Source organism: Puccinia triticina, chromosome 1A (genome assembly GCF_026914185.1).
Source record: "Puccinia triticina chromosome 1A, complete sequence".
NCBI classification, from domain to species: Eukaryota; Fungi; Basidiomycota; class Pucciniomycetes; order Pucciniales; family Pucciniaceae; genus Puccinia; species Puccinia triticina.
The window spans coordinates 2942829-3014204 of NC_070558.1; the positions used below are offsets into that span (position 1 = coordinate 2942829).

General features: G+C 46.8%; 6 protein-coding genes across 6 annotated transcripts; 2 read left to right on the plus strand and 4 right to left on the minus strand.

The window, feature by feature from the left end:
• Positions 1 to 11520: 11520 nt before the first annotated feature.
• Positions 11521 to 13251, minus strand: PtA15_1A365 (uncharacterized protein; the record flags this gene model as incomplete). Its single annotated transcript, XM_053165385.1, has 3 exons — positions 11521 to 11649; positions 12621 to 12870; positions 13211 to 13251. The coding sequence occupies 3 exons, from the start codon at positions 13249 to 13251 to the stop codon at positions 11521 to 11523; spliced, it is 420 nt and encodes a 139-aa protein (XP_053016582.1).
• Positions 13252 to 29565: 16314 nt separating this feature from the next.
• Positions 29566 to 33053, minus strand: PtA15_1A366 (uncharacterized protein; the record flags this gene model as incomplete). Its single annotated transcript, XM_053165386.1, has 10 exons — positions 29566 to 29997; positions 30086 to 30355; positions 30475 to 30570; positions 30665 to 30915; positions 31000 to 31142; positions 31229 to 31322; positions 31395 to 32187; positions 32312 to 32415; positions 32488 to 32989; positions 33051 to 33053. The coding sequence occupies 10 exons, from the start codon at positions 33051 to 33053 to the stop codon at positions 29566 to 29568; spliced, it is 2688 nt and encodes an 895-aa protein (XP_053016583.1).
• Positions 33054 to 33555: 502 nt separating this feature from the next.
• On the plus strand, positions 33556 to 35924 carry PtA15_1A367 (uncharacterized protein; the record flags this gene model as incomplete). Its single annotated transcript, XM_053165387.1, has 8 exons — positions 33556 to 34072; positions 34171 to 34260; positions 34339 to 34539; positions 34612 to 34707; positions 34789 to 34989; positions 35091 to 35186; positions 35275 to 35478; positions 35578 to 35924. 8 exons carry the CDS (start codon positions 33556 to 33558, stop codon positions 35922 to 35924), a joined length of 1752 nt encoding a protein of 583 aa, XP_053016584.1.
• A 21315-nt stretch (positions 35925 to 57239) lies between these two features.
• PtA15_1A368 (uncharacterized protein) lies at positions 57240 to 62224 on the minus strand (the record flags this gene model as incomplete). The annotated part of the gene is made up of 13 exons (XM_053165388.1): positions 57240 to 57784; positions 57850 to 57926; positions 57992 to 58353; positions 58420 to 58636; positions 58714 to 58832; positions 58897 to 59457; positions 59527 to 60395; positions 60512 to 61121; positions 61191 to 61450; positions 61519 to 61714; positions 61812 to 61910; positions 62037 to 62144; positions 62222 to 62224. The coding sequence occupies 13 exons, from the start codon at positions 62222 to 62224 to the stop codon at positions 57240 to 57242; spliced, it is 4026 nt and encodes a 1341-aa protein (XP_053016585.1).
• Positions 62225 to 62568: 344 nt separating this feature from the next.
• Positions 62569 to 62930, plus strand: PtA15_1A369 (uncharacterized protein; the record flags this gene model as incomplete). The annotated part of the gene is made up of 2 exons (XM_053165389.1): positions 62569 to 62664; positions 62796 to 62930. 2 exons carry the CDS (start codon positions 62569 to 62571, stop codon positions 62928 to 62930), a joined length of 231 nt encoding a protein of 76 aa, XP_053016586.1.
• A 5457-nt stretch (positions 62931 to 68387) lies between these two features.
• On the minus strand, positions 68388 to 68747 carry PtA15_1A370 (uncharacterized protein; the record flags this gene model as incomplete). Its single annotated transcript, XM_053165391.1, has 3 exons — positions 68388 to 68489; positions 68588 to 68642; positions 68716 to 68747. The coding sequence occupies 3 exons, from the start codon at positions 68745 to 68747 to the stop codon at positions 68388 to 68390; spliced, it is 189 nt and encodes a 62-aa protein (XP_053016587.1).
• Between the last annotated feature and the right edge of the window lie 2629 nt (positions 68748 to 71376).

A 71376-nucleotide genomic window follows, 5' to 3' on the forward strand; every position in this document is an offset into this window, starting at 1 on the left:
ATGGATCTGGGACAACAATTGTGATTCGGCCTTCAACCAACTGAAGGAAATTATTGGAGAGGATATTACGCTGAAGAGACTGGACTATTCAAAAGAGGCGGGGCTCATTATTTTGGCCGTAGACTCTAGTTTTATTGCAGCAGGGGCGGTACTTTCACAACAGGAATTGGAAACAGGATTAAACCGACCAGTGTTATATGAATCAATTGTGTTTTCACCCGTCAAGTCAAAATACTCTCAACCAAAACTAGAACTTTGCGGGGTTGCAAGAATTCTGAAGAAGCTGCAGACACTTCTGTGGGGCCAACACTTCGAGCTACAGGTGGATGCGCAATCATTGATACAGATGATTAACTCACCATCTCTCCCAAATGCACCAATGACAAGATGGGTAGCGTTCATTCAGCTGTTTTCATTTGACATGGTACATAAGCCTGGGAAAACCTTCACACTGCCGGATGCTCTGTCTAGGCGACCCATAAGTGAAGAAGAAGAGGAGTTTTACGAGGACGCAGAGGATTTTGATGAGGAGGCACCACTAATTAAAGCCTGCCTACAATTTAAAATAATGTCAACTTCAACGGAACTACTGGAATGGGAAACACCAGGATTCTGGACAGACCTCAAATATTATCTGCAAACATTGAAGCAACCTTGTTCCATGGACTCGGATGAATTCCAAAAACTGAAAAGGAAGTCTGTCAATTATTTCATCCGAGACGGACGGCTTATGAGAAGGCACTCACCCATGCCACAACTAGTTATCTCCAAAATAGCTTACCAAAGTAAATTATTGCGAATGGTGCATGAAGAGCTTGGACACCGGGGGCTGGAGGAAACATATCAGCGACTAGTGTGCCGGTTCTGGTGGCCTAGTTTGAAGAAAAAGGTCAAATTATGGGTACAAAGCTGTGAGCCTTGTCAAAAGAGGGATCCACTAGTCCCACGAGAAATACGACACCCCACAGGGGAAAGCAGCTTATTTGGACGAGTGGCCCTGGATGTCTGTCATATTAAAGCAGGAAGATACAAATACTTGCTAGTGGCTCGTGACGACTTGTCTGGCTGGGTTGAAGCAGCTCCCTTGGTGAAACTGACAGCAGCAACCATTGGAAAATTTCTCTTGGAAGAATGGGTCTACCGCTACGGTGCAATTAAAACGGTAACTGCAGACAATGGGCCTGAATTCAAGAATGAATTTATCAAAGCAGTGGAAAAAGTGGGAGCAGTATTCAAGCCACCTACCCCTTATTATCCGGAAGCAAATGGAATGATTGAGCGAGGTCACAGACCCATTAAAGACACCTTAATCAAAATGTGCGGCGAATCTGGGGGAAAGTGGAGAGAATATCTACCTTTAGTCCTCTTTGCGGACAGAATTTCAACCAAGCGCACAACTGGATACTCACCTTACGAGCTGGTGTTCGGCCAGAAAGCGGTTCTCCCTGTGGACCTAGAAATGGACACTTATCTGGGAATTGACTGGGCGGAAATACACACTACAGAAGAACTTCTGGAAGCTAGGACCATGCAATTGGAGCGCAGAGAGGAAATTCTGGGGATAGCTCATGAGAAATTAATGAAAGCCAGGAATTCTTCGGTCAGATACTGGGACAGAAAAATGGCAGCAAGACTTTGAAAACCTTTGGACCCAGGCGAATTGGTGTTAGTTTATAATAAAAGCTTGGAAGATCAGTGGGGAAAGCTTTTTGCAAATCGTTGGAACGGACCTTTTAGGATTAGGAAGCAGCTACCCAAGGGATCTTACATTCTGGAAGAACTGGATGGAGTTGGATTGAAAAGAGCCTACACAGCTTCCCATATCAAGCGGTTCTACCCTCGAGGACGCAACCTGACGGATATACAGCTTGACGAGGATCCTTCCCAACCAGAAAACTCAGAGGAGGTTAAACTGTTCAAAACTTTAAGAGCATAATTTTTTTTAAGTTGGGGGAGGAAAGAACTCACTCCTTTAAACTCTTTCTGAAGCTCACAATTCTGGAAACATCAGACTCTCTGTTGGGAAGACACTCTTTGAAGGATCACACTCTTTTCAACAAGATTCAGTTTCTTGTTTAAATTGGACATAATTTTTACGAAAACAAAAATGACCACAAAAAGAAAAAGTTTCTTTATAGATTAAATACTTACCTTTTTTTCTCACATATATAATTCTTTTTTTTGGCTCTTCTGTTCTCTCACTATAGGTTGGGGACAACCTCTATAAGTTGGGGGAGGGGGTCTGGGGGGTTTAATTTCACGAAGAAGAGAAGAAAACATTTTTTTGGTTTTTTTTTTTTATACAAATTATGTCAATTTTTTTTGGTTTTTTTTATGTTTTTACCCCAAACGGACAGTGACAACAGCCTCTACAACAAAGAAAGACAAGAAACCTTAGTATAAATAAATACATAGAAGAAAAAGAACGAAAGAAGGAATTAGCTCACTGTAGTAGTTTACGCATCCCGAACAACCTGGCGTATGGAAGAGCGGTACTCCTCCGAGACTGCTTGGAACACGTGGATTCGCTGAATACGACCTCCCTCGTTCTCGGTCGGGGTGCGTTGATAGTAGGAAATGAAAACGCGGGCAAAAGTCTGATACAACCGAGTATAAGCTTCCGGGTCGAGGCCGGGAAGTGGAGCAGTTTGAGTCGGAACCGATTGCTGGCGTGGCTCCAGGAGAGCCTGAACCTGGGTGTCACTCAAGAATGGGAGATCGCCATGGGGAAAGAAAGGAGTATGGGCGGGACCGGAAGCCTGAGAGGCGTTTTCGGAATCCGTTATGCCTTCCGCATCGGCATCGGAACCGAGCATGGGCGGGCGATATAAAGCCTCGACCTCTGGCAACGCGGGTCGGAACATCCACCCGGGAAGAGTCGACCAAGTAGAATCCCACTCGGGAGTTGGAGGGACCTGACCATAAGCTTTATTAGCAACAAGAATAACCTTAATACAAAACAAAGGAAAAGAGACTTACCCCACCCGACCACTCAAAGAGTTGGTCCAACTTGTCTTCGGTCTCACCAACCTGAGATTGATCGGCGTCTGAGCCACCAGAACGATCGGAGCGCCTCTCCGACGCAGCAGATCCAACGGACGAGCTACGGCAACTCGTAGCCGGGGTCGTAAGCGGGGAAGGTTGGGGGGCAGGAGGGACAAGCCAGTCGTCCCCGACAAGGACCCGATTGGACTGGAAAAACTGTGTAGACTCAAGAGCTTAGCAAATGGATGAAAAAAAAAAAAAAAAAGAACAGCAAAAGGATACTCACCGGGTTCTCGGTTGGCTCAGTAGCGGGAGAATAGGCTGGGGAGTCTGTCCCAGACCTCCAGCCCGGGCTGCGAGGGGGGTAAACGGGAGAGGGGAAGAGAGCATGCGAACCCGCAACCGGGGACCGAAGGCGCGGGTGGAGTCCCACCAAACCAGGTGGAACCCGCGATGGGGAAGGCGATGGTGTGCGGGGGACATTCGGGGACCCTGGACGGTCATCTGGGGCGATAATCTTGACAATATTGGATTATCAATACAATACCTACGATACCGATACCGATAAGAGTAAAAATATAAAAAGGACTTACCGCTGCTACTTCAGCTATTGCATCTCCATCGACAGTGAAGGGGCGCTTGGGAATTGCAGCCCCATCCTCGCGAGTTCGCCTAACGCGGGCCCAAAGGCCGTGAGATTGTTCAAAAGACTCCATTCGCTGCCTGGTCCATTGAAACCAGGATGGGGTGATAACATCACCTCGGTAGATCGGTCCCTCCATAATGATGATAGGATTATGGACAGATGAGCCCGGCTGGAATGAAGCAAAAAGGTTCAGAGCAGGAGTAAGCAAACGATCTAAAAACGAGCAAAATTAGGGAAACGCACACGGCTCGGGGCCTCTGAAGAGACGCCTTGGCTTCTCAAAGGATAAGGCGACGAATGAAAATAAGTTCTGTAATAAGTAGGGCGGGGCATGGTTTCTAGCTGGGGTAAGGAAAGCAAGATTCTAACAAAGGTGGAAGCGACCTGGGCGAGGAAGTGGTTGATGGTAGAAAAGTCAGGAGGGGAGGGAGCTCTTTTATACTCGGCCGGGGGGGGCAGCGGGCACTCACCGGATTATATGTACTTTCCTCTGACCCACTCCCTGACTTACAAAAAGAACTGGTCCACCTCCATCTCGAGTCGGAAGCGTCGTTCGATGCAACCCGTTGTGAAGCCAGATAGAACCGAAGCCGAGAAATGGGGGCCACTGTTTGACTATGGACGCACGTACACATACGGGCCCACGAAGAGATGACGAAAAAGAAGAGAGAAAGACGACGTGGTCGTCAGTCTCGCCATCTTAGCGCCGGCGAAAAAGAAAGAGAAGAAAGGTCTGTACTCACCGCAGAGTATGGGCTATTGAGTCCAGAATGCGAAGCTGTCCGCGGCGGTGGTACGAGAAGCGCTGTGGAAGTGAAAACAGGACTGTCAGCTGTCAGATCTGGGATACACAAATGAATCTTTTTTCTTTTTCGCATTCTTGGAACTAGGAAGGAATGGGCCCCGAGTCAAAGAACCCCGAGCAGAAAAGAAAAAGAACCTACGTCGAATAATGAAAGTGGTCCGAGGTTCAAGCAATCGACCTGAGGAAATTGAGTTGGCCAGCGGCACCGGTGACGTAGTCGAAGGAGCCGGAAGATCGGCGAAGTCGGATTGAGAAGCATCTGCTGGCGGAGGTCGAGTCGATATATTGATACCCCCCCCAAGGGGTAGGGCCAATATACATACACATACCCCGTGGCGGGGTGGGAGTAAACACTCGAGACCCGAACGCGAGGTTGAACGTTCGCAGCACCGCAGTCCTCTTGTCGGATTACGCGTAATCCGACAAGACAACTGCGGCGCATTGGATGAACTCCCGCGGGACCCTAATAACTTCGGGCGGGTATGATCAGCACTGTGTACCCGGGCCCCAAGCCCGACCAACCAATCATCAGGAGGCGGGGTCGAGTCCCCGATCACTACTCGTACACCGAGGCGCGCGGCCTCAATAGCGCGCACCCTAGGGCGCTAGAGCAACAGCTGCGGCCGTCACCACAGCACAAGCATCACCCCTGCGCAGCTGCGCAACTGCGGACTGCGGACTGCGCGCAGCACTTCGACTCCCAGAACCAACAAAAATTTATTGTCAAGAAAAACCCCAAAATTGACAAAAATCAAAAATTTGGCCAATTTTCACCCTGCGCAGCCTCTCAAGCCACGTGGCCCAGAAGACGTCAAAATGACCAATTCTCCAAGAATTCTGCAAATCACCACCTAAATTCACCATGTCACAGGTTCAAAATTTGACAGAAAGCACTTTTCACGTCAAAATTGTCTGGGGACAGACAATAAGTTGGGGGAGGATGTGGTAGACGGAAAAGTGGAAAAATAAAAAGTTTTTTCTATGCCACATAATTACTCATACTAGGCCTCAAGATACCATCAAATGGACCCCAGAAATGGATTCTACGGCCAATTTCACCCCTAGCCATCACTGGAAGCACCCCTGGACCCCCTCTAGTATGGAAGTTACACCTCATGGACACATATCACACGGCCAGCCCCAGTAACCCAGCTGTCATCTGCCCCAACCCGAGTTTCACAGTAGTACACTTATACATATCACAGGATACAAACATACATCTCCCTGTCAGGCTACACTCATTACATATTAACTACATACACTCCTTTATATACATAGTATGACATCATTTACACTGTTTCTGCAGCCTCAGACTTTGTGTATACACTAATTCCCCCTGTATGACAGCTCATGCAGTCTACTGTTACCTCATGCATGCATTAGAATGTTCTGTTGTATATTCTGACACCATTCATGTGCCCCTGAGGGGTTATGACATCATTTGTATCTACTCCCACCAGCTAAAATCCCTCACCCTGTTGTCTAGATTAGCTGAAACCCTAACCCACAAGCCCCTCAGGGGCTCCCCTTTTGTCTATAAAAGGAGCTCTCTCCACCCCCAGTGGCCTGCTCCCCAGTTCCTCACCCAGAACTCACAAGTCACCCAACACTCATCCACACTCAAATCCTAAAACCCTTATAACAATAAATCAACCCTTATAACAACATTTCAACCCTTATAACAAAGTAATTGAAACACTTACACGTTGCCAGTCAAACAGATTTCATCTGGAACAGACCAGACCTATCACTTAATAAAACTTGCCAAGCTGAGCTTGGTGGGTCTTGTTGACTGATAACAGAAGGGCAGAGCTTGCAACTCCATCATACCCTTCACCATTCAGCAAAAGGGTTTCATTACCACTTTTGAGTCTTACAACGGGTCAGCCAGTGTATGTATTGCTGACTGGGAGGGATTGCTCATGGGAAGTGAGTATATCAGAGAGGGTACCCAGTACCAACACTGAAACAAATACAATACATGGAGCATATGTGGTGAATGTTTTTCATTGAAGATGGAGACCTACATGTCCTATTTTTTGTTTTCAGCCATCCTATACATAATCTAAGTTTGTTAAAGACAGACAATCACGGAAACAAACTTCAAGGGTTTCCTTTACAATTTAATCAAAAAAAGAAGAAATAAAATCACACCCAACCCAAAGCCCAATCTCTACTAGAGAGATTGCAAGCATTGGGAAGATGACCCCCAGTGCGCCGCTGTAAGACTCAAAAGTGGTTGTGAAACCCTTTTGCTGAATGGAGAAGGGGATGAAGGAGGTGCAAGCTCTGCCCTTCTATACTACCAGCTACAAGACCCACCAAGGTAAGCTTGGCAAGTTTTAATAAGTGATAGGAGTGGTTAGCTCAAGATAAGTTTCTCGTGACATAGTATAAAAAGGTTGTTATTCAGTATGTAAGAGTTGTTATATGTAAGTAAGAGGGTTGAGTGGGTACGTAAGTGTTTTGGGTGATGGGTGAGTATAAAAATTGATGAGTAATAAACTGAGGAACTACAAATGGGGGGAGAGAGCTCCTTATATAGACAAATGTGAGGGGTTTTGGCTCCAGGGAAGCCCCTGAGTGAGGTATTTTAGCTGGCCTGGGCTGTACAACATGAGGGAGTTAAGAGGGAGTGGCTGTGTACAATTTATGCAAGGGGTGCATACATGAGGAGGGGCTGTGCCAAATGATGTCATAGTTCATGCAAGGGGCACATAAGCTGTGCAGGGAATGATCATGTGATGTAATAAGACCAAACAAAGTGGAGTTGGAAGGAACTAGAATGTGGGGACCATTCAGTTGAGGGGGCACAGCCTGCAGGGGCAGTGCTGCATGATGTCATGTACATAACAAACAAACCCAAACCAATATACATAGTGGAGATAGAATTGTGCGGGGAATGTGACTTGAGGCGCCTGACAGGTGGTTGACTGGGTGCTACAGGTTGTCCAAAGGGTCTAACTTCCAGTGTAGTGGGGCTCCAGTGATGCTTCCAGTGGGGAATAGGGGTTACTTTAGCCGTGGTGTCCAATGGATGGTATCTTGAGGCCTTCTATACGTACATGAGAAAAACTTTTGATTTTTCACATTTTCAAGTACCACACCGCATTTAAGGCAATTGCAAAGGGGGGTCATCAAAAATTAACCCTCAAACTGTGCACGCGCAACAGCGGAGGGGGTTGATTTGACTCTCTGGCTGGAATTTCAGCGCAGCGAGTCGACTGGCGCTTTGTACCTGCCAGAGGTACCCCTACTTATAGGCACATCGTCTGATGTTAATCTGACCGCATCCCAACCGTTCCCACCACAACCACAACACATCCTGCCTCTCCACGCCTCACATCAATCTTGGTCAACACCATTGTAGGGCCCGCTACGCCCCTCACAATGATTGCCCAAGCTCACACATCACCATGCCACATATCCACGGTCATGCTACAGCCCGACTCTTTCAATCAATCTATCCCCACAACCCAAACACCGCGGCCAGGAACCCCGCTCCAAGCCCCTCCAACGACCCACACTTGCCCCTCCGCAGGTCCCGACCCCATAGACAACTGGCGAGCGTCAACGGCAATTGAAAGACAACGACCATCTCCGCTGTGCCCGCTCCAGACGCTTTTTCCCGGAGCCTTCCCCCCGCCGCTATTGATAGCACTCCAGACGGGAGAGTGAGTCTCACGAACAGACGACCGGATTCGTGGACGGAAATGGATCGTCTGAAGAGGAGTTGGAGGACGGGGAGGGGCCGTGAACAGAGGAGCGGGCGGACAAGGAGCAGCGCAGGTATCGCGACGAGATGGCCCAGTACTATGTTGAACTCAAAGCCTACGAATGGCGTAAACGTGAGCAAGACCTCTACTTCACCAAGATCATGAGTCCCTGTAAAGCTGGCGGGCTCTGACAAAGAGAATCCACCGACAAGTACTTCCAACGCAGCTGCCAGTCCTTCAATGACACGTGTGCCCATAGTCAAAAGTTCTTGCTTGCTAGCGCCTGCTCCACCCTTGACAACTCCAAACTGACAGCATAAGAGCTCGATGAGGCCAGTCACAAAGCTCTACCAATCGTCGAGGCAGAACAAGAGACCATCAAGGCCGCCGCTGTCCCTAGGCCTTGGTGTCTCCCATCCCAGCCGTCATGAATCCTCCAACCCATCAGAACAACACTCCACCAAAGAATTCATCTCCAACATCCTCAATGCCAAAGCCCAGCTCTCCTTCCGCTCATGAAAACCGCCGGCGAAGCCCGTCCCAAAGAAATCCTTTGTCAAGCCGCCACACACCACTCCCTCAGTCCGCCCAGTGCGCCATCTCTGCCTCCCTTTCTGCACATCTCAACCAGCCTCACTTGCCTAACCACGCCACAATCAGTCCGCTCCAACTCCCCGTGCCCTCTGCATACTACTCTTCCTCCCTGTAGGACATTATCTCAATGTGACTTTCTGCAGGCTTTGTTGGGTTGCCCGTGGCCAACTCAGTCTGAGTACTTGGAGTATGAAGAATCCTCATGATTCAAGTAATTAGATAAACAGAAACCATAGCACATGATTGCTAACACGGATAAATGTATTTAAGGTCAGTTTGACCATTTCTGATCACAGCAGGGTTCAAGTGCAAACCCATTCCATGAGGAGAATATTACTATCTCATTTCAGGTAGGGAAAAAGTGTCACTATTGGTATATCAAGGAGAAAAGTTCAAATTGAGCTAATGTGGAAGTCCTACCTATTTTTACACTAAATGTGAAAAATAATGTAAATTTTGAATCATAAATAAATTCAAGAGATGTTTATTCTTGGCTAAATCACTATAGACAAACTGGGGTGAGGCAAATGGATGCACTGCATGATGACGGTCATGAGGATCTTGTGGGTAGTTGAAGTGGAAACATTATCATTTGTGTGGGGTCAAGTGTGAAAACCCACTTTTAATACTACATTCATCACATACAAACAAAAGGGGTTTGAGAAATCTAGACCTGTCATAATTACAGGTCTGAGGCCCTGTTTGGCACCGTTATAATTATAGGTGATATAATTTCTGATTAATTCAATAAAAAATACAAAATTCAACATAAAGCCTCCAAATTTTTTTTGTAGGCAACCTACAGTGCTGGTCTCTTCAACTGTGAACCCAGAATCAACTTATCCAGCCATCTTCAGCACCATAATACCATTATATCACTTCATATTGGTCAAAAGTGATATAATGGTATTATGGTGCTGAAGATGGCTGAATCAGTTGAATCTGATTTCAAAGTTGAAGAGACCAGCAATTTAGGTTGCCTAAAAAAAAATTTGGAGGCTTTATGCTGAATTTTCTATTTTTTATTGAATTAATCAGCGATTATATCACCTACTAGAGGCCAAGGCGGCTGTGCCGCTGCAGGGTCTCAAGAGAAATGGTTGTCTTGCTGCACTGGTATACAATTGGAAAAAACACCAGAAAACCAAGAATTACTTCTGGAATCTCCCAAATTGATCAAAAAAATTTCCCCATCTTGTTTGGTTTCTTATGCAAAAAGTGATACAGTTTGCGGCCATTTTCCTACTAAGCCCTTTGCACACCCCTTATATTTCATTCTCTGTTGAAACACCATTGCAAATAGTTTATCAGCTCAAATATTATGCAACATTGAAGAATTCCTGAAAGTTTTGGACTATGATTCTGTGTGAGTGTGTAACAACAAATTTATATGTGTTAGCAGTCATTTTACTACTAATCCTGCAGCTTACCTCTTATATCTCATCTTAATTTCCCTGTTATAAAATAAATAAAAAATCATAAATTTTTCAATAATTTACAATACTTTAACAATGTGTTTCAAGCTGCATTTGCAAAAGCCAGCCTGTAACTGCTGTTTTCAGGGGTATTCATTTATCCCTCAAGGCTACCTTTAGCTTACTATTTTTTTGATATTTTATGATATGCTACAGTTATGTGTAAATTTAACAGCCCACCGTTGTAGCACATAATTACCTCATGCCAAGGGCTGTCATGGCCTTGCTTGGCAAGATCTCACACCCACTACAGAGTGCTTTTTTGAGCTCAAATCTGCTCATGATGATTCATGGGTTTGGCTCAGGAGTTAAGCAGTGCAGCTTTGAAACATGCAGGGAGAAAATTGGCCAAATAGTTCCCAAACTTGGCTGGAAAAATCAATTTTTTTGTAATTTGGAATGAGCAAAAGGTACATCCAAAAAGAGGGACCATCAAAAATTCATCAAATGGTTAATTAATCAACACTAAAGATCACAGAAAATCAAAAAAAGGACAAGACAAGGATATACCCAAAGGGGAACAATCAAGATTTTATTCAGAAAGATATCAATTATTTAGCTGTGATCTTTATCAAAATTGATTTCTAAAAGTGGATAATGCTTTAGATTCATAAGATAATTTCTGAGATATAGAATCATTTTCAAGTTATGATCCTCTATAGGTTGAGAATGCATAAGGACTCAGTAAGAGTGCGATATATCCACTTGATGGCCGGTGTGTGCCGGTCATTGAGCGGGCTGAGACCCACTCGACGACTGGCGTGTGCCGGTCATCAAGTGGGTTATGTATCCACTCGATGACCGGTGTGTTGCTCCAGGCTGCTGTGTAGAAAGCAGAGCGGCATTCGGACACAGAACAGCGCCCTGGGACCCCTCTCGGCCCGAAACCAGCCTGATGCGAGGGCCTCACTTCTAACCCTCCTCGGGAGCGCGTCTCGGCTCTCACAAGCGGTGGGGGTCTCCAGCCATGGCCCGCGCCCCCACACCCAGAGCGCCGGTCCTGTATAGGCCCACTCTTCGGACATGCAGACGCAGGACACCCGCCAGCCCAGAGCCTGCGCGCCTCGCTCCCACTGCTCCATAACTTAAAGGGATGCACACTCCACCCCACGCGAATCATTCCTTCAATCCATTACACTTTCTTCCCAGCTGGCAATAACGATGTGACAAGGCGCAAAGAAACCATAAAAAAATTATAAATACATACGCAGAGAAACGAGAACCACGAGAGGATGCATGTGTGTATCTTGTGTCAGATACATGACCTGCCGGATGGGCGTTGTGGCACGGCCACAGACATCAAGAGTGCGCCTTGGCCAAGCAGAGGTTGGGCACAGGGCGATGTGGACATGCGCGCTCCGCGATTGCGCGATGGATGGCGGGGCCACTCATGCCAGGGCGGTTTTGACGGCAGCAATCTCGGCGCGTCTACGAAAGCGGGGGGCCCACGGCCCAAAAGCCAACCCTAAGCGCTCCCACACGCACACAAACACACGAAAAGGTGGGGGACGTAAAGATCGGAGAGGGAGGCGGACAGACTGGCGACGTCCTCGAGCTGGCGGGTCTCTCTGGCGAGGGCGAGGAAGGCCTCGATCTGGAGCTCCTGCTCGAGGAGCACGGAGAGGTTGACCAAGCGCGCATGGGTAGCGTCTGTGGGCCTGTTAGGGTCAGCAGGGTCGGCAAGGGAGGCGGAGCTGAGGGTCATGAGGTGGCGCCGATGGCTCGGGGTTTGAGAGGGCCCGTCAGGAGTCGTCGTTGTCGTTGGGGGAGAAGAAGAGGGTTTGGGGTGGGGCGTGGGCCGGGAGTCGAGCAGACCCAGGGAGCGGATGAGGCCCATGTGGTGGCGCAGGAACAGGCCGGCGCGGGCGGCGATGGCGGCGATCAGGCGGGCCTCGGCGCCCGGATCAGCCGGGCCGAGGGCGACGAGCTTCTTGGAGAGTTGGTCAAAGAGGGCGAGGTTGGAGAGCAGCTTGCGGCGGATGGAGAGCAGCTTGAGGGGCGTCGACGGGCCCGGCGGAGTCTCGGTCGAGCCTGGATGTCTACACACACACACACACATACATACGCTCAGTAGTGTGACGGGGGGCTGAGAGTAAGACCACCCACTTGGCCCCCGCTAACGCCTCCTGGAACTCCCCGATCGCCCGCTCGATCTCCTCCTGGACCTGCTTCAGACTGCTGTAGAGGGCCAGGTACTCGGGCGGTTTGGGGGGACAGGTCATGGCCTGGCGACGGAGGACGACAGCGAGACAGTGAGCACAGACCCGGACGCCCTTTGTGGGCGTTGTTGTTGAGGAGGAGGGGGAGGGGTTGTGGAGGGGGGCAGCGATGAGGTGGCGGATGGAGGCGCCGGGGCGGTCGGGGAGGAGCCCTGTCTGGTGGCTGTCGTCGTCGAGGACGCGGATAGTGTTGCGGTGCAGGAGCGGGTCCCAGTCGACGCGGATCAACGAGGAGCATCTGCGGGGGCCGGCGGAGTGGGGCTTGAAGCAGACCAGCTGACCACAGAGTCTGCAGTGGTGTTTGCGGATCCGGAGGTCGAAGGGCGTGTGGCAGAGCGTGCAGTCGCCCGCCGAGGTGTCGTCCTGCCACCGGACGATGGCCTGCTCGTGGGCGCGGAGCGAGCCTGGCCGGGCCGCCAGCAGTTCGGAGCTGATGGTCAGCAGTTTCTGCGAGAGATTGTTGGTGGTGGTGGTGGTGGTGTTTTGGGGCTGGTGTGGGAAGTGGAGCAGGATGAGTTTCTCGAGCCGTTTCTGGAGCCGGGCCTCCTCGAGTCTCTTCGCCTCCTGGCGGGTTCTCCTTGCGGCGACGAGCTGGTCTGTGCGGTCGCAGTGGGTTATGTATCCGCTCGATGACCAGTGTGTGCCGGTCATCGAGCGGGCTGAGACCCACTCGATGACTGGCGTGTGCCGGTCATCGAGTGGGTTATGTATCCACTCGATGACCGGTGTGTGCGGGTCATCGAGCAGGCTGCCGGGTCCGTTTCTGATACTCCTTGCTGCTGAGCTTGACCTTCTTGTCCATCTCAGCCATCAGGTCTTCCAGGCCTTTCACCGACGCTCATTCGGCCGCGCCTTTGTCGACGAACTCTTGCCAGTTGGCGCCGCGCCTCGGGGCTCTGTCTGGGTGGCCTTGTTGGACCGAGGGGCGTGCTGAAGGCGTGGCGTGGGGCGTTCTTGGTTGGTGTTTCGCCAGGGCAATGGGCGGGCGTGGTATGAGGAGCGTCCCCGTGGCAGTTACGGGTTGGCGAGGCGTGGTGTGGCGAGAGGTGTGGTGCGGTGGTGCTGGTGGGTATGTATATAAGGGGAGGGAAGTGGGACCATTGATCCGCAGGGGATTCGGTTTCGTCCGCCCCCTCCCTGGGAGCCCCCTAACTGCTTGGTTAGGCCCTCCCTGGACAGCTTACCAACCGGCCCACTTTTGCTCGTTGCTCCGGCACAGCTGGAGGGTCATCCATAGGGCCTTCGGGTCTTCGGGGATATTCAACGTGCCAAGTGAGATTAAGGGGCACGTTTTGCCCCATTTTGTGAGAAAAAAACACCCCAAAACTTAGATCTACAGATCTAGAATTCTGTGGATTTAAGAAAGTGGGATAATTATATTGGTGCCAAACGGGGCCTGAATGTGAAGGTGTAAAACAAAAAACATAACCTTACAGAGGCCTATAAAGTCTGGGTGCCTCTCAGGCCAAGATCACCATTAAGGGATGATTTCTTACCAGAGGGAGGCCAAACTAAAATTAAACCCTGCAGCGGCACAGCCGCCTTAGCCTCTAGTAAGGGCTAAAAACAAAAAATAGGACTTGTAGGTCTGCATCTTCAATGAAAAATGTTTACCAGATACGCTCCATGTATTATATTTGTTTCAGAGTTGCAGGTACCTGGTATACCCGCCCAGCACACGCCAGTGGGTGCTGGGTGCGGGTGCGGGTGTCAAAAATTTGCAAAATTTCAGGCGGGTACCCGCACCTGCAGTGGGTACCTGGGTGCAAGAGACCATCTCTACTGGTGATTAAGTGGGGTGAATTGGGGGCAAGCCCTTTCATACATTCAAGGTGCCGAGGGCTTCACAATGGTAAGGTTCAAGAAGGCAGTTTCAAATTTTCATTCAGATATCTTATTGTGATCAGGAAAAAGAGTACAACATTTGCAAGTAAAATCAATGATCCAGCTACAATAAATTTAGCCACAGCCTAAAACTGGATCAATACAATTCAATACAATATTCTGGGTTTTTTCATATCGCAACGTCACCGTGTTACCTTTTTTTTCAGTTACTGTTAACGGTAACAATTCTTTTTGCGCCTTGCACGTATCAAAACAAGTCAATTTTTGTAAGATTGTTACCAGTATGGTAACACAAATAACGCAACAATGGTGTTTTTCCAGCCAAAAAAGGCTAAAAAAAGCCAAAAAACCCACAATACCACTGCAATATTGACATTAGGGGGTTTCAAAGTTGGCCAGATGCAACTTGCATGCACTTTTGCAAGTCGGTGTTCAAGTTCATTCTTGAACACTGAGTTGCAAAAGTGCATGCAAGCCACACTGTACTACACCCTCTAAGCCTGCTTGAATGTTTTTTTTGAAATTTGGTCTTCAATAAAAGCCTTCAACACCAACTTGCAAAAGTGCATGCAAGTCGTGCATGGCCAACTTTGAATCCCCCTATTATATCAGCAGCAATATTGTAATGGCGGAAAATAGAATTAATGATCTAAATCTACTATTGGTAATGCACTGCTGTTACTGGTAACAGTAACAGTAACATGCCAAAAATTGATATGATATTGTTATGTTACCGTTACTGGTATCATATTGACCCAGTGTTGCCACAGGCCAGTAGAATAGCACAGTTTAATGCCACTAAGACTACATATATCTTATATCAGCTGACACACAAGTCAAATTTTAAAAACCACAGCTGTTTTCACATTAGAGATGGAACTAGAGGCCAAGGCAGCTTTTCCGCTGCAAATTGTAGGCTCAGTTGCAACACCGGGTCAATACGATTTGATACGATATTGAGCCCAATTTTGTATCGAATCGATCCCCGTTATCTAAACGGACCGTTACCGTTAGCAGTAACGGCTGTTTCTGTGGCCGGGGGGTAGCGTAACGAGGGCGGAATTTTTTTTGGGCTGAGGATGCGGTAACGAAACGCGCTGCAACGCGTGGTAGCGCCCTGTAACGCGTTTGACCCCTGTACCCCCCTGAGTTTCAGTGTCACCCCTGCAGTTTAATGGAATGCATTGTGAATAACTGTCCAGGATAAAGTCCATTACCCAACAGGATCTCTCAAAGCAGTCTGTAGTCATTTGATTCTCAAGAAGCCTTGTATTTGCTGTTCAAACTTCATTGTTGCCATTGTCCATTATAATCAAACTCATCAACAATGCCACCAAAATCAAACAATCAAACTAATAGTACCGAAGACGCGAATGCCAGCGGATACGCGACGGACCAGTCTCAACTCCGTCGCTCCAATCGAGCTTCTTCTGTGACTGTCGAACCAGGCATGGTCCCAACTGGCTCCGACTCCCGGCTCAAACTGACCAAACCAGCTAGAAAGGTGGCGGCCCCTTCTTCGGAATCTGGCGCTTCAACAGCCCCGGGCCCCAGGGTTAGGCCGAAGAAAAAAAGGGTAATTGAAGAGGAGTCGTCTGCAACGGAAGCCTCCCCTGCTATTATTGTCAAAAAAAAAACAAAGCCAAAGAAGACAACCACAAAGAGCTCAGCGGGGCAGGACAAGGTGCGTGTAGAAGGGTGATCTTACATTAAAAATTATGTTGACAATATTTCTTGCGTGTTTGTTAGTTGAACTCAAACGGCGAAGCCCATGACTTCAGTCAGGATACAGATGCGTCGATTGAGATTGGTCCGAGGGAAGCTAAAAAAAAAATAGAAAAAGAGTGTGACGATATCTTGGATTACTTTGAAGAGCCGTTTCGGAAGAAAAACGACAAGATAAACACTCCGATAAATTATAAATGTAAATGGTGCGGAGAAATTTATCGTGCGCATGCGACTTCTAGAGGGAACTTGAAGGTACATCGTGATGGTTCCAATCAGTCCGAAAAGAAGAGCCACGGCTGCGCAAGGCGAGATGAAGCAAAGAAGAGAGGTGCAAAATTACCTCTCTCAGTGGCTGAGCGCAATCTTGCCCAAGCCAATGGCGGGGGTGATCCTAAGCAGCCCGCCATCAGCGGTTTTCTTCAGAACAAGCAGATCTTTGTCAATCGGGTTCTAAACCAATTGATAATGATCTGGCAGATCCGACAGGCACTGCCATGGTCTCGGATTGAAGACCCAACACTTCGTGCAGCCTTTCAGTACACAAATCCAAAGGCTTTTCTATACGGTCAAAGGTGGTCGGCTGATGAGTCCAAAAAGTTGTACTCAATGCTCAAGAAGACAGTTTTTGACGAGTTGAATGTAAATTTTCTACACTTCCTTCTTGTGAATATGAGTGTATAACTGATACTGTTGTTTTTTGATGAAGAACCTCAACACCAAGTTCACCCTGATCCATGATGTATGGACAACAAAGGGGAACCGGTTTGCCTTCATTGGTGCCTCAGTGGCTTACGTCAATTCAGACTGGGAGTATACAGTCCGACATTTGACTCTGAAAATGATTCCATGGAAACATTATGGTCATTTGCTTGCGCGGCCCATTGCAAGCCTCCTCAACAAGAAGAAGTTGTTTCAAAAGATGTTGGCGCAGACTACCGACTCTGGCTCCAACAACAACACCATGGCCGACGAAATGTATAGCTTGTTATATGCCAATGAGCCGCCAAACACAGACTCATGGGATCCAATGACTATGCACATCCGGTGCTTCTGTCACAAGCTGGCCTCAATGCTTTATCACTAAAAACTCTTCCTCCAGAAAAAACGAAGGAGTCTGTCTTAGGATTCTTCCCCATTCTGGGGAGAATCTCCGAGGAGGCTGAGGAAGATCTCAATGGCGCGGCTGGATTAGCGGCTCCTTCAGAATCACCGGCCCTCGCACCTTCCCTCATAGATGATTGTGCTTCTGAAAGCGACTACGGAAATGCCAATGATGAACTCTCTGATACGGATACCGGCAACTCTCGCGATGCTCTCAATGGCAATCAACCTGCCGCTGCAGCAGCTACGGCAAAGCACAATAAGACTAGCGAGATTCAAGTACTCATCAACAAGCTTGATACGGTGATCAAACAGATCACCCGATCTGCCGCTCAGCGAGGCAGTTTTGATCGTATGGCAGCAAAATTAGGCGTAAAGGTAGCGCCATTGATTGCCGGTTATGGCATCCGATGGAACATAAAATACGAAAGCCACCGCAAAGCCATTGATGCCAGAGAAGTAATTGACCAACTTCTTAAGGAAGATCAACAGCAGAACAAAGCTGGAATATTCAATGATGTACTGTTTTCTCCTCGAGATTGGAAAAAGATTGACGACTTGAATCGCGAGCTTGAGGTATATGGGTTTCATGCTAAACATAATTGCTCTGCTATTATACTGACACAAAAAACATCCACAGGTCTTTGTCAAACTAACCTTACACATGGAAGGAAATCAGGGGACCGGCGCGCATGTGATACCGAAATATCTAGAGCTTAAGGAGCAGCTCTCCGGAAAAGTGGACCGGTCAAAAGAGTCCGACATGCTGTATCCAATGTACTGCTCAATGCTGGTGTGTGTGGAGAAGTACTTGGCCGAAGCCATGGCGTGTGAGACACTCCAACTGGCGACTATTCTGCATCCGTGCTACCGGATACATATCTTCAAACTTGTGTTTGGACCAGACAGTGCCGAGGTCAAGGAGTGCGTTGAACTCCTCAATCGCAGATTCAAGGATTACAAGGAAAAACCAGTCTCAACATTGGACGCCCCCGAAGCAGAGGTCACCCTCATTGAAGAACCACGGGACTCGGAGACAGAGCCGTCCTCACTCATGGCTCGCCTGGCATCTTCTATGGCTCAGAAGCCAGCAACTCCGCACGAAAACGAGGTTGAGACATTCCTCAAAGCAGATCTGACCTTCACCAGCAAGGAAATACACGACAAATCCACTCCGTTGAGGTGGTGGAAGGCCAACTGCACCACCTATCCGGCACTCTCTCGCATGGCCCGCGCATACCTCGGTTGCTCGGGCAGTTCATGCGCAGTCGAGCGATTATTTTCGGCTGCTTCTGATGTTTGCAGCAGTAGGCGAGGTGGCCTACTCCCTTCAACCATGTCTTGCTGCGTCAGCAGCTTGATGTGGTTGAGGGAGCAAGTCCCTCTCACTGGTGACTTTGAGGAGGCGGGAAGAGCATTGGCAGCTCTGGTTCCTGCACCCAAGAAGAATGTGGGCGCTTGAATGCCAAATCCTTCTTTTGTACATAGATTTCGTTACCAGTAACAATTCATAAACACATCTCCCAATATCGTATCGAATAAAATTCTAACCTCTGACGCAAAAAAATATCGTATTGCGCCCAAAAAAATAACGTAAAAATATTAAATTAGCGGTAGCGCAAAGCCGTTACCAGTAACGGCAACGGTAACGCACCAAAAACCGATACGGTACCGTTACGATGCCGTTACTATTATCGTAACTACCCAGTGTTGTCAGTTGTCAAACTGACACAACACAACAAAATATTGGACCAATCATTTGTATTGTATTGATTTTCCACTACACAAGAACTTGACCTGGGTGTATTCTATACAATCAAGAAGACAATAAATCTTGATTTTATTTCCTAGTCTAACCCAAAAATATCTGGAATCTTGTATTGTGTCGCCACTGGGCCTCTACACTACAGTATGCTACAGGGGCATGTGAGCTTCTAATCTGCTTTGCGGTACTATAAAGCATATTTAGTGACAAAAAAACACCAAATAACTCTGCAGTGCAGCTTGGTAGGAGGTATTGCTACTTTGTGGCCTGTGCACATAGCGCTAGCAAACAAGCAGAAATTTGCTACACTACATTAAGTCAGATCAGAATTTTGCTACTTTAGGCCACACTAATTCTATTGGCACAGCTGGACCACTCTTGGTTTTAATATTAGGACAGTTGGAATATAGCAATTGAGGCCCGTTGCTAGTTTTTGTATGCACTTGAGTGCTGCCTGTTGGTTTGGAAAATTCATTCATTTCCCAGCCAAATTAGCTTGGTCAGCAACAGAGCTTCAGGTGCTAAGGTCATAAAGTTAATACGTAGGTTGTTGGCTGCTACATTCACAGCAGACATTTTGCAGCCTTAGTTTTTGTGTTACATCTTGGAACATTTTCAAGCTCACACATGCACAACTGAAACAAAAAGAAAATTGGGACTCCAAAGATTTATAACAAGCATGCAAGAAATCCAATAAGTGGAAATAGATCAACTATTAGTTTTTAGGAACTTAAAAGATGTTCATGTGTTTGCAAGATTCAAGCTTGCAACCACATGATCTCACTTCAAGACTTTGGGCCAATAACCATGTACTATGGGACTTAGGTCTTACAGTAGAAAAAATAGTTTGGGTTCCCATGCAACAGGGTGCCAGTTGAATTTTGGATGTCAACTTGCAGTGGGAATGGCACCAGCAGGTGCACACAGCATGCAAACACTACAGTAATTGATGTTGACTTCACCATGCAGCATCTTGATGACCATAGTGACTTTCATTAACTACAAGTAACCACACTTGACACCCAACCACTCCCCCAATGACCAGAAACCATATCAAGGGGGAGGGGGAGCCATGCTTGCCTCTTGATGGCCAACAAAAGCCTGCCCTCAAGAGGGACCAGCTCTTGTGTTGGCTGGTAAGTTGTAACAGCCACTCACCACGTTATAAATGGCCATTGTGAGGAGCATGTCAGTGTAAGGGTTGGGAGACCCTTCACTGTTCGGAGGCGGAGGGACAAGGCAGTGAGGCCTTGGAGCAGTTCTAGAAAAAATCTTGGGGGGCTTTATTTCATAGAGCTAGCTCAGTGAGAGAGGGATCAGTCCGGGGTCTCTCTGTACATACAAGATGAATCATAGAAGAAGGAGAAGAAAGGTAGTGAGAAGCTTACCTAGCTCAGTGAGAGAGGGATCAGTCCGGGGTCTCTACTGAGCTAGGTGGGAAGCAGGGAAGTGAAGACTATATAGCTGAGAATCAAATACAAGCTGATGTAATCAGGGATAGTCTTGTGTAACATTGTGAAACCCAAGGGGAGCGCGGGCTTCACAGTCAGGATCTTCCGGACATTGAGAGAAGTACAAACTCACCTCAATGGCCTATTTGTTCCGGACATTGGGGCAGATTTTACTCCTCTCAATGAACAGAGCAAACCAGTCATCAAGAGTACATCAATGGCCGGTTTGTTCTGGTCATCAGGAGGAGTAAACACTCATCGTGATGGCCGCTCTGTTCCGGTTATCAAGAGTAGTGTACTCCCCTCAATGACCGGATTGTTCCAGTCATCAGGAGGAGTGTGCTACCCTCAATGACCGGATTGTTCCAGTCATTGAGAGGAGTCTACTCCCCTCAATGACCGGATTGTATGACCGGATTATTCCAGTCATTGGGAGGGGTGTACTCCCCTCAATGACCGGATTGCTCCAGTCATCCAGAGGAGTGTACTCCCCTCGATGACCGGATTGCTCCAGTCATCCAGAGGAGTGTACTCCCCTTGATGACCGGATTGCTCCAGTCATTGGGAGGAGTGTGCTCCCCTCGATGACTGGATTGCTCCAGTCATTGGGAGGAGTGTACTTCCCTCAATGACCGGATTGCTCCAGTCATCGAGAGGAGTGTACTCCCCTCAATGACTGGATTGTATGACCGGATTGTTCCAGTCATTGAGAGGAGTGTACTCCCCTCAATGACCGGATTGTATGAACGGATTATTCCAGTCATTGGGAGGAGTGTACTCCCCTCGATGGGAGTGTGCTCCCCTTGATGACCGGATTGCTCCAGTCATCGGGAGGAGTGTGCTCCCCTCGATGACCGGATTTCTCCAGTCATTGAGAGGAGTGTACTCCCCTTGATGACTGGAACAGAGTGTTGATTGAGAACTGGATTGTTCCAATCATTGAGAGGAGTGTACTCCCCTCGAGGCTTGATGACTGGAACAGAGCATTCAGAGAGAGAAGTACATACTCTCCTCGATGGCCTGCACATCTGGCCATCAAGAGGAGGGTCAATGAATAGACTCCTCTCAATGAGGAGTGGTTCAGCCGCCATTTTGACCGCGCCAACTATTTATTGTCTTTAGTCATGTATGTGAGTGTTCCATACAAGCAGGTTGTTGGGGTCATTTTGACCATCACTTTATCATTACAGCCCTTTACAGCCCCAAATTACGCTGTTTGGCCAGGCTGGATCTGCAGGAACCTGTCCCGGAGAGGGTGGAAGCTTGGCAAGGGAGACGGCAGCGGGGCGGCAGCAATGTGGCATTTAATGTAATGTGGAAACGGGGACGTGTCATGTTGAATGGAGCTGGCCATGGCATAGCCGTGGCAACAAGTGTGGCTGGATCATCCCAGTGGAAGAGTGGGTATATAAGGAGGGAAACATGAAGCAGAAATGTCCCCCAGGGGTTCCAGTTTTGTTCGCCCCCTCCCTGGAAGCCCCCTAGTTGCTTGATTAGGCCCCTCCTTGTCAGCTCTTTCACAGAGTCTTTCACAACCGGCCCTTTTTTGATTGTTGCTCTGGCACAGCTGGAGGGTCATCCATAGGGCCTTTGGTCTTTGGGGATATTTTCAACAGCTGTGTTTATTTTCTAAATTTTGTGCTCTTCTGTTGTGCAATTTCTAAATCCAAAATACGCCAAAACTTAGATCTAGGTTTCCACATTTGTGTGGATTTAAGAAACTTGGATCAGGTATTTTTTTCCAGGTACCTTGTGTCTGTGGGCAGGTACCTGTCAGCATCCAACAGGTTACAGTACCTACTGGCAGGTGGGGGTGCATGTGTCTGGCTTGTGTACCCCCCTATAACCACCCTCATAAGGGCTGGCCATCCAGGGTGTACATACTTCTCTCAATGGCTGGTACAGTTCAGTCATTGAGAGGAGTATATACTCCCTTGATGTGGTCTGTACTGGCCATTGAGGGGAGTGTGTTCCTCTCAATCAACAGAACAGACTGGTCATTTAGCGAATTAGGTACTCCTCCAGTTCAGCCATTGAGGGGAGTAGGTCTCTTGATGACCAAGCTGTTCCAGTCACCAAGAGGGGTACTTACTCCCCTTGAATTGGGGAGTAAATACTCCTATCAATGACCGGAATGGACCTGTCATTGAGGGGAGTAGGTACTCTTCTTGATCACCAGAACAGCCCGGTCATCAGGGGGACTACCTTTGTACTCTTCTTGATCACTGGATTTTCATTCCTGTCCATTTAAATGCAAAAAAGACAGGCCATTATAGTGGCATTGATATGGTTTGGCGGCCATCCTGTTACCTGTAGGCTGTTGGGAGGTATGATTTTGCCAAAGAAAGGGGTTAAACCCGCAGGTACCTGGGCACCTGCTTTCTGCCCTGTGAACAGGTGCAGGTGTGGGTGCAGGTTTTGAGAATATGATGTTTTTATAAGGAGGTACCAGCACCCATGGCGGTGAACTTAACAAAGTCCCTTGAGACTTTGGGGGTGAACTTGCGAAGCAAGCCTCCATCAGGAGGGACTTACCCCTTAGCTCCCCAAACTCGCGCACCAAGAATGGATTTTCAAGGCATTTTGTTTAACCACATCCACTCCAATTTTATTATCTCAATCTCATTGGAACATGCTGCAGAAAATCATACACATTTTTTTACCTCCCATGATCCCCTCTATGTTCTGGTAGATAGCAAACTGTGGAAGCTGAGTTGGGGAGTGTCAGCCTTAGAGTCAGTGTAGCTGACCTAAAGTCTGCCTTTTTTACCTTTTTACATATGAATTGCTTCATATCTTTTCCATCTTAAGAGATATACTTGTTTTGAACTCATATTCTGTTTCCCCATGCAGTTTCAACCCTAGTTACTGTTGAACGTGTGAAAAGTATGGTCCGAGTGAAGTGGGTATTGAACCCACAACCTCGTGTGCTGTGAGAGTCAAACTCACATACTCAGCATTCATGAGTGATGCTCTAACCATTGAGCTAAGTACACATTGCATAGAAATGAGTTTGAGGTGATGACACACATAATATGTGAGAGGTTGCAAACTAAGTGCATTTAACATTGGAATTGTGGTACGCTGCAACTGAGCAGGCAATCTACTCTCAATAGTTACAACTTACCATTTCTTTGTAACTCTACTCCTTCCCTGAGTTCCTGAGTTGTGACACGCATGCGCAGTTGTGACATGTAAGTGCTACCAGGCGCGCCAAACCACATGTACATATTTAATTACATAAGCAAAATGTGAAAATGTTTGAAGTCAGGATCCCCCTTGCCTGAGGAGGATCTACAGACTTCAGCACACCAGAACCACACCCGAGATAACCCAGGATCACCACCAAAGAGATTACCATGCTCCCAGTACACCTACCGTCACAGGCGCCTAGGATATTGACAGTAAGTAAACTCTTTCACTGAACCTTGCTTATCCAGAGTGAAGCTCTGTTTCTCTTGATTGCCTCTTCATTTCTTTAACTCTTTCAATCATCAAAGATCAAAAGGTTGTCTCTGATTAAGACCTATAAAATCAGAGCAGAGTAGTAACCCTACTTCTGAATCCCACCAACATTTCCTTGTTGTGAGTGGAGGCTGTTGCACTCTCTTGGCCTTGCACAGCTGGCATCCAACTTTTCCAGGTTTAGAATAGCCCAGATCAATAATTAAAAGACTTGAAGTCTAGGCCTGATCTTCTCTCTTTCTCTCTTTCTTTCTCTCCTTCTGTTTGTATTTCTTTATCCCAAGAAATCCAACCAGATTCCCCCCTTTTTTCTTGTGTCATGTAGTCACATAAGAGACTCAGGCTCACAGGGAGCACAGGCCCTCTCCATGCAAAATCCTTATTTCGAGTGTTTTTGAAGGATTTTTTTCAACTGGAAGGGATTTTGAGAAGTTACCCAAATTCTTTTGGTTTGAAAGGCACAAGCTAGTCTTCAATCTAAGCAATTTTATTGCAAATCAAGTTAAGGAAGCAAGGAATTATAGAGGTTTGGATATTCCACCCAGCCAAACTCAGATTCTTGGCATGCCAAAAAGGGGCAATAGCGCGCAAGTCCCTCCTGCGAAGGGCTGTTGGAGGCTTGCTTCGCAAGACACACGCCCGCAGCAGCGAGGGCCTTGGGTTAAGTTTGCCATGGCAGGTACCCGGGTGTGAAGTGCCCCATTTATTTCACATATTTTTGCTTTTTATTTGGAATTGGAACTTCATTGAACAATATTTTTTCTGAGAGATAACTCATCTGAAAGACCATCAATAGAAAAATCAAGCATCAACTCTACGCTTAAAAATACTCTGCTTGCATTGTGGATAGAGGATTCGATCTCAATCAAATGAAGGCCAATCTGGCCTGAAAACCCAAAATCATTTACAATCTGAAAGCACTGTGGTGCACTCCATGACTTCAAAATTACCCCACACTGGCGGAACAATTTGAACTTCAAACAATGTGTTCAAAGTCACCAGACATTTGGGCCTTACTAACAAAACCTTGTTTTTCAGCGGAAAAACATGGTTTGAAGACCCAGCAATGTCAAAACTGCTGTGGAAAACACGGTTTTCAGTTATTACAAAATGTTCTATATATATTTTATCCCAGTATCAAGGGTGTAACCGCTGCACTTCAAAAAGTGCAGCACAGCAGTTTTTGGGGCTGCTTTGCTGTGCTGATAATCAGTGGTTGGGTCACTGCGCTAACACTTTTTCATTGCACTGGAAAAAAACTTGTACTTTAGCGCGCTAAATCAGCGGCCAATCAGCATCAAACCGCTGCGCTGCCGCTGAAATCAGTGTCAAATCGCTGAATTCAGCAGCAGTGCAGCAGAAACCCCGCTGAATGCCTGCTGACCACTTTTTCAGCATGGACAATTTGAGGTCAAATGGGAGGCAGAGGGCTACCACTCAGGCAATAGTCAGCGCTGCCACCGGGGCGCTGACACCAAAAAAGCGGTCAGCAGCCGGCAGCAGCCATTCAGTGGTTTTTCTGCTGTGCCGCACTAACGCTAATCGCCAACGTTAGCGCTCTTTTCAGCGCTGCGCTAACACTGTTTGGCGGAGAGAGTCAGCGCCAGATTGCTGAATTCAGTGGTAGCGCAGCGGCCATGGCGCTGTGCTAACACTGATTAGGCTTGGATGTTAGCCCTAAACTGCTGTCACCAGGGAAGCTTTGGGGGCACTCCCCAGGGAGTGCCACAGCTGAATTTGGGGTTAGTTTTTGTCTGAACTGGGGCAGAAGTCCTTACAATGTGATGGTTAATTGTTCAATAACTGGGCAAGAACTATAGACCAATCTAATCTGGAGTGATATGTAACCGTTGGACGTGAACTATCATTCAACTCTGTTGAATACATCTTGAAGTCAAGTTCATGTCAATCCTAACTTCAGTTCTACATTTCAAAATCAGGTAGCTCTTGCTTATCCAATTTTTTTTACATTGGGGTGAACTCCCTTCATCAAACATATATCACACCTGAAACACAACTGCCCAGATTTGGATAAAGAAAATTTGAGAAGTGCAAAATGTTTTAATATTTGCACAAGAGCAGTAGAACTGTATTTTGGCTGGGTACAAAAGGGCAAAACAGTTCATAAATCAACCAGCTGCAAATGCCCCTCTGTTCTAAAAAATGTGTGATTGGTGTGTGATTTGTCACCCTATTGTACGCGCGTACAATAGGGTGAGGGGGTCCACGATTGGATTTCACCAGCAACTTTTTATCACCTCACCAGTAGAGATGCGCACGCTGAAAAATTAAATTTTTAGCCTCACACCAGGAGGATTTTATGCTGGCTGAGCAAAGGAAATGTACTGGTGCCCATCACACCATGAACCTGGGCGGGTCAAGACCGGCCATCAATCTCACACACCTCGTTTATCAATCGGATTCTCTAAATTTTTATGGTCCATGTTGGACCACCAGAAATGGTTTACCTTTTCTGGTGGGCATTTCTGGTGGTGATTTTATGGCCCAAAGGAGGACCAGCAAGAATTTTTTTAAGGCTCCACCAGAAAGTTTTTATCCAATCGTGAACCCCCCTAATAGATTGACAAATCACACATAATTCACACACTTTCCAGACCAGAGGGACATTTCCAGCTGAATTTTTTCCAAACCGTGTCACCCTCATTTAACTGGCAAAAATTCACCTTTGGTCTGAAAAGTGTGTGATTTGTCACCCTATTGTACGCGCGTACAATTATGGTTTCCAAAGTTGGAATTCATGCATGCATAAATGCCTAAATCATAAATTCATAAAAATTCTTTGGCTGGGAAAGCCAAAGATTACTTAAGCAGATTGGTGAGATCCCCTGCAAACAAAGTTTTATGAATTTATGATTTATGCATTTATACATGCATGAACTTCAACTTTGAAGACCATAAATAGGGTGACAAATCAGGCACTTTTCATACCAGAGGGGGACTTCTGCCGAGTAAATGAGGGTAAAATTTAAGAAAATATTAGTGTAACTGCCCTGATGGAATATGATTTGTCACCCTATTGTACGCGCGTACAATAGGGTGACAAATCACACACCAATCACATTCTGTTGAGGCCACAGCAATGGGTACAGGATGATGAAATGGTTCCAACACTATTCAGATTGACTTCATCCTTGGGTAAAAACAATGTGTGAGTGGTGCTTTGCACTTGAGTTGAACTTTGGTTACAGACAATTTGTGTTCTGTGGTCCAATTTAGTTACTACTGATTTACAGAAGAGTTCCAGCTGAGTTATGCATACTTCATATATACTTGTATATCATTTTATGTTTGATTACACATATGATGTAGTAGACATTGCGCTGAGTTATGAAAAAAAATTCAAGGTAAGGCACTCCCTGGGGAGTGCCCCCCAAGCATCCCTGGTGTGTGCTGCGCTAAAAGTGCTGCTTTTGTCAGTGCAGCGCAGTGGTTACATCCTTGCTGGTATGGAGCTCCTATGGTGTCAGACTGTAGGCAGTGCGAGAAGAGAAAGTGCTGTAAAACACAAAAACAAAGCCCTATTGAGCTTCAGGAAAAGGTCTGCTTACTTGTAAATCAGACCGGCGGAGGAAAACTTTCTGTGATGGTCTCCTGAATAGGTCTCTGAGAACTTGAGTTGATGGTAATTATAACAATGATGTGCTGGGTCATATTTTCCACCTACATCAACAACAATATTGCAAGTTTCAAGCACAGCGGGATCTCTGGTTCTCACCAAGCCTATGTATCAGAAGACAAAATTCAATCATATCACTTTCATCCGTCAAGTGTATCTTTCAATTGCTGCAGAAATAATTATATATAATAGATCAACAGAAAGAAGAGAGACAGACCAGATGATTTGAATTTATCCAAGCTTCTCAAAAAGCTGAAAGCCAATGCTTCATCAGCATGGAATGTGCCACTATGAGTTCCAATCAGAGGTGAGTCAAAGTCTTCTTGACCTCTCCAGAAGACATGTTTTCCAAGGCCATGTTGAATGTTCCTATGCAACAGAAGTAGGGGGGGGGGGGTTGGAGAAAGCTTGCTTGGATGGATCAAAGGGACTGTTTGAAAAAGATTTGCTGTTCCAGTGGGTATGTCACAATGTACTTATGCCTGCTGTTGTATCTTGTATTCCTCAAAGATGAGGAGGATGGAAGATAGGAGGCCATGATTGTGGACAAAGGTGTCTGACAAAAGCTTTGCTTCAAACCGTTCCTATCACCCAGGACTAGGGTTGCTCTCTTGTTGTATGAACACTGCTGTGGATGGTCAAGCTGAAATTTTGAAACTGCTTCAGCCCGTTGAGCCTGTACATATATCACAGCCTCAACCAATCCAGTTCTTCAGCACCACCACATTGGAATTTGGAGTGGAGCAACCAATGAAATCAGCAGGCCTCCCTCCTCAACACACCTCAAGTATTCAGGTAAGTTTCAATCTCACCTCATCTTAAGAATTTCCCCCAGCTCCAACTCAATTCCATCCAATTAGCTTTTTCGTACTGTATCTGGCAAGAACTAATGGCTAGCTCAACCATGAAGACTCAAGATGTCATAGACCTCTCTTCAATAAACATCAAACATCAGAAGCACTGGAACCTATGAGCTGAGCTTGCACACCACATTCAGGACACACTCAAGGAGAAGTTTCTACAAATCCTGCATCCAATCTTTGGCCATATAGAGAGGATGACAATGTATGAACTAGACATCAATAGCTGTTTCCAAGAAGCAAATTTGTTTGATCCTCTCAAGACTCAGGCTCTCTTGTGGGAGTGGTTTTCAAGGAAAGGCAATTGGGATATCTTCTACAACACCATGGAGCTATAAGGATCATCCCATTTTTACAAAAGTAAAGGCAACCCGCAAATCAGCCTTGTTGGATTCACGCTTGAAGACACAAAAGCACTACTCAATCTTGACTTCATACCTCCTCCCACTTATAGATGTTTCTCAAGCAAATGGGATACTTCCAACAAACAACTCACAGAGCATCTTGGGATCAAAATGGACAAGATGAGGAAATCACAAGGCTACTCCCCTCTAATTGTTTTGGAGGACTTGAGGGACTTGCTCAGCCAGTCCTCAGCCTAAGTAGGTCCACCATTCTTCCTCTACCTTGATTGGCTAGGCCACTAACCCGAACTATTACTTCTAGGATTCTACTTTCTCTTTACATATGTTTCTGATATCCTTATTTTTACCTGTCCATTGTTTTGACTACCAATCCCGCTGGATGTATGCAATTCTTCTTGCTTTTGCAAATCCATGCCACCAGGAAAAATGTGTTGTCACTCAAGTTCTCAACATTGGGTGACATTGTGTGAATTTGGGTGCAGCTTTGGAGCTGCATCCACTCCACTCTTCCCACCCACAAACATATGCACTTCAGCAGGTCTCCGACTCCCTCTTGGGTCGGTCCTCGCAAGCACTACACGTGCTGGATGACTGGCCCTGGTCTTCAGCAGACTACAGTCAAGTCCGCCGCCCAAGCCACTCAAGCAACTCAGCCAATCAGCACCACCACTCCATTGCAGCCTTTTCTACTGGACAATGGCCCTACCAGCTCTCTGGGATAGCCTAAGCTGTGCTCAACTTTCTACTATTTTTTAAAATCCTCAATGTAGTATCACAGTCAAATGCATCCATTGATGAATTTGTCAGTGCAGCACGTAAATTATCTGTATATGCATGTGAACTCGGGGAGTAACTATTCATGTATATTGGTCATCGGCTTCATCGCATGTGTCATTCAGGAAAGAAGATCAAAGTTGGTTGGATAAAAAGTCGACAAGTAAAGACTTGGATTGGGTGATCATGTTGAGAAAGTGAACAAGCCGACTCTGAGGGATCATTACGCCAAAAAAATCAAGATGGTTTGATGAACTATCGGTAAGGGGTTGCTTGATGAGCTTGTTTAGAAAGTAGTCATATCCAGTTTGATGGGTTTCTTCAACTAAAAAGCCAAGAAACGATCGAGATAGACTTGAGTTAGTCAAGAGTTTTTTGAAGATTGTTTCGAGCAATGAGCGGTCTATTTTTATCGACTTGGTGGATGATGATGTAGCCGAGGTTGATATCGCTGATGACGATGGAATGAGGGTAGGTGAAGTGGAGTGGATCGAAAGGAAAATCAAACTCATCAAGGTGGTCAAGAATTCTTGGGTTTTTTGTTTGAGACATCCAAACGGTAAAGGCTGAAATTTAGACCAGTGGTCAGATACCAATTAAGCATACAGTCAACTTCTCTGAGTCGTTCTTGATATGAAAAGAAAAAGAAAATACCTTTAACACGGTAATCGGGAGAGATCCTTTCGCTATCCACCATCCATATGCCCAAGCAAGATAACGAAGCTTTTTGAGATCTACCGAATGACCGTCACTGCTGTCCTGTTCGAGAGTCATGCTTTTTAACATTTCCTGACCCCCGACCTCCTTTTCACCGAGCTCTCTGAAGAAATCCCAGAGTAAGTACTGCATCGTGATCTGGATCGATCGAGATTCAGATGCTAATTTTTGTCCAATCATCGTGTAATATGGGTTATAGTTCTTTTCCTGTAGGTATTCATTAAATGACAGGTCAGTCAGTTGGATATTTTTACTTACTCCAGGGAAGGTATTGAGAACGTTTCAAGTTTTCTCTTGTTAGTTTAGGTGATTGAAAAGTGGCGAACCTTTCCGAGACAGTGCAGAAGAACTCGAATAATCTCTCTTTGTTGCACCGAGTTTAGTCCTAGCTGATTAATCTTCTCACACGCATCGACATAATCCTACATGGTGGCGAGCAAGGTAGACCCTCGAAAAGCATATGAGGAACTGGTCACATGAGATCAGGGCACTGGGAAAAGGAAAGTCGAGACGGACCTCTCCAGTCATAATTGCGTTGAAAATGCTCCGACGCACATCGGTGTTCATACCTTGGCGTCTGGCTAAGTCCATCATTACCTTATCGGTAGAATCATGAGGAGATGCATCCTGTGTTCGGCCTTGTAGTTGAATTTTTCCATCGACCAACGGATTTCCATTCCAGCCAGCGCCAATCAGCCACCACTTCCCCTTCTCATGGGCCTCTTGCAAATCCTTCAATTTGAATTGGATTGGTTCTGGATCCAAGCCTAAAAGAAAAAAGGAAGAATACTTAGATCAGTAGTGGAGCAGGAAATGTTTTCATGATGGAATCTTCCGAACTCGTCTCCTACCTGTTTTCTTAGATAATCCTCCGAGATATTTCTTCAGATTTTCTTGAAGTTCTTCAGGGGTCCCACTGCTCAATTGTGGCTCTTTGCGAACTTTGTTATTCTTCAAATCCGTCAAGGTGTCCAGCATGAATTTGGTTCGGGCACTATTTCAAGCGGGGAGAAAGTGTATTTTGGGTAAGTTACCGATCAGATGAGTTAAGAAGGATATTCATATGTATAAAAACCTGACTTGGGGTTTTCGAGATTTTTTCGCCTCCCTTGGACGATAATAATGATGTCCTTGAGGGCCGATGGGTCATCATGACGGAGACGCAGTCCGGAGGCTATTGGCATCAACAACTTCAGATTAATCCAAAGCCACGGATCTGAGACTTGAATTGTAGAGGAAACTATACCTTTCAACAAAACTATCAATCCCTCCACTCTATGTTCACTCAATCCGTTTTCAATCAACAATCGAACGATATCGTATACCAACATGCAGCTAACAACTTGGAAGAAATACAGGTGCGATAGAAAGCCCAGCAGGTTGATACCACTCTTTCCAAATTCTTCTGCGGGAGTGTTCATCGGATCCGCGGTGTCGTATATCTCGCAAATCTTAGAGGCCAGTTCAGCAATAAAAGTTGCTGCCCAGCCAATATCTACCCCACTAACTTGTACACCGCCTCGAGTAATTGCAGAGACCAGAGCGGCATAGGTTACTAGTAATGCGGGACTTAGAGAATCTTTCGATGATATCAAGCCGAGGATAAGGTCGGCCAGCCCATGTGTGATCACTGCTCTCGGATGTGATACGTAAAGGTCTCGTAGGCTTTCAAGACAGACGGGTACAGAGGTTGGCGAGACGCGGTTGAGGAGCCCCATCATTTGACGCTTTAGACGAAGGTCTAAGGGTGGTGCGTCCGGCTTCCCGATGTCTTTGGGTGCTTCCTCCTGTTTTGATCGCATGTGAGGAGGTATATAACGTTTTAGATTATCAGAAGATAGTACGGATTCTTGTGGATCCGGCTTTTCTGCAAATCGACTCTGTCCCAATTTATGCGGTTGATTAAGTGCCATAGATGCTTCTATTCGATCCGAGTCGTGGTTAACTAGGTTATCGTCCCCAGCAACATTATCTTCGCAGCCAAGCCAGGTAGATTCCGAATCCAAGCTGTGGCCAGATTCAGAGCTCAATTCAGCAGCCTGCATGTCACGATGTGACATTTTTTTAGAAAATATGCAATTGTTGGTTGAGTTTCAGCTGACCCTTTGAGCATCAAACTAGTCTGAAGAAAAAGGGACACGGAGAGATAAAAGAAAATCTCACGTCTTCGTCCAAATTTACATCTACATTGACCCTGCCATCTGGATCCTGCAAAGTGTTTAGATTTTCGACAAGCTGATCCAATTCATCCAGCCCATCAAATAAATCTGCACATAGTTAAGACCCAGAAAGCTTGGTTTAGCCCAGTTTTGTTGTTGCAGACAAATCAAGGCCCCAACCTTCCAATCCATCCTCTTGGAATTCCTGACGTAGCTTGGCTTTTGATTGCTGGCCAGTCTTCAAACCTAATTGAGCTTCTAACCATGCTATCTGTTGATCTTCGAATTGCTCCTCTTTGGTTCTCGATTTGAGTGTTTGATCCTTGGTTTTTTTGACTACCTGAGGTTGCTGTTGTTTATTCAACAGTTTTTCTAAAGCCGTCCGGGATTCAAGTTTGGAGCTTGAAGGTTCTGGAACCTCATGAGGATCATCATCGATTTTCCGTTTCTTGTTGGATTTCGGCTCTGATAGAGATTGAGCCCGTCGATCGGCCGAAGAAGGTGGATTCTTTGAAGAGGATTTCTTTTGAGTTGGCTTGGATTTGGAGAATAATTTCTGATTCTTACGCGCCTGCCAGCTGTTTGAATTTGAGGTGACGCTATGACCAAGTGCGGTAAGCTCAGCAGCTAATTGAGGAGGAAGGCTTAAAAATTTTCTTTTCTGAGTCGAATGCTGATAGGGCTGGCAATCGATCGATGAGTTAAGCCACAAGAGGTACAGCTAGAAGAGTTCGGATGCTTACCATCGGGAGTTCTCTTTGCGAGTGTACTATCTGGGAAATGGATTTCGTTCTTGCTCACCTCTCCTTGGCCGTTTCCCCTGAGCCGAGTCCAGCTGAGTGCTGCTGCGGCATGCATGCGGCTGTATGTATGCGTCTGAACTGCGGCTGTTAAGCTCGAACTGCGGAGGCTCCGGTGTATGCGTCTGCCGTCGAGTTTCGAGTGGCCGGCCTCCGTGGCGGATCCCGAGGCGCGTCCATGCCAGACCGTGGCCCGGCCAACGCAAAACACTGCCAAAACGCCCCCCCCCCCCCACCCACGCCCTATGGAAACAGGATGTGAGGGTAAATAAATGTGTATTTACATACAGCGACTCAATGTTCTCTTCCGTCTGAGGCTGCGACAACTTCAGAACTTGGTGTTTCATCTGGTTTCATCAGATGAAATGCTGGTACCCTTACCCTTAATTCTGCACTCATTCTTTTCAAAACTCGCACATTCAAATCATACCCCCAGATTATGATAGGAATGTCGCTGATATACTGGATTAGTATCGTTTGGCTGGTCTCATCGTCCTTGACTGCTGTACCACTTCATCTTAATCGAAGGGCGTTCATCGCCGCGAGCGTGTCTGGAGAAAAACTCGCCACGGTGCCGAAGTCGGTCATGGCAAGCCGAGCCCCGATTATTGCAGAGGAAGCCTACTCTACTTCACGAACCGCCGAAGCTTCATCACTCAGTACGATAGCCGTCCCAAACCTAGAAAGCACCAAGTCACTTCCCAAGAAACCTGCCCCTGGCTCGGAATCGCTATCATTAAGCCTCGACATCCCCGAAAAAGATTCAATCAACCACTCGCAATCACCAAATTTACAAAGCTCCAAAGGAATGACTGAGACCGAAGTTGTTCAAGCCAAAGTTCTTACGTCGTCTCAATCGCAGAAAGCTACGAGTCAAATCCCAGGAAAACCAAAGCCTGGGCCTCCAGACAAGTTGAACCGTGGACTTTCTGGCCGTTGGAGTTATTATCTGAAAAAGAAGATGCGTAAGCTGAAATTCTGAAGCAGTACCGAATGCACCTCTCCCTCATAGCCGTGGAGTACATCTGATTCGATTTGGGAGCTTCATCACTTTGGGTAAAAGTCAAAACAATGAAGTCAAACAGGTTCACGATCATCTACCTTTTCAAAGCGATCATGAAGAAAATCAAATTTTATTCACCTCGGCGATACGGTCAGTGGATAAAGACGCCTAAGATAAATCTCCAAGAGAGACACACGATGTCTCACTGATATTTTATTCCTTCTGCAGCATCGGAAAAATCGGCAGCGGAAAGGGCACCCATCGGGCGAAAAGCTTCCGGGGTCAAAAAGCTGCCATATTCCCCTTCTGAAAGAACTGGTGTTCAGAAGGAAGGTGTGGAGGCAATTGGAAGTGAAACTAGCGTGCCAGAGCTTGCCAATTTGCATGGCACGGACAAAAACTTGGCCCACAAGATAGAACAAAGTTATGGTGAGTATCTGTGTTGGACCACTGGGGAGAAATGATTGATTTAATTGTTTAATCGGCATTTGTTAAATTTAGCGCCTCCAGTGACTTCGTGGAGTCTATACGGCATTTCATCCAAAGTTTACAATTCGCTCGTAGATACCATCAGAACACGTCTCCCTCGCGGTCCCAGTCAGTAAAAAAATCTAACCAATTTTCTTGAACATCTCAAGTGAACTAAACAATATATTCAATCCAATTCATCGCGCGTAGCTCAATCCTCGACGCCGGAAGCTACATCCCAGGCATTGGCGAAAGTAACCAAACCTACGGATTCCGAATCCATATCTCCAGCTTCTGCGTCCACCAGTCACTTGGATGAAATATCCGGGAGCGAATCGTCTGTTGACAAACTTGAACATCCGCAAAAAGAGTCTGAGCTAAAGGAGCCGCCTTCACCTACCATTGATAAGAGTACGTTTCTGCAGCTCATCTCGCCAACAATTTAGATTCCGTATTGTACCGCTGGGCAAAGATGATTGATTACATTGACCGACCGACATTTGATCAATTAGCGCCTCCATTGGTTTCGTGGAGTCTGTATGGCATCCCATCCAAAGTTTACAACTCGCTCATAGATACCATCAGAACACGTCTCCCTCGCGGCCCCAGTCAGTAAAAAAATCTAAAACAATTTTCTTCAACACATCAAGTGAACTAAACAATATATTTGATTCAATTTATCGCGCCTCGGCCTAGCTCCATCCTCGCCGCCGGAGTCTACATCCCAGGCATGGGTGAAAGTAAGCAAACCTTCGGATTCCGAATCCATATCTCCAGCTCCTACATCCGCCAGTCACTTGGATGAAATATCCGGGAGGGAATCTTCTGTTGAAAAAGTCCAACATTCACAAAAAGCACTGGACTCAGAGGAGCCGCCTCCACCTGGCATTGTTGATAAGCGTATGTTTCATAGCTAATCTCGCCAACATCTTATAAGATTAGATGATTCTAACCCAAGATGAGACATTTTGTTCGTTCGAAAATCTGCGGATCTGATAGAGGAACTTGCACGAGCTCAATTGGCACGCTTGGTGGATGGAATTCTGCAGCCAATAGTTTCAAGATATCTGACACCGGAAAAGACTTCACGATTTGTCGATAAATCATTACGTAAAAAAAAACCTTTTGTCAGATGGGCAGCCAGCTGGGTCCCAGACAAATATCCACACAACTTCATACGAGACAAAGTAGCACCACCGTTTGTACGAGCGTTTGCGAGTAAGGCGGCGAGGATAATCATGAGGATTTCACCCGATAATATTTTTGAGCTCTTACAACAACACTCCATCCAATTCTTAGCCACTGTCAATAAAGCCAATGTCCACAATATACCACACCCAGGATAGCTGACAAAGTATTTCCTCTCCCACTTCCAACAAATTTTAATCTGTCTTTATTTAATCTGTCTCTATCATCCCGATGTAACACTTTCTTTTGAAAACACAACCTTCATAGCGTTGAACTTGCAGTCCAGGGGTTTCCTTTTTCACCCCGCTGCGGCACATTGGTGGATGCGGAGAGTAATAGTTATCAAAACTAAACCTAGAATATTGGATGTGTATAGTTAAACATGTTTCCTATTGTTTTTTTCTCTTTTCTTCATCCAAAGTTTTGGTTTCACTCCTCTGAGCCTCACTCATCCGGTCTCATCTCATTTGTGTCGAGTCTAGGTCTGTTTCTCTCATTTTTCTCACTCCCTCATTTCTCAAAGTTGTTGTTTCTCAAGGTTGCACACTTAGCTCACTTGTCGTTAGTCTTCACTTGGTTGTATCCTAATGCCCATGGTTGGAAACCAAAAGATCTTTCTTTCTTTACATACATCAATCAGAGATCTCATTGTAGAATTTTGAACATTATTCACTGCAAAAAAACACATTTGTGTATCAACCCCTTTCAACCTTTAACTGTAATTTATTTTGCAAAGAATGTTGGTGGGCTTTGCTTTTTTTCATTAGCAGGGTTCACAATTGTGATTTCCCAGGAAGTTTTTATTGGCACACCTGTCAGATCATCTTTACCGGTTGAGCTAAGATCACACAAGTTTTTGATCAACAGAGAAATTGGACTGTATCAGGGGCTTGTGAGGTGTTGAGTTGTGTGATGTGTCCAGTTCAATGGCTGTTAGCTTGTGAGCTAACTATTGGCTTGCTAAATGTAGCAATGGTTGGCGGAATTTGGAGCTTCCACATAACTTGGTGTGGCCTGACATCAGCCTGGTGTGCTTGAATTTGGTGTCTAAACCAGCTAGCTGTCAGCCACTTCAGCCTCCAGGACCCTGGAAACCCTCAAACTAGGTGGGTAATGTAAATGTATGATTTTTTTTTTTTTTTTTTTTTTGCAAAATGGTATGTATAGGCCTTAAGTTGGTATGAATGGATTTGAAATTCAAGAGGTTAGGCATCAAAAATGGCAGAAATGTATGAAATTTCCGCCAAAATTTGGTTAAATCTGCTGCTACCCGCAGAACTCTCTGGGGTTCCCAGGGGTGATTTTACCTCATGACCCCTGGGCTCAAGCATACACATCAAAATGTTTAGATTGGCCCCTCAAAGGCCCCCAGTGCCACCCTATGTATGAACTCAGCCAGTATTCCATATTTTACATTACCAACATTTAAAGGGGGTTTCCAGGATCCTTAGCCACCACTACCAGAAATGGTGGGTCCTCTGTGCTATCATTAGCCATAGCCCATCATAGTAAATATATTACTGCTAAAAATAACAGGATTTCTGTCAGATGTTAGAGACAGTAAGCTAGTGCTAACCACCAGCAACCAAAACCACACTCACTAGACTGTGTTATGCTGCTTTTTAGCCACTTTTTATGGCCACAGCTGACCTAGGGACGGCGTTTGGGTACCCAGTACCGCCTTATGGGTGCGGCAGGTGCCAATAAGGTACCTCATAAGTGGTACCAGGTGTCTGTTTTTGTGAAAAAGGCAGAGGGTACCCGGGTACCGCTGGGCCCGGGTTCAGGTAAATTGATTGGGTTTAAATAGGGTTGACGGCACCAGTGTGCTCCCCAGCCTGGGGCGCGCACTGGCGCCATCAACCATGTGTAAAAAACATCTGAGACAGCCACCATACACCCCTGTCATCAACTCCCCGCCGGAACTATCAATCAATCATGGCCTCCAACCGCAAGCAAAGAAGACACAACACATTACCATCATCCCCTCATCTGCTCTGAATCAATCTTCAACTCCAGCTCATCTATCCACACAGAAAAACCAAACCAGAAACAACAACAAGGAAAGTGAAGAAACAACTAGCAGAGATGACCTCATCACTCCAACTCCAAGTAGTACCCAACCTCAATCAGGAATACCCAGCCTTGAAACTGATGAGTAGGAGTTATGTGAGCACTTTCCGTTTATCACTTCTTTGTCTGGCAGAATGATTCTGAGTTTTTTTTTAGTACGGGCACAGAGGGTCGCCACAAAATGCCAGAGTTCAAGCTATAAATCTTACTTGGTACCAGAGCTCTCTGAGCAGCTTGACAAGAATAACCAACGGATGATTGCTTATCCGTGCAAAATGTGAGTTTGAGTGATCTTCTTTTATGGCCATGATCAATCAGTTGAATAGCTGACCCCCCATTTCCAGATGCGGAATCAAGATTAACCGTCCAACCTCCAACTTGTCTTGCAGTAACTTAATCAAGCATGCTGCAAACTGCCTCCAAAAACAAAATGAACAGAAATCAAAAGTTAATCTGGCCTGTGTTGTGATCAAGGGAACTGGGGAAGTTGATCCCAAAGAGGTGAGTAAAAAACACATAACTATGATCAAGATAACTAGGCTGACCATAAGTAATTTACTTAGGTTCTGCAACTTTGCGCTGTCTGGTGTGCCAAGGCTGCCAGACCCTTTTTGGCACTAGTTGATTCTAGCCATTGGGTGATTCTTCATCCAACGGGCGTCAAGAATCTACCAGCAAGACAAGTGGTTTCAGTATATATCCACAGGCTCTACTCCGCTATACAGCAGGAATATAAGTTGGTTTTGGAAGTGAGTTCCTCTTTGACAATCATTTTCCAACTGGTTGGACCCCAGCTGAGCTTTTCATTGTTTTATTAGGCACAGAAAGGTGCATTGTACTTAGGTGTTGACGCCTGGCAGTCACCCAATGGGTTTGACATCCTCGGGATCATCATCTACCAGTTAGCAGGGGATCAATCGGGTGATCCAAAGCTAGAGGCCATGCCTCTAGACTTTGTTTGCCTCTCTCAAAGCCACACAGTTCATTATCTTGCAGAGACTGTCCGCCTTTTTGTGGAGAAATTTGGTATTCAACAGAAGGTTAGTCACTATTTATTTTGTTTTGCAGGATTTTCTGTCTCTGACTGTCTCCAATGACTCCTATCTGAACAAAAAAATCCCTTCAGATATGTGGGATTGTCAGCGACAATGCGACCAACAACAAGGTCATGGTAAGAGAGCTGAAAAAGCAGAAGTGGGCCCACTTCAAAGGGGAGCCCCAGTGGGTACACTGTTTTGCACACGTACTCAACTTGATTGTTCAAGGTATCTTACGGCCCTTTGGAACTCAGAAGCAAGCAGGGTCTCAAACCCCCCCCCCCCCCCCAAAATGGCTCAGGATTACTCAGGTGATTCTGAATCCAGCAATGATGATGTGGAGCAAAGCATTAATTTGCAAGTTCAATGTTTCATCATTATTTTTGTTCAAGATGCTCATTCATCTCATATGTACTAGCTTTGATTCCAAGAAAGATACCGTTCTAGTGACAATGATGATGGAAGCAAGGTTGGGTCTCTTGACAAAAAAAATCTAGATGATTCAGAGCTGCCCAGTCTGGATGATATTGAACACACTAGCAAAAAAGAGGAAGATGATTGCTACACAACCAAGTGTTGCAGAAACAGTTTGGGAAAGGTTTGCAACTAGAATCAATTTATCCAAAAAAGTTGACTGTAGTTGATAATCTAATCTTAATCTTTTTCCTCTAGTTTTGTGCCATTGCTAAAATATTGAAATACTCTCTGAAATCAAAAGCTAAATTCATTGAAATCTGCCGCAAAAATGGATGTGAAACTCCTCAAAACGTCAAGCGAGATATGTGAACCCAATGTAATTCAACCCTTGTCCAAATTAACAGTATCCTTAGCTGTGAGGCCGCAATGTAAGTTTATTATTATAAACTTTGTTATCAATTGGATGCGTTTAACTGACTACCTTGATTTCTTCCCCAGTGACAATTGGCAGCATCACAAATGGCTTGGGATTGATTGGAAGTTCCACCTCAATCAGTCTGACTTTGACTTGGCACGGGATCTATTGGAAACCCTCACTTTATTTTACAAGATCACTCTTCAAATCTCAACCTCTGGCTTGGCTTGCTTATCCAATGTAGCCGGATTCATCAATCAAATCAGGGAAAATTTATCAACAGAAGTCAGTGGTTCCAACAGTGTTGAAAAATGCTTGCCAAATTGGGTTAAACATCACCAACAAATGCTTGACAGACACCTTCCCGCTCTACAAGATAACCATCAGTAAGTACCTTTCTCATCTAAATCATCTCTTTTTTTATTTTTTTGACTGACATGTTTCTCTGGTTCAGGTCCTTCACCAATCATTTAGGGACATGTACTTTAAGTTACTCCACCGGGAGCCAGAGTGGATAGCTGAAGCTATATGGTGTTAAAGTAATCAATTAGTTGTTTTTCTGCTTTTTCTCTGCTTCCTACATGTCACTCACATTTCACACTCATTTCACACCTTGTATGCAGCATACCTGAGGCAGCAGTGGTGGAAGGACCTCTAATCATCCTTCCACAAACCTCAACCGCCACCCACATCTGTGCCTGCTGTCTCAGTTACGCTCATCATATGGCTTACGCGGGAAATGTGGGTAACTTTCTATAAGCCAGACTCAACAGCTACAAATCCCTCAACATAATTTACTAAAACATCCAAGGTGAAATTTCTATTTTCATCAATAGAACTACTTCCCACATACTGATGTCTGTATTGATCTTTGACAGGCAAAGACTAGCATGTTAGCTGGCCTTGGTGAAGCTGCTGCTGCTCAAGGCGGCCACTGCTCAAGCAAACCATTGGATAGCTGGCTTGTGGGGGGACTAATCTTGGATAGCAATGAACCTGTCAATCCACTGAAGTGGTGGATACAACAGAAGAAGTCTGGAAACACTCATGGGGGCCTTTTATATATGGCACTTGATGTCTTGAGCTGTCCAGGCACTGCAAGAAAAACTCTAGAAACTGCTTGCAGTTGAGATGCAACAAGCTTCAATCAAGCTTCAGCTCAAGCTGGAGTCAAGCACCCAAATTCCGTTCTGGTGCACCTTGAGTGTGTACCTTGTTCAGCATCTCAATTTTGAACATGCTGTAGTGCTCATGCAGTAGGCTGAGGCAAATGAGCATCCCCCTGAGCACCTTTTGGTTTTCTTTTATTAAACACTCCATGCACCATTGAATCCAGCCAGAATAACATAAAAAGGGTATGTACACATAAACACTCCATGCACCATTGAATCCAGCCAGAATAAAATAAAAAGGGTATGTACACATGAAAGGGATATGTACAGATGAAGGAAATATGTACACATGAAAGGGGAATGTGAGGAGGTGTATTAACACATAAAAGGGATAAGTACACATGATGAAAGGGGTATGTATGCATGAAAGGGGTATTTATGCATGAAAGGGGTATGTGCAGTAAGGGGTATCTGCACATGAAAGGGATATGTAAACATGAAAGGGGTATGTAAACCTGAATGATAAAAGGGGTATTAAAAGGGATCTAAAAAACTCAAAGGGGACATTTAAACATGAAAGGTTCATGAACACATGATGAAAGGGGTATTTACACATTGAGAAAGGGATACATGCACATGAAAGGGATATACACACATGAAAGGGATATGTGCACATAAAGGGCTATGTACACATTATGAAAGGGGTGAATGCATACAAAAGGGATATATGCACATGAAAGGGGTATGTGCACATGAAAGGGGAATTTGCACACGTATTAACTCCTGTACTTAGTTTTTTGTACCTTAGACTCACTCTTGCACAAATTAGACAATGTGTATGGAATTGACCAGTGCTTGATTCTTGCATGAGGCACAGCTTGCCATGAGCTCTTGCATCTCAACTGCAAGCAGTTTCGACTAGAGTTTTTCTTGCAGTGCAGGTCAGTTTAAATTTCCCAGTCTCTTCCTTTTGCATGAGCTAACCAATCTAACACATTTTTACAGCAACATTGGTTGATGTCAAGAGGTCTTTGAGCTTTGGCCGCAATTCTGTTTTGCCAAGGAGACAAAGGCTATCTGCTTGCTCATTAAGCAGGGGCATGACAGTGGCCTTCTATTCAAAGAATGGACTCATTGCAGATGGGGTCTTGGCCAAGTGGAAGAATGGGATTCAGGCATAAAAGAAGCTCAAGACAAAGTAGAAGCAACGATGGGAGTTTACGCTACCCATAACGGTAGCGTAACAAAAACATAACAGAATCCTTGCCGTTATTGTTACAATGAAGGCGGCAAAGCTTCCGTTACGTCTTCTTTAATTTTTTCCCTCTCTTCCTAGCCTAGTTATTTAATCCCTCACAATTATAGGAGGATAACCTGCGCAAAAAAGGGGAGTTTTCCCCCTTTTATGGCATTTTTACCTCTGGTAACGCGGTTGACGTGTTATCTCCATTATTTTTCCGGGTATTGATGGTGAAAACACCCTCTGTTACGTTACCCACCAGCCCAAGGAGAAATGTTTCCAGATAACAGTAACTTGTCATCTGGTAACAGTGGGAAGTTATGTTACAAAAATCCCTCTGGATATTGTAACACTATGAAAAAAAACTCGAGAAACTGCTGCCAGTTGACATGCAGCATACTCGAGTCAAATGCCCATTTATACAAGGCTCATACCAATGAATCCCAGGGTGGTAAACCCTGGAATTCCTGCACATTGCTCAACTGAACTCTGGTGCAGTGCACAATACTGAGGCCCTGTTTGGCACCGATATAATTATAGGTGATATAATCGCTGATTAATTCAATAAAAAATAGAAAATTCAACATGAAGCCTCCAAATGTTTTTTGTGGGCAACCTACAGTGCTGGTCTCTTCAACTTTGAAATCAGATTCAACTGATTCAGCCATCTTCAGCACCATAATACCATTATATCACTTTTGACCAATATGAAGTGATATAATGGTATTATGGTGCTGAAGATGGCTGGATAAGTTGATTCTGGGTTCACAGTTGAAGAGACCAGCACTATATATATATATATATATATATATATATATATATATATATATATATATATATATATATATATATATAACACAACCTAATGCTCAGCTTTATTACATACCAGGAAGATGATGTGACTCAGGAACTCTAATGGCAGATATGGATGGATTCACACTCACTCCAGCCCGGACACAAGTCCGGGATGCAGAAGATACCGCAACTGCGGCGAGTCTCGGAGTGCGTAGCCCTCTGGGCTACAACAACCCCCCTCTTGCCGTAGACCCGGTATCCCAAACACCGCAGAAACACAGACAGAAAGACAAAAAAAAAGGAAAAAAAAAAAAAAAAAACAATATCAGAGAGAAAAAAAAGAAAAAGAAAAACTCGTGAAGAGAAAAAAAACTTATAGAACCCAAGAAAATTAAGCAGACATAATTTTCTCTCTCAACAATGTGAAGCTTTCTGCCGGCATGCACTTAGTAAAAATATCAGCAAGTTGATCCCTCGTACTGACCCATTCTAGTGCTGTCTTTTTTTGGAATAGCGCCTCATTTGTAATATAAAAATCACGGTCAGTATGTCTAGTCCGCTTATTTGACGCGTCATCGGTAGAAACTTTTATGGCGGATTGATTGTCGCAGAACAAAAAACCTACAAAATCTTTTTTTAAAACATCTCTCAGGAGGTGTCGAACCCACAGTGTCTGGCGCGTTGCCACGCCCAGAGCCATATACTCCGCGTGGCACGTCGAAGACGCCACAGATTGCTGGCGCCGGGACACCCACAGGATTGGGAAGTTGAGGAAAGTGATTAGCACCCCGTTCGAGGACCTAGAAAATTCGCCCCCCCCATGAGGCGTCTGCAAAAGTCTTAAGAGATTTAGCATCACGGGGAGGGAACAGAGATAAACTTTGGTCTTTGCTCCCTGCCAAATAGTTCACCAGGTGCCTGACTCCTTTCCAGTGCGCGGCACCCGGTTTGGCCGCAAACCTTGCCAAGTAATTCACAGCGAAGCATATATCTGGCCTAGTCCCCACGGCCAGATAACTGAAAGACCCAATGACCGACAGATACCGCCCAGAGTCTGCCGGGACACCGTTTTTGTCCGTCGTCGCATTGAAACCGGCCGGCAGAGGAGTGGTTGCAGTCGTCAATCCGTCCCAGTGTTCAGAGAGAATTCCTTCCACGAGCTCCTTTTGAAACAGTTGGAAACCTTGTGTTGAGCGCTGTGGTGGCCATTTGCGTGGCGCCCGTGGCGCAGCGGATTCCTTGAGTTTTCAGCCATCAAGACATCAACTCATGGGCGTCAAGATCAATCAGCGCGCGTCGCGCGCGGTGGAATCTTCAAGGCGTTTCAGGATTAGGCTTTGGTTTCCTTTGTGTTTGTTTTGTTGTTTTCCTTTCTCCTCCTCTGTCTTATGTTCTTCTGTTTCTAAAATGCGCGCGTTGGAGAGGTGTTGTATGCGGAGGGTTGGTTTTCTTCCTTTGGTGTTATTTCTTTTCTGATTCTTTCCTCCCTTCTCTTGCTGTTGTGGCGCGCTTGTGCGCGCGGGTGTATGATGACTTGTCCACAACATGTCACAGCTCCCAGAGTCTGAGTTCAGTTTGAACTCAGATGATGGGGCGGCATGGGATTTCGTCTGAACCAAAATTTTGTTTTTCAGATCATCTCATCAACTTGAATCTAAAGTTTATTGATCTTTGTTCGCCGATATACTCGCGGGAGCTTCTGAGTTTCTCCTCTCAGCCCCCGCGCCGATCCTCTTCCAGATTCCTGTCCTTTAAGATCACTGTCCCCGGTCCAGTTCGCCGGCCCTTTTCCCCAGATTCTCAGCAAACAAACCACCGCCGACGAGGATCTAAACCCCGTTGTCTCTTAACATAAATCCCCCCCCTCTTAAAGCTATAACTTGAATCCCACGACTCTTTTCCGGATCACCGCGAAGGCAGCGCTCAGCGCAACTCTCCCTTCCAGTAACTGCCGACGGCCCAGCACCGGTCGGAGTTCCACATTTGGTCCCCCGAGCCGGGATCGAACCAGCGACCTCAAGATTTACAGTCTCGCCATACGGATTTCAAGACGGTCGGCGGTTTTGAGGCGCTCTCTCCTTTTTAAATCTTTTTTTTTTCAAGTGATCCCTGGTTTTCCCGGATCTTTCTTTCTTTTTTTTCGAGGACGGCGCTTGGAGTCTTTGTTTCGCGGAGGTTTGGAGAGATAGAAGTAAGTCCTCTCCATAAGTGCACCTCCGAGGGTTATCGCTACACGTTTCGAAAGCATTACGTTTGCCACGTGCTGTGAGCCACATCGGACCCATTTCTCTCTCCCATCAATTCCAGAATCCATCTATCCCCTCGCCTCGCAATGGCCGACCCAGCAGCAGCAGCGCCAGTCGCGCGGATGGTCAAGATCAAGCCACAAGACCGGGCTCTCAAGTTCACCGGATCGCGCGTGGAGGCTTTCCTTCGCCAGTACGAGCTAGCCGCCAACTTGGACGGCGCGTCGGATGAGGACAAGGTCCTCCAGATACCGTCCTTCCTTGGGAGCGAGGATATCCAGGACGCGGTGTGGGATATGAGCGGGTACACGAGCAAGTCGTGGACCACGCTGAAGGAGCAGATGATCGAGCGGTGGGGGCAAGTGGATGTGGTCCGCTACACCGTCGCTGACTTGCAGAGTCTCAAGGATGCTTGGATTGCTAAGGGCGGGATCACGACGCTCGAGGATTACCGGCTGTTTAAGTCTATCTTCGACGTCATCTTATCATATCTGATCAGGTACCAACATCTTTTGTCAGAAGATTTATCGGTGGATTACTTCTTTTTCGCGTTCTCGGCCGGGTTTCAACAGCGCATCAAGTCGTACCTAGTCAAGAAAAAGGCGATGGTTAAGACTCTGGACGGGCGCTATCTCTTGCCCGCGCTCAAGGAACTGCGGGCGGCTGTCATTTCAGAGATGGAGGAAGAGGTAGCTTTCACCTCAGAGCAGATCAAACCGCAGGCCTCCCTCCCTTTCACTTCAGGTTTCAAGGAGTCCAACGATATCATGATCAAGATGGAGGCTGATCGTCGGCCGAAGGAAGCGCCGGCTCAGTCGATGGCTCCAGCTACTGTGGACGATCTATCCCGCATGCTCCAGTCTTTCGAGCAGCGGCTGAAGAAGGAGCTCGCAGTTTCTTCTCCCGCCGCTGCTGCGCCATCAGGATCGCGTGGACCTCTCGTCTGCTACTATTGCCACCGTGAAGGCCACGGGACGGCGCGTTGTTTCGAGCTAAAGAAGGATAAGGAGGAGAAGTTGGTCGAGCAAAAGGGGACCAATTTCTTCCTCCCTAATGGCGCGCTGATCCCTTTCGACGCGTCGCGCCCGATTCGCCACGTTGTGGCTTCCTACCAACCTCAAGTGAGCTCAGCAACGACAGAGTTCAGGACGACTTGCGGCTCCTTGGATCCCTGGTATCCCCCCGCCGTGTCCTCTCAAGCCTTTTCGGGTGCCTATCAATCTGACCCTGCGCGCAAGAAGCACGAGGCGCCAAAACCTTACAAGGCCCCGACAGTTCCAGCTTCTGCCGCTAGGAAGACCCCGAAGAAGGCGCCTCCCCCTAACTCTGGATCGGAAGCTGAGGATATGGACGAGGAGCCTGAGCTTTTCGAACGTTCGCCGGCGAGTCAGCCTTCGCAGCCAGTTCAAGCTGAACCCGCCCCTTCGCCGGCCGCCACTAAATCGGACGGGGGCCCATCAAGAGTGAGATTTGAGAGAGGGATCGCCAAGGATCACCCCAGGGCGGTGGAAGGCATGCTTCAGAAAATTTCTGATCTTCCGTTGACGGTCACGGTTGCAGAGCTATGCGCCGTCGCGCCGGCTATTGCTGACGGGATGAAACGTTGGGTCTCGAAGCGCCGCGTGGAAGTCAACTCAGAGGATCTGAAGGTTCACTCCGGAACGCTTTTGGAAGAGTCCTCTCCTCAAGAGGAAGAAAACCGGCTGTATTCCTGTCCGCTGGGGTATTTACCCTGCCTGCTTGGAGAAGAAGAAGGCAATGCGGCCCCCTTAGTAGATTCAGGATCTCAGCTGAATCTGATCTCGGATGCGAAGGCATCAAAGCTTAACCTAAGCCCCCGCGTTAACTTTAACTCCGCGGTGTACGGGATCGGGAATCAGGCGTGTGAATTGGTTGGCGTCGCTGAAGACGTGCCTGTCAGGATCGGGAAGTCAATAGTGGGCACCTGCCACTTTTGGATCACGCGCGTGGATGGCCCCATCATCTTAGGAAGGCCTTTTCTCATGGATTTCGACGTTACACTCGAATTTTCCGGACAGACGGGCGAGAAGATCCTCCTCCCGGACGCTAATGGTCGAAAAATCGAGCTGACCCTTTGTTCTGTGGATTCGGGCCGCTGGGAGCGTGACTTTCCGGGTGGCGGCCGCAAGGCAATATTGACGCGCAAAGGGAAAGCGCGCGACGATCCCGTGGAGGGCCGTCATTTTTTATAGAGCGGGTTGGCTCGGAAAGCGGCAGACTTAATTTAGAGTCTCGCAGTTGTGTCGCAGAGCCAACTAATAATTCAGAGGCTCACGGTTCGGTTTCTTTCTTTTCCTTGTCATCTTCTCAAAATCAGCAAATCCAAAAACAGCAAAAAACTCCCGAAAAAGCCAAAAACATCGCGTCCGATTTCCATGTCCAGTCTTTCCATCTCGTCTCATCTCACTTCAATTCTCTCGAGCGCCAAAGCGGCGCTTCATCCGATTCAAGATCAGGCCAAACAGGCGGCGAGGAGAAAATAGGTGTTCCACGGAGGCAGGGAGAACTGAAAGTAAGTTCCTCCCAATTATGCACCTCCGGGCGAGATACCGCCACCTCTGTGAAAAACTCTACTTCAGCCACATTCGTGAGCCGCCCGCATCCTTTGGACTTTCCTCTGGTTTCAGGTGATGCTCCACCCTATCCGACACGTCTCCGCAACAAGAATAAACTTCCCTATTCTCCCCGAAACGGATCATCTCAGTCTAGTCTCCGGAATGAGCATAAACTAGATACGTCTTGTGGCGTCCTCCGCAACGAGGGTAATCTAGTTCGACTCCGCGATGAGCCTAAACTCCCAAGCCTCCGCGACGAGGAAAAACTAAAGATCCTCTGTAATGAGGTTAAACTATTTTCTTGGACCCTGGATTGTGAGGGTGGTGTGGTGGAGTTTGGACCGCCGTGGAGACCATTTGGAGTAGAAGTAAGTTCCTCCCAATGTGCACCTCCGAGGCGTGATGCTCCGCAAACTTTGAAAGCCCTACCACGCGCCACACTCGTGAGCCACTCCCATCCGTCTGGACTCTCCTTTGCAGAGAAGGCAGCTTTCGAGGACAGCGCGGAACATCGGACTTGGCGGCTCCTTGAATGCGGTCTCAATCATTGCGCGCAACGGGAGCTTGTGGAATTGTGGAAGGAGGGCGGACTCCTCTCTTTCGCGGCGAAATACAAACCGGTGGCGCGAAAGGTCAAACCGGTGAATCAACCCATGCCCCAAAATCTCAATCCACCGCTGCAGCGCCCTCCCTTGTCTCGCGATCCTTATCGCGGTCTCTCGCGTTCCTTGGCCGGCCCTTTTGTGCCGCGCGGACGAGTCACTGAGCTGAGTCTTCAAGTAGTCAACTTCGGTCCTCCGGGGTGGCTAAACCCGTCAGAGTTGGATCTCATCAAGAACGTGTTGGCGGAAAGAAATCTTTCCATAGCTTTCGACGAGTCTCAGCGCGGTTTGCTTAAGGAGTCATATGGGCTTCCTTACATCATACCTGTGGTGGAGCACGAACCTTGGCAGAAGAGGAAGATCCCCATCCCTGCAGCTAAGATGGAAGAATACACAAAGATCATCCGTGAGCGTGTCCGCACCGGCCTCTACGAACAATCTACGTCAAGCTACACGAGTCCTGTGTTCTGTGTGTTGAAGGGCAACGGCAAGCTGCGGATAGTTCACGACCTCCAGCCGTTAAATAAAGTCACGATTTGAGATGCGGGCGTTCCTCCGGCTACCGAAGAATTTGTAGAATCCTTTTCTGGCCGCGCTTGCTACGGCCTCGGCGACATCATGGGCGGCTACGACGAGCGCGCCTTGCATCCGATCTCAAGGCCACTCACGACGTTTGACACGCCGCTTGGAAGGTTCCAGCTCACCCGGCTCCCTCAAGGCGCAACGAACTCTGTCGCAGTGTACCAGGCTCAAATGGTTTGGATTCTTCAGGACGAAATCCCGGAGCACGCGGGTATTTTCATTGATGACGGTGGGATCAAAGGCCCAGTGTCGGATTATGACAATGAGGTCCTGGATTGGCATTCCAGCATCCGGCGCTTCGTCTGGGAATACGCGGAAACTTTGGAGCGCATTTTGTTCAGAATTGAAGAATCCGGGTTGACCGTGTCGGCGTCAAAGCTCGCGGCATGCGTGCCCGCTTTGGAGATCGTGGGCCACGTAGTGTGCAAGGAGGGCCGCCGAATGGCGAGGAGCAAGGTCAATAAGATCCTTTCTTGGCCAACCCCGGCTAATGCGACGGAGGTGCGCGGGTTTTTGGGCGTGGTTGTGTACGTTAGGATCTTCATTCCCTCCCTGTCTCAACTTTGTTTGCCACTTCGCCGCCTGACGCGCAAGGACGCCGAATTTCTCTGGACTTCCGATTGTGAGGACGCGTTCGAGGAGCTGAAGCTCATTGTGGGAAGGGACATTGTTCTTGTCAAGATCAATTACAGATCGGATGCGGGAAGAATCAAGCTTGCGGTGGATTCTAGCTTTCATGCGGCAGGCGCGGTCCTCTCCCAGGAAGACTCGAATGGATTGGACCGGCCGGCTCTTTACGAGTCCTTGCTGTTTTCCGATGTGGAGTCGAGGTACTCCCAATCAAAACTGGAGTTATGCGGCGTCGCGAGGATCCTCAAGAAGCTTCAAACCATTTTATGGGGGCAGCATTTCGAGCTCCAAGTTGACGCGCAGTCCCTTATTCAAATGATCAACGCGCCAAGCCTCCCCAACGCGCCGATGACGCGCTGGGTGGCTTTCATCCAACTCTTTTCCTTCGACATTGTCCACCGCCCGGGCAAATCCTTCACTATGCCGGACGGTCTCTCGCGGCGCCCTCAAGGCGAGGATGACAGTGATCCCCCCTCCTCTGAGTTTGACGAGGACTCTCCAGCGATTCGTCCGCTTCACTCTTTCACCGTCAACTCCGAAACAGGCTATTCCGGGTATCAGGAGGGCTTCTGGCGTTGTATGGAGATTTTTCTTGCGACCTTGGCCCGGCCAGAAGGCTTGGATGCGGCGGAGTTTCGCGCCTTGAAGCGCAGATCTGTGGACTTCTTTCTGCAAGCGGGCCGTCTCATGAAGCGCGGCAGCCCGTTGCCGCGCATCGTCGTAACTATCCCACCCAAGCAAGATTCGATCCTACGCAAGCTCCACGAGGATTTGGGCCACCGCGGCACCACGGAGACCTATCGGCGCGTCTCTGAGCGCTTTTGGTGGCCGTCCCTCAAGCAGTCTGTGGCGCGTTGGTGTCGGAGCTGCGAGGATTGTCAGAAGAAAGACCTCAGACGCCCCCAAGAGCTGCGCTACCCCACTGGAGAATCAACGGTCTTTGGGCGAGTGTCAATGGACGCCGTCCACCTCAAGGCTAGTGGCGCTAAATATCTGATCGTGGCTCGCGACGACTTCTCAGGGTGGGTTGAAGCCAAGATATTGAATAATCTCACTTCGGAGGCGGTAGCGGCGTTTCTTCAAGAAAATTGGACGATGCGCTATGGTCTAGCGCGCTCTTATTCGACAGATGGCGGATCTGAGTTCGGCGGCGCGTTGGCGGAGATGCTGCGCGCTTTGCCAGGGCAGCACAGAGTTTCCACCCCTTACTATCCGGAAGGGCAGGGCATGGTGGAGCGCGGCCACGGTCCCCTCAAGTCTGCTCTGGTCAAGCTGGCCGGCGAGAGTGGAAAGAACTGTCGCCATTACCTGCCCTTGGTGCTTTTCGCCGACCGGATCTCCACCAAGAGGACGACCGGCTACTCTCCCTACGAGCTTGTTTTCGGTCAGCGTGCAGTGCTTCCTCTCGATCTTGAAATCGAATCTTATCTCGGCGTTGACTGGGACGCGGTGAAGGACACGTCTGATCTCCTCGCCGCGCGCTCCCGGCAACTAGAGCGCAGCGAGGAGACTCGGGGAATCGCTTACAGGAAGCTGATGGATGCGCGGGGCGACTCCTTGCGCTATTGGGAAGAGAAGAACGCAGCGCGGATTCGAGAACCTCTCAAGCCTGGCGATCGAGTTCTTGCTTTCAACAGGTCTTTAGAGACGCAGTGGGGGCAGTTGTTTGCCCACCGTTGGAACGGCCCCTACTGCGTCGTGAAACAGGTTCCTGGAGGTTCCTACGTTCTGGCGGAGCTTGACGGCACGGAATTGAAACGGCGTTTTGCCGCGGATCAGGTAAAAAGGTTTTATGCTCGCGAGGACTTTCCTGACCAGAAGTAAGTTCCTCTCCTGGTATGCACTTCCTGGGTAGCTACTACCGTATTCTTCGAAACCCTACTTCTTGCCACACTCGTGAGCATTGCGTCGGCGCCCAGTTTTCTCTCTTTAGGACCCTCTTTCTCCCTCCTCTCTTTTCTGGTCTTTTCTTTAGTGCACGGACGGAAGGCGAGCAGTCTAGGGACAGACTGCAAGTGTGGTGGAGATGTGGTGGCCATTTGCGTGGCGCCCGTGGCGCAGCGGATTCCTTGAGTTTTCAGCCATCAAGACATCAACTCATGGGCGTCAAGATCAATCAGCGCGCGTCGCGCGCGGTGGAATCTTCAAGGCGTTTCAGGATTAGGCTTTGGTTTCCTTTGTGTTTGTTTTGTTGTTTTCCTTTCTCCTCCTCTGTCTTATGTTCTTCTGTTTCTAAAATGCGCGCGTTGGAGAGGTGTTGTATGCGGAGGGTTGGTTTTCTTCCTTTGGTGTTATTTCTTTTCTGATTCTTTCCTCCCTTCTCTTGCTGTTGTGGCGCGCTTGTGCGCGCGGGTGTATGATGACTTGTCCACAACATGTCACAGCTCCCAGAGTCTGAGTTCAGTTTGAACTCAGATGATGGGGCGGCATGGGATTTCGTCTGAACCAAAATTTTGTTTTTCAGATCATCTCATCAACTTGAATCTAAAGTTTATTGATCTTTGTTCGCCGATATACTCGCGGGAGCTTCTGAGTTTCTCCTCTCAGCCCCCGCGCCGATCCTCTTCCAGATTCCTGTCCTTTAAGATCACTGTCCCCGGTCCAGTTCGCCGGCCCTTTTCCCCAGATTCTCAGCAAACAAACCACCGCCGACGAGGATCTAAACCCCGTTGTCTCTTAACATAAATCCCCCCCCTCTTAAAGCTATAACTTGAATCCCACGACTCTTTTCCGGATCACCGCGAAGGCAGCGCTCAGCGCAACTCTCCCTTCCAGTAACTGCCGACGGCCCAGCACCGGTCGGAGTTCCACAACGCATGCTCCGCATGTATGCAGGGCAAAGCCGCTCGATTGTCATGCAAGAGCCATTTCAAACCCTCAAACGCTCCACTAGAAGTCATTCATGGTGATCTAGTGGGCCCAATCTCGCCGCCAACTAACGGCCATGCCTGATACTTCCTTACACTGGTTGACCAATACACTGGATACATCCATTCAGTAATACTCAAAGAAAAAAGTCAGGCAGTCGAAGCTATTGAAAACTTCAGAAAACTTTTTGAAAAACAAACCGGCCATACCATGAAAAAGCTCGTGACGGACGGAGGCGGAGAATTCTGCAACAAGACATTGGGATCACTCCTGCAGGAAGCGGGTGTTCAACACCATTTTGCACCACCGTATACACCCCAGAACAACGGTCTAGCCGAGAGGGCGAATCGGACCTTGATCGAAATGACTCGTTGCATGATTATGCAATCGAATCTAGCCCCCAAATGGTGGGGTGAAGCGGTCCGAATGGCTACTGCAACAACAAACTGCTTGCCTTCGCTGTCGAAAAGCAAGAAATGTCCAGTAGAGTTGCTTTTCAAATCCGCACCCAACATGAACTTCTTCCGGCCTTTCGGATGTTGGGTGTGGGTGGTAAAACCAAAGCAACATCAAACCAACAAATTTGACCCCATCTCGTGGGAAGGTGTGCTAGTCGGGTACGAGAACGACTACTCGTCTTACAAAATCTGCCGACTCAAAGATAAGCAAGTCATCATAGCAAAGCACGCTCATTTTGATGAAAGCTTCTTTCCTGCCTGTGGATCCATCAGACAGGGCCATCTTGTCGCAAGCAATGATTGAATGCCAAATTTCTCGGCGCAGGCTGATTTTCCCTTCGAGGAAGAGGAGGATCTCCCTGGACTAGAAGGCAGCAAGGAAGATCTCGAAAGTGACGAAGAGGAGCGGCAGATGGAGGCCGTTCTTAAGCAGCTACATACCACAACTCCAAACAGCGATGATGAGGCGCTGCACTCTCCCCGATCAGACGATGATCAAGCACTGCCTCCGAGAGCCATCATCGGCGGGATTGATAGCCGAAACATTCTCAACGGGAAGAGGGAACGAAAGCAAGCTTATACTGTCACTGTCTCCATAGAGCCAAAAAGCCACAAGCAAGCCATGGCGTGCTCCGAAAGCCAAAATTGGGCAGAAGCTGAGGAAAAAGAGATCAACAACATGCGAAAGCACAATGTCTGGATAGTCCGTGTCAGGGTTGAATCTGATGATCCTATTCCGTCTACCTGGGCGTACCGCAAGAAGCTCGGCTCAGAGAATCAAGTAGTCGAGTTCAAAGCCTGGATATGCGCTCAAGGTTTTTGACAGACGCACGGCCTCAACTTTGAGGCAAAATACGCTCCTACCGGCAAACCTGCGTCTCTTTGCTTTCTGCTCTCTTTCGCGGTCAACAACGGCTTGGAGATACATCAACTTGATGTTAGGAGTGCCTTTCTAACTTGCCCTTTGGAGGATAAGGTCACTCTCCTCCCGCCGCCGGGATTGGATTGTCCGCCAAACTCTGTTCTGGAACTAAAGAAGGCCATCTACGGACTTTGGCTGGCGCCACTCGTCTGGTATAAGCGTTTATCAAACTACCTCTTCTCTCTTGGCTTCAAAGCAGCTGTTTCCGATCCATGCGTCTTCTGGCGTGCAGCTAGCGATGGCAAACCGGCAACCTGGATATTCGCCCACGTTGATGACTTAGTCATCATAAGCAAGCAACCTGAATTCTTCAAACAAGAAATGGAAGCGGAATTTGAAATTAAGTACATGGGAAAGGCTGAATTTCTCTTGGGGATGAACATCGAGCGATTCCGGGATGGCCTGCAGATAAATCAAACTCAATACATCGAGAGAAAGCTGCAAGAGTTCGGACTTGAACATCTCCATCCTGCCTCATGCCCTTTAAACCCTTGGGAATATCTCAAGAAGGCGTCAGAAAGTGAACTTCAGGCATTTGCGGCTACTGGAGTAAGTTACCGTGCGCTGGTAGGGTCTCTCAACTATCTGAGCATTCTTACGCGGCCCGACATCGCCTTTGCTGTCAGCACCTTGTCTCAATACCTGGAAAAACCAGGCATCAAACACTATCACGCTGCTGTACAAGTCTTTCGGTACCTGAACGGAACCAAGTCCATCGGCCTCACATATGTCAAGCAGGAAAACTCGCAAGTCACAGCCTATGTTGACGCTGACTGGGGCAATTGCCCCGACACCAGGCGATCAACTACAGGCTTTGTTGTCCAATCAGGCGCTCACCTCATCAACTGGAAGTCGTCAAAACAACCAACGGTGTCTCTTTCCACGACAGAGGCAGAGTACAAGGCACTCTTGGACCTTGGCCGAGACCTAGCCTGGGCTGCGAATCTTGGCGAGGAAACCCTCATTCTCTCAAGCTGCACTGGGTTCAAGGTCTACATTGACAACCGTGGAGCCATTGATCTGGCAAAGAGTGAGACGTCGCAGAATGGCTTCCACACAAAGCATATGGCAATCAGACTCCACTTCGTCCAAGAACTCATTGTGATTTGTCTAATTCTCACAATTTACGTCAAGACTACCAAAAATGCAGCTGACTTTCTCACCAAGCCAACCGGGAGGACAGTCATTCGAAAGTCACTGACAAAACTATTGGTCATTCAAATTCCGGGGTCTGCTTCGCATCTTGCGACTCAAAGCACGGGAGGCTGTGAGATTACACGCCTAGGTGAACGGCCGCATTCCCATAAATTGGGAAAGCGGCCGGGATCTACATTAGCTGCGGAAAATGGTAAGCAAAGCGAACCATCTCCGCAGTCCAAAACTGGTTCCGCGGGGTTGCAAAGCTGACACATCAATTTGATGTTTTGCAGATTCAACTCCAACGACCAGCAGACTCAGGCTTGCGGAAAATCCCGGCTCCCAGTCTTTAAGAGCAAGAATATCAGCTAACACCAAAGGTGAGCAGCTGATGCTTAAACTCAAAGACCAGGCTAAATGCTAAACCCAAACTATCCCTAAAGACTTAGACTCTCAGGAAAAAACCGCTCGAACCGACTCCACTCAAAGAGAAAGGAAAACAGTCGGTGAGTAACGTTGTCCGAGCTAAGCAAAAGAAGTAAAAGGTTGATAAGGAGCGTGCTTATTCTTCTAGCAGGAAAAGCCGAAATCCTCAGCCGCTTCGCGAGTAGATAATCGCAGGGATCCTAAGGGCCAAAAAGGCAAAAGGGTGTAAGAACGCACGAGACTCTCACTCAGAGAAACAAGGAGCCTAAAAGCTAATACGCTACATTGCTTCCCAGGTCACTCTGGCACAAGTCGATACTGGCGCATCTTACACTTCTCATTTCTCATTATTCTCAGTAGAGAGCGGCCTATCGCCTGCTCTTAGGTAACTCTCAACTACCTTTTCTCTCTATTTGTTTCTACGCTACAGTATCATGTTTAGATTCTGATAGAGAAATAAATCTTAGTTGCTTGAGTTCTTTCAAGTATCACACCATTTTGACAGCTAACAATTATGATGATCAGGTACTATGTATTTAAGACTCAGACTTGGCTGCATCAAGTCAAAAAACTGTGAGAGGGCCCATGGTCCAATGATCCAAACGGTTCCCCACCTGTCAAACTTTACTTCACAAAATGAAAGGACACAACCACTGCAAATTGCAAGCAGCCAGCTACTTTGCACTGATTTTTCCAAAAAGAACAAGGAAAAGATGCCTAAGAAGCAAGGCTATCACTTTGCTGATTCAGAATTGCTCTGAAGGGCTTGGTTTTTGCTTAAATGACTCTTGAGCTTAAAAATGGTGAAAAATTCATCATGTACTTTGCGCACTGCGAAAAACTTGTTGCGCACTGCAGGGGGCGTCCACTCGACATCCCGGCCACAGTGCACGGAAGCTCAAAATGCTTTGCGCACTGCAAATGAAAAGCTTGAAATTCTCATTTTTTTTCTGCCAGCCGGCAGAGGGGATTTTTCTTGCCCCTCCTCCATTTTCTCAGGGTATTTGGACCCCCAGCATGACATAAAAAAATACAAAAAATGAAGCGGAGCGCCTCCCCGGGGCGCACCCCCCGGGGATTTTTAACCTGCTAAAAAGCCACACAGGTGAATTTTGAGGTAAGCCTCTCCTACCAAGAGTCCCTTCAGGACCCTTGTTTGAGAGGCTTGGTTAAGCTTGCCATTGAGAGGGGTGTCTCCTCTGGAGGACAGGTCATGGAGCAGGGGGAATCAGAGGTAGCCCCTTTCACAACCTGGAGGTGCTATTTTAGGAACGCTGTGGTGTGAAAAAGTCTTTGGGCGGGGACTGCAACTGTGACACAGTTGCGGAAGTTGGGGATTTAGTCTCTCAGGTAGTCCCACCTGGTGGAGATGCTCTTAGTTTCAGTCAGGTCTGGTTCCAAATTTGATGTTGAAAAATTGGGAAAATTCAATTCAAAATTATTTGCTTGCAACCACACAAAGATAAACTGAAACACTACATGTTATTGTAGAGCCAGATTGGGTGGAAAATCATAGCAAACCATAAAAAAGGAACTAAAATACAGAAGTCAAAAGAGTGCTGAGAGGGGGATTCGAACCCCCGCAGGTTGCCCTACTGGGAAGTCCACCTGACGGCGGAAGTGGTCACACGACGTCACTTGAATCCAGCTCCTTAGACCGCTCGGACATCTCAGCATGACCACAGCGCCTGAGGTGCATCTTATATTCTTTCTGCACATGACATGAGTGTTCATCAACGCTTCACAAATCACAATTCAACAGGCTTGACCCCGCCACTATCCATGAAGTATGTGGATAGGTGCGAGTCATAAATTAAACATGTATAAGAAAAATTAAGAACACAAGGGAAAACAACATAGCACAAGTACATCCTTTGGGTCTACCACTGATAATTATTTGTCTACAAAAGAAGCTCTGAGAAATTGACGTGGGTCGATTATCCCGTTCGACCGGCTCGTTTGGCAAGTGCAGCAGCCAGATCCATTTGACCCACCCCAGGGTTTCCACCAGGCCGAACATTAGGCTTACTGGACAGTATAGGGGGTGGAGGTCCCCCGACGCCGGTAGGTTTAGGAGCTAAAGCTGGTGGTTTCGGTTTGGGTGGTGGGGGAGGTGGCCCTTTGGACCCGCTCTTCAACGAAGGACTAGGATTGGGGCTACTGGATGGGCACTGAGATTCACCGGTTTGGCCAGCTGCAGCAGCTCGCTTGGCAGCCAGAATACCCGCCAGTCCGTTCACGTGTCCCATCCCGGGCATCACTGCAACCGGGGCAGAAGACGAGTCTGCCGTTTTTAAGCCAAGACCAATTGTTGGAGTCGATCTAGTCGCCGAGGTTTGGGTGCTCGGGGTTGACATTGCAGGAGGCGGTCGTGCAGCTGGTCGGCTGGGCGCAGTTGGAGGCCGAGGCTCAAGTTGCAAATAATTCGATGGCGCCCAACCTTGCGCGGCTCCTTTCTTGATTAACCACCAGCCATTGTCCGCTGCGAATCAAGTTTCACTAATATCAATTTCAAATTCTTTATCGACAAATTATTTCCCCACTTACCTTCCTGTATCACTTCAACCAAGTCACCCTTTACCAAAGCCATCTCACCTGCTTCTTCGGTTTCAAACGCGCATATGCTGTAGCACGAGTGGACATGTAAGCTTAGGGAGTTTTAAAGTTAATTTTTAGAGATGTCACTAACGCTAGATACAGAGCCACATCTGGTTCGCTGGGAGCTTTTACTGGGGGTGGCGGTCGTGGTGGTGGAGCTTTGACGGGAGCCGCGTTACCCAATGACTTTACAGGCGGTGCACGAGCTGAAGAGTTGGAAGAGGTAGGTGGTGCAGGTGGTGGTGGTGGTGGTGGAGCGGGAGGCCCACCCGCTGCTTTAAAGCCTGATGGAGCAAGCGGTACACGAGCTGAGGAATTTGACGTTTGGGGTGGGGGTGGTGGCGGTGGTGATGGGCCACTTGCAGATTTGAATCCCAGCGCAGCAGGCGCTCCACCCCCTGCGCCAGGGAGAGGACGCGCCTGAGGGGTCGGACGAGCCTGAGGTCGGGGTTTCTGTGAAGCGGTGTCCGAAATGAAAAAGAAGGACTAGAAAAGGCAATACTGAGATAAACGGCTCACACTCTCTGAAGGTCCACCCTTCCGCAGTAACTTGCCACTAGTGATTGGCCGTATCAAACCGGGTTTCTTCTTGGGATACGGAGAAGATACGCTTGTGCCTGGTTGCCCAGAGGGCACGGAGACGGTGTGACTCTTGTAAACGTCACCTCGTTGAATAGTCTCGTCCTTCTGAAATTTTATCACAGCCATCTTGTCTTTTTTCTTACGATACGAAATGCTGGTATAACACGTTTTTCATCAAATTCAGCCCATACTCCAAGAGCCTCATCGGCGTTTCCAAATAATGACACTTACGTCGGGCCTATGTTAACAGTCAACGAGCTTTGAAGTTGTTTCAAACGAGTAATGAGCTCCGTCTTGAACACGCACGATAAAAGTGGATCCTGCTCTTCTGAATTGCTGACATTGAGAACCTATCACGAGTAACTGTGAGCTACTTCCTCATGAAAACACCTGGTCCACAAAGCGATTACTCACGATCCAATCATCCCTCAAGTGAGATACGCCGACTGAATTGATCACCGATACATTAATCTTCCGCTCCACTACGGTCTCCGAACGTTTCTGGCCGTCATTGCTGGGCACTAGTTGCGTAATCAATATGTAAATTGCGCGATCCGTTAAGACCAGAAACCTAGGTGATAGTTTGCTGGAACGTCCCAATTTTGACACCAAAATTTGGGCCTTGGAGCTAAAGATTATTCGTTCGCTAGTATTCATACCCAATTTGCTGTATAGCATTTCGCCCAGCGCACTTTTTTTAGTCTTACCGTCAAGGCCACCAACATTCAAATAGTCGCCTAGGAATTTGCGCGATCCTAATAAGCTAAATCTCCGGCGTTCCTTTCGACCGCCAAGTACCTGATGGCCCGCATCACGCAACTGAAGATAAACGATCCCTTCTTTGTTGTTTCTCCAAGCTCGTTGGATTCGCGTCGCACATTCATTTCGATATCTTATAAAGTTTCTCCACGCTCTTTGAATTCTCGCTGCCATGTTGTGCCAATATCGATCGCGCATATGCTCAAGGGCAAAAAGCTGTTAAGAGAAGATGTCTACATGTAAGCAAATGGCATATTTGTGTTCTGGTTATAAACTTGGGCTCACGGTCTCGGGGTTCTTGATAAAAGCTTTGGTAGTACCCATTTGCCATTCTTCGCGGGCAATACCAACATCTTTGAGGATTTTTTCACAGCCAGAACGAGAGTCGCCATTCCAAATGTAATCACCGGCGTAGGAGGTGGCTGGAGACAAGAGGTAGAAACGTTGGACGACCTGTTCGAATGTGTTTCGATAAGCAAAACCGGCTCGCCTAATGCGGATGTTTTCTTGTAAACCTAGATATTTGATTTGATGCAAGATGGCCGGGGAGTCATACTCGGTAGGCGATTTCGACTGGTTGGGCTTGATGGTTCGGATGTAGGACGGCTGAGAGCGCATCAGCTTTTCAACCAGGGCATTGGCAGACATCTTGATCTTATCTCCCTGACTAGGTGGGCGTTTTTTGGAGTTGGCGTCGATTCGTTCCGTGAAGAGTTGACCGGTGATAAACGAGTTGTGGGATGATTGGACTAGCTCCAAAAGATCTTTGCCGAGAGCGTCTTTGTTTTTGTCGGTCATGCCTTGGATGTCATACAAGACATCACCCGCGTAATGCTTGATCAAAAATTTGTTCCCACGTGCCTCAAAATGCGGGTTACTGGCCAACATAGATGTACGCTGAGAAAACGAGTTGTCTGCTGCAGATGAGTCGGCATGGGCTGTTGCTGTAGCATCATTCATGGCTGCAAATATACCGGGAGGTCGCTTCTCGTCAATCAAATCACAAACGATCTTGTTGTTGAAAAACTTAATGGGCGTCCATGTAATCTGTTCATTTGCATATTCCTCTTGTTCTTTCTTCAAAGTCAATTCAATGAAAATTTGCTGAAGGCGTTCATTGACATAATTGATACACAGTTGTTCAAATGAGTTATCTGAGCAAATTGATAGAGTGGTGTTAGCAAAAAAATCATTCAAATCAGCAATATAGAACGGTTGAATTGACATTCAATATCGCGCTAAGTGAGAACTGTGGGCCATGTAGACGTACGCTCAAAGATCTCGAACCCATAGATATCAAGAACCCCAATGACGTATGACGCAGATGTCCGGGATTTCATTGAAATATTGACTCGTGCAACAATCCATTCGAACAGATTGTTGTAAACAGCCTTAGCCAGAGCGTCTCGGGCAGCTGCTGCCTGAACAGTGTTCAGCGGGACCTCGTAAACACTCCCGCGCTTCATTCCACGTTGAGTTTCCATCGTACGACTCGTTAAAACCTTCTTGACCATATTGACATCAACTTCCAAAAGGTAAGCTACGAATTCGATTACACTTTCGTCCATCACGTATGCATTCCCTTCTTCGTTTTCAGCGTACTGAACATTCCCCAGCCATAGAACGGTAGCTAGCATCTTCAGAATGTTTGATTGTTCGTCTGCACTCAATCCAATTGTTTGCATTGCTTGCAGAGTTTGGTTCCATTCATCAACATCGTCCATCTGTGGCACATCTAGACAACCAGAGCGGGAAGTGTAGTAATAAGCCGATGGATCTTGGATACCGTATTCTTCTCGTTGTTGTGGCGAGGCTCCCTTGGTAAATTGATAAAATATGTGAAAGTTCCGCTCATCATCAATTTGCCCAACAATCCGGCCCTGAATTCAAACGCGAAAGAAATCTAATCAGTCAGGCAGAATTAAAGAGGGTTAATTCTATTTAGAGACCTTCTCAAGGAGATAGTTGGTAATCATCGCTCCAACGGGTTCTCCGTTGGGGCCGAATTCAATCTCCAAATATTTTCCATGCCGACTGCTGTTGTTGTTTCGTAGGGTTTTGGCGCAGCCGAAACTTTCCAGGAGCGGGTTGGTGGCGAGGACCATATCCTTAACGCCGGTGATTCCTTTGCCCGATTGATTGTGATCTTCTCCGGCCACCGCAGCAATGTACTCCATAATTTTCTTTGCGGCCTCAGTCTTTCCAGCCCCTGTTGACCAATAGAGTGAGAGTCAAAACACTGAAGAGATATCGAGAAGTTGTGATTATAACAATGACCTGATTCTCCGGAGATTATCACACATTGATTTGTGGAATACGCCATCATGTTGTAGTACATGCTTTCAGCTACGGCGTAAACGTGTGGGGGCATCTCTAATCGATTTTTCCCTTTGTAAGAATTCAGTATTTCTGGGCCATAAATTGGTAGCATTCGAAATGGGTTGACGGAAATCAATACATGCCCAATATAAGTCTGACAAAAAACCGAATTAAACAAGTTGAATACGGATCAGTTTTCGATGGCGAACAAGTTCAAGCAGAGGATCTTGAGTATGATGATGAAAACAAACGTATATCTCCGCGTTCTCGAAGCGTTTTTTCAAATTATCATTGATTGCATCATTTGATATGGTACTGAGTAAGGTCATATCTGAGACTCCGGCGCCTTTCTAGAAGTGAGGACAAAATGAATGACGAGAGAACGATATTATGACGATTCAAAAGACGAATAAAACACAGAACTGGTCAAAACAAGCTGAACGAATATGTTGATGAGCTAACCTGAGAAGACTGACCTTCTTGAAAGAATCCGCCCAATCTGCCTTGGTGACACCTCCATTTTGGGATCTACCACGACTGGGGTCATTCTTTTGAGACTTTTTGCCTGCTTTTTTGGACGGGGCCTAGAAGAGAATACTGGTTCAGTATGACGTAGACAAACTTTGGTAAGATGAATGAATGAAATACGAGGTTGACTGACCATCTTTTCAGATTCGGGGGAGCGGCGGCGCGTCCGGGGAAGTCGATGACAAGGTTCGAATTTGTTGCCGGCAGGTGCTGGAGGGTATCACCAGTAGCAAGGATGTGGCGATTGAAGAGTGGTGGTGGATGGAAGGCGGTGCCATAGGGCGGTCACTCTCCAGGGCGAGTTGGATGTGCTGCGACCGAGGGCTGTCACGTGGGAAACCCTGTGACAGAAGGCCGCCGCCCCAGGCCACCCAGCCTTTCCATTTTCGTGAACTGAATTTGTAACCGATCTCATCACTTGTCTCTGCGAGTACTGAAATCTTTTTAAGGCTTGGTAGATCAGAGGGAACCGTCTTGTGAATGTCCAGGACGGCCAAACTAACTCTCCTCTTGACCTCATCAATCACTGGACTGACTGTCTGGGGGGTGCATTTCTTGCAAACATCGGAAAGAGATGTAAGCATGAGGGAAACCTCAATTTTTCTTTTCATTCAGCTTCCAAAGTCGAGCTACGAATCACTGAGCCAAACTAAGCTACCAAAAAGCTGACTAGACAAAATATTTTCTTCTTGTTCGAATAATACCAGGCTATGTATCAAGGCGTCATCAGGGATAAGGAGCGAATCGAAGCGAGACTAGCCCAATTGGCTCGAGAAGCGGAATTCGAACAACAGAAACTCAAACGGGAACATCTTGAAAGTATCCAACCCGAGCTTAAATAAGCCCACAAGGACATCCGAGCGGTTCCATCTTGAGAGGACTGATGGACGAGCAGTAGATCTCGCCCGGATTTTCCAGCCCTTGTTCGTCGTATTCCTCTTCATTCACACATCTCTCAACCTCACCTGATCTGATCCACTTTCTGACATCACATCCTCCTTACACCAGGCTTTTGTAGTTAGCTTATCTATTTGGTTTCTTCGAGATATTTTTTGACATGTTCTACTATCACCAATCCAAAAGACACCGCCGGCAATCATAGTAATGCTGGCTATGCAATAGATCTGTCTCACTCAGACTCGCTGCCATTCTTCACAAGCATTGTCAATTGGTGTTGAATCAAACATGGTTCCTGTTTCTTCAGACTCGCGGGTCAGATTGACCCGAAATCAACTATATCCCTCTCTTGCCTGAGGCTCTGCCGGAAGGACTTATGACTTGTCAGGAATGTTGGTGTGACAAAATTTTGTTTTTGGTGGTACTGTTTCTCTTTGAACACCTTGGAAACACCAAACCTTTGAAGCTTCTGATGGATGAATTGATATGCATCCATCTTCCCTCCTTCTGATTTGATTTCAGATTCCCTCACCTCTGATCTTCATCCCTCTTTTATTTTTCTAAAACATCTGTTTCTTCAAGTACCTTGGACTTTACACCAGATCAGAAGATAGATCTAAGTGCCCTCATTCCAAGGTCTATTTGGTGATACATACAACATTATGCAAGTATGTGTGCCTCTTGTTTTTATCAATGCCAATGGAGATCTATGTTCTTTTTTTGTGTCTCATTACCTTCCCTCTGTTTTTGGTGCCTCAGCGCGGAGATCATAGATCATGTAGGCCTGATCAAGCTTGATAGCTTTGAGTGGCTCCCAACAGGGTTAGGTCAGTGCACTATGCAGATACAAGATGGTACTGGACAAAATAGTGATATGTGTTGAAACTGCAACTGCCCAGGCTCCATTTCTCTCCCTTTCACACATCTGCCACTCTTTTTTCCTCCCTCCAGACAAATATGCTTTTACACCTTCTGCCCACAACTTTTTCCTCAGTTTCAATGGCTACAAAGTCTACTCATTTGGATAATCAAAACACCATCAGTTTTCTGCGCCTGTTCCCTGATACCAACATCCAGTCTCTTGTAGTATGTGTGCCTTTTTCCACTGCACAAGCTAGCAGCTTTAGCCCTCTTTGAGGGCTTCCTTGTCTTTGTCCTCCGCCTCTGAGCTTTTTTCCTCAAGGCCATTTTCTCACATCCTTGCTGCCTTTTGTTGCAGCTCCAACAATATGCTCACATCACAATTGTTTTGCTTTTTATTCTTGTTTTCTTTTTTTTTAGAAAAATGGTTGAGCTGGATATCTGAAAAATGAAATACATGATAATTTTGGTGAGAGGAATTCCATTCAGGAAAGCTGGGTCTTCTGTGTAAGGGTTGAGAATTCACTGAGTAATGAGTGATTTAAAAATCAATGAGGTCGATTATCTGGTTGTCTTGCACAAGGATCCTGATAAGTCATAAGTATTGAGCAAGTGAAAAGAAAGGTCCAAGTAAAGTGGGTGTTGAACCCACAAACTTGAGTATTGTGAGAGTCAAACTCACAAATTCAGCATTCATGAGTCATGCTCTAACCATTGACACAGTGGGCAATCCGCTGTTGCACACAGCCCGCAGCAGCACCCAAGTAAAGGGGGACTCTTGGCTTGGGTGTTGCTGTGGGCTGCGTGCAACAGCCAAATGCCCGCTGTGTGAGCTAAGTACACATTGCTATGTTGCAGTTGAATACAGTAGATGTATGCTTATGATGATGTGTGATGTTGCCTCCAATGATGATTGGATGTGTAAGCAACAATGTGTTAAGCAGTGCTAGATTGACACTTCAACAATAAGTCCCTCCGGAATCCTCAGGCAAGGAGGACTTACTTGATTTTGAGATTCAACCATCCTGCCCCTTAGAAACAAACTGTGGCAGAGGATTCAACAGATTCTAGCTCATTGATTTGTTAGGTTCACACCTAGGTAATCACCATCCTTCTCATAAATTGAGAAGGATGCTGCAAAACAAACAAGCTGCGGGAAGTGGTAAGTAAAGCAAATCTTTTGCACAGTCCAAATGCAGAAGGACAGTAGTTGTAAAACTTATTAAATCCTTAGTAGTGCATGCAGTAGTTGTAAAACTTATTAAATCCTTAGTAGTGCATGCAGGTCAGCAGTAGTTGTAAAACTTATTAAATCCTTAGTAGTGCATGCAGTAGTTGTAAAACTTATTAAATCCTTAGTAGTGCAGTTGTAAAACTTATTAAATCCTTAGTAGTGCATGCAGGTCAAATTAATGTAGGCAGGAAGATTCAGCTTGAGGAAAATCCCATCCAAAGGTTCCTATCCAAGAGAATCACAATAAGCGCCAAAGGAAAGTGGTGTGAAAGAAAATAGAAAAAAGAGACACAGAGACTGATGGAGAAGCTATGTCAACAGTCACATAAATTGCAGATAATTTCACAATACTCCTAAATTGTTTCACCGGAGCCAGCTCAAAAGATGCCAAACGGCTCAGGCCATATACAAGTAAGGAACCTAGCCATCTCCTATCTTTAAAAGGTTAAAAAGCAGCTAATGCTAATCACATCAACCCTGAAAATGTTACAATAGATGTAAATTAAAGGCTGTTACACTTTATTCAAGGTGTTCAAAGTTGAAATCATAAAATTTTTGAATCATAAAATCATAAAATCATAAACCTTTGGGTGATAATTTTTTATGTACCATTTTCAAACTATTGCTCTGTTTTGAGTGTTGGGGTGGTACATATTTTTTCTGCTTAAAATTTTATGATTTTATGGTGTTATGATTTTATGCAAGTCAACTTTGAACACCTTAATTGTAACTGGACACTAATACATGCTTTTCCAAAAAAGCATGGAGTGCATTGCTGTGCTTATGCACTACTGATGCAAAGTACTGGCGTTGCCACTATTTCATTTCCAGGATTACAATAGCACATTGGAGGTTGATACACCACTTTTGCAGGCTATTTTGTATTGGAGTAGTGGTGAATCAACCCCTTGATACACTCTGATGTGAAAAATCATGTAGTGCATTGGCCAGCCGCCATGAATACCCAATCTAACACCACTATTTTAAGATACACTACTAACCGCTGCAGATATCTTTAGTGTAATGGTTTCAGTGTTGCTCATATTTATACAGATTAGATCTCAGTGATCTCAGAGCAATCAGTTCATTCCCTTATTATTTTTTTTGTGTCTTTACATAGGAGAGAGTGGTTTTTCTGCTGCTCTTAGGTAAAAATTTCTCTCATAGTTCACTCACTAACAATTTTAAATAAAACTAGAATTATTGTGTAACTAAGAAATGAATCTTCTTAGTCCTTTGAATTCTTTCACAATTGAGATTCAAACTCCTGCCAAAATAATATCTTGCACCAATATACATGCTACAAACCTGGATTATATTTTCTTTCACATATGTTTTATCCCCAAATAATCACAGAATATGATATGGTGATTCTGAAAAGAAATTGAAAATGTTGATTTCCTGATTCTGTCATCAACACCGCAAGAGCTACGCTTCGCTACAAAAAGCGGCACTTTTGTGTAGCGAAGCGGGGGTACCGCTTTTTCAAATGACAATTAGCGATAGCGCGAGCGGAAGGCCGCTACTTAAAGCGGTAGCGAAGCGCCAGTACCACTACTTTAAATATGATTAGCGCGTAGCGCAGCGAACTTTTTTCCGCTTTTGCTAAAGCTGAGCGTAGCGGCGAAATCGGCGCTTTTTGGCGCTATTAGCGCCTTGTAGCGCCCAAAGCGTAGCGAATGGGGCAACTTTTCTTGAAAAAGCGTAGCGGGCCAGTCCGCCTTTCTGTGGAAACTGCCTTAGATGAAAATTAATCATCAAATAGAGTTCAAGGCGGCTACGCTGCTGCACTTTCAGGGGTGCAGTACCACATTAGGTGATTAAACAAATTGTCTGAGCAGGCCCACAACTTTTACAACCCTTTGAAATATTTCAACTCTTGGATGTTCTTGTTTTACTACAGTCCAGACAGCAGTCCCACATGAGATGGGGTCTTTCTGATGAAGAGAAATTGACTGTGGCTGTACGTCTCAAAATTTGCCAGCCAGTTCAGATGTATTACTACAAATCTCCTCCTGTCAGCTTTACTGTAGTTACAACCACTGTGTTCTTCCAAACCTGCATACCTACTTTCAATTCATCAGATTTTACTTATTATTGACATGCCATGAACTTCTTGTCCTCTCTTTGGTTGGAAGTTTTGTGATTGACAAAGAAGTTGAACAAGCATGTTGTTTGCCATCTGGAGACCCAGGAAATTTTAAAAAAGCAGAATTGATTGTTGAAATTGGGTACAAAATATTATCACAACACCTGCTTCTTCAGGAATCAATTGCAACAACAGTGTACTGTGAATTCAAAGCTACCCATGCAGTATACTGCTACAAATGAAGAGTCTCACAACAGGTTGGTTTGACATAAAAACACAAGACAGCATTTGACTCCGAGTCCTTAACATCTATTTCAGTTATCTTCATTGAGCTAGAGTTTGCTTACATCTTTGCAGTGCCTGAATTTCTTTTGTTAAAATGTTACTCTCCTTAAACACAGCTGATACTATATTCTTATAGACAGTTGGAGTATTTACTAAACAACATTCCAAAGGATCCAAAATAGAAGACAAACAGAGGGACCACCGGGTGAGGGGGGGGGGGGGGCAGGGGTGACGGAGGAGCGAAGAGCGCCATGATATATAGTCCTTATCAATGAAAAATGATAAATGTGTGATGGGTTCACACTACTGGGTCTTGGATGCTGGAGGAGGCAATTTTTGCAAGGCAACTCCAGTTGGCTTGGTTGGAATGCATCTTTGACTGATAAAATCAATAGAAAACATAACTATGTATTCATGGGGGCCAAGACGTGAGGCATGAGGCCGAGTAAGGGGGAGCGTTTCTGCAGGGTTTGAAGACGCCAATGAGGTTATTGAGAGTAGCAGCGAAAGAGCCGCTGAGAGCCAGTCAAGAAGCTTTAGACGCTGGTGGATGCTGCATTATCAGCCTCAAAGAAGATGACCCAAGGTTGAGTGTCCGTCGGTTGGACTTGTATGAGCACCATTAAAGGTGCTAAGAGATGTATCCCTCCACAGTGTTGGTGGCAGTCCAGTATAGAGCCGGCAGACTCTTCTAGCGCACTGAACCAAGTTGCTTGCCAAGAATTGGCCGCCGACTCTTCAATACCGCCCAGGCCGTTTGAGTTGAACAGCAAAAGCCGAAGAACCTGCAGGTGGAGTATAGGTGTTTACTGAAGCCATGTCCGAGTTGACTGGAGTGTTGAGAAAAATTTGATGGATAGAGGGCCTGTGGGCCTCATCTGGATGAGACCATAGCACATTCACTTTCTGGTGGTTGTCTACTTTTATTGGGGACTACTGATGGTTCTGTTTCTGTGAATGCATTGTTGATGGAAGATTGGTGAAAGTAAGTGACTGCTGGGGCGGTGAAGATCTGTCTGCAATCAAGTCGCTTTTCTAACCAAAACAACACGGAAATCAGTTAACGATCATCAGGTCTGTCACTACTGCAGTCTCAGATGTTCATAAGAGTAATTTCACCCTCCCCGGCGCACTTTTTGTCTTCCGGAAGAGTCGCTAAGGTCATGGCAAGTGAGGGTATGGCAGTTCCTGAGGACAGGTATCAGCGTCAGACCAGTATATTCACAAGATAGTAGTGATACAAGCAAAGTATCAAACTTACATCTGCAAGCTCAGCCGGTAGTTCACAGACATCGAGGTTCAGAGAAGCTTCTACATACCAGCTCTCATGCGCCCCCAATTTTCTTGAGTTTATGTACCCCTTGGGTGGCGAGCTGAACTAAGCCTCTCTGTGGAGGCGCAAAGCGTCTTTGAAGCGACCTCCAACGGAAAGATTTTGTTAATTTCGCCAGCATGGGTCATGACGTCCGTAGGGCCGTTACCTGTGCGGCCTCTTGGTGGTGGATTGATGGTTGGTATTGAGGTTCATTAATTCACGTAAAAAGAGTGGATAGCGGTTAGTGCGTTTCGGAGAGCCTGGCTTGAGCTCCAGTGGGAACAAGCTTACTATTGACAGAATGTGATGATTGGTTGATTTTTGTGGCGGATGGCTTGATCATCCCAAGGCGTTGTGCAACGTTGACAATGAAGGGTGTGATTCTAAACCTGTATGACAGGGTTGGTTGTTGAGGCCGGTCTAGGCTGGTAGCACATACTGCCAGGGCTCCACTGTTGTTATGAGGATGGTGTGTCGCAGATGAGAGCTTTGTGTTGATTATATAAAGAGCTCTTGTGTGCTGGATTTAGCCCCAGGGCATCCCCCGTTGCACTTGCGCGGGTTGATGTCCTCACAGCCCCAACTTTTGCCCCACGCACTTGCGCCAGGCTGAGCGGGTTAAATCCGGTCTCTTTTCACCTGTGGCATGTCACAGGCTGGGAGTTCGTAAAATCAGTTGCTTTTTATCATGTAATTTAGTCTACTTTGGTTTTTTGTTTAGCTTGAAAACCCTTTTATTTGTTTCTGAAAAACCTCTTGTACAGGGGAAACCCTTGAATTGTTTTTTTTGGTGAATCTGTGGTTTTAATAAACTTAGATCCTCCATCAATTATGATTCTGGGGATTGATATTGGAATGTTGCTACAGTAGCGCAGCAAAATTGCTAAAGTAGTGTTTTTTCCGCTACTGTAGCAATAAGCGTAGCGGAATTCCGCTATTCACCGCTGAAAATAGCTGGCTATTTTTGCGGATCTTTTCTGCTTGAAAAAAAAAGCAAAAAGCGTAGCGCCCAGTCCCCTACTAAAAGCGCAGCGAAGTGGGACCCAAATTGCTACGCTTACCGCTTTGCGTAGCGTAGCTCTTGCGGTGTTGCTGTCATGCAGTAGGCATGACTAGAAATCTCAGCTGTTGTAGCCCTAGTGGTGAGTAGAGTGAAAATGGCTGTAGAATTCAGTCCTCAAGTGATTCCTGAAAGATAATTATCATAAAATTTTCATTACATAAAATCATAAAATCATAAAAATTTCAAATGATCATGATTTTATATTTACCATTTTAGAAATGTTGCTCTAATATGAGTGTTTGGGTGTACATATTTTTTTCACCTCAGAATTTTATGATTTTATGGTGTTATTATTTTCAGACCTACTTTGCGCAGCAGCGAAAAACTCTTCGCGCACAGAATCGACCGTCCCCTGACGTCAAGCCCGCTGTGCGCGCAAGCCGAAAAATACTTCGCGCACAGCGACTTCCCCCGAAAGAAGGAGGGGATTTTTCTCAAAAAAAAATTGATTAATCAAAAGAGGGGGTCTTAACTGCCCTCTCCAAAAAATATTGGATTTTTTTGAAGGTGTCCTTGTGATGCAAAAAAAAAAAATCATAATATTAATCCAAAAAAAAGGCACCCGCGACCCCGATAGCCCACCCCGGGGACTTTTCACCTGCTAAGACTTAAGCGGTCGGGTACCCAGCCCCTCGAAAAGAAAGTTCGAGGGGCAGCAGCTCCGGGCCCGGCTATCCCCCAGCCGCCGTGCCGATGGCCGGCACAGGCCATCGAGCGGAGTTGCACACTCCCCCGATGACCGGCCGGCCAGCACACATGGTGCATCTAGCACTATTTACCGGTCATCGAGGGGATTGTGCACTCCTCTCGATGGCCACTCTGTCCCGGTCATCGAGTGGAGTACATCCTTCCCTCGATGACCGGGTCCGTTCCGGTCATCGAGGAGAGTACATACTTCCCTCGATGACCGGGTCCATGCCGGTCATCGGGAGGAGTACATCCTTCCCTCGATGACCGGAACGGACCCGGTCATCGAGAGGAATGTTCACTCCTCTCGACGACCGGAGCTTGGTGACCTGGTTGCTCCGGTTGGCGAGAGGAGTGAACACTCCCCTCGATGACCGACGGTCTCGGTCATCGAGGGGAGTGTTCACTCCTCTCGCCAACCGGAGCAACCAGGTCACCAAGCTCCGGTCGTCGAGAGGAGTGAACATTCCTCTCGATGACCGGAACGGACCCGGTCATCGAGGGAAGGATGTACTCCTCCCGATGACCGGCATGGACCCGGTCATCGAGGGAAGTATGTACTCTCCTCGATGACCGGAACGGACCCGGTCATCGAGGGAAGGATGTACTCCACTCGATGACCGGGACAGAGTGGCCATCGAGAGGAGTGCACAATCCCCTCGATGACCGGTAAATAGTGCTAGATGCACCATGTGTGCTGGCCGGCCGGTCATCGGGGGAGTGTGCAACTCCGCTCGATGGCCTGTGCCGGCCATCGGCACGGCGGCTGGGGGATAGCCGGGCCCGGAGCTGCTGCCCCTCGAACTTTCTTTTCGAGGGGCTGGGTACCCGACCGCTTAAGTCTTAGCAGGTGAAAA